This window comes from Tinamus guttatus, unplaced genomic scaffold (assembly GCF_059628265.1).
Source record: "Tinamus guttatus ecotype Peru unplaced genomic scaffold, ASM5962826v1 Tinamus_guttatus_pri_ptg000006l, whole genome shotgun sequence".
Classification (NCBI taxonomy): Eukaryota; Metazoa; Chordata; class Aves; order Tinamiformes; family Tinamidae; genus Tinamus; species Tinamus guttatus.
Window position 1 is genome coordinate 802,262 of NW_028288540.1, and position 72,089 is coordinate 874,350.

The window sequence follows — 72,089 nt, forward strand, 5'->3', positions numbered from 1 at the left end:
GAAAAAAAAAGAAAACAACAAAAACAATAAAACAAACAAAAAAACAACAAAACAACAAATAAAACGACGAAACAGAAGAACAAATAAAAATATATATATATTTATAAACTAAACAGAACGGAACTTCCCGGGGTCTTTGTCTCCCTTAAAGTCTACTTTGGACTGTCCTACTTTATTATTATTATTTTATTATTATTATCTTTGAGTCTCCATCATCCGCGCTCGCTCTCGCTCGCTCTTCTTTTTCCTTTTTTTCCTGTTTCTCGCTTCCTTTCGCAGCAGGGTGTCGGGGGCGCCGGGCTCCGCGGGCCGCGCGCTCTCAGCTGGCGGGCGCCGCCATGCCCAGCGGGTGCAGCGCGTCGCTCTCGAGCACCCAGCTGCCGATGTGGTAGAGGAGGCGCGAGTACCAGTGGAGGCCGGCGGCGGGCGGCTCGGGGGCGGCCGTGGCGGGGCCCAGGGCGGCCAGCAGCCCGTGGGCCAGGCGGAAGGGGGCGAAGGCCCAGTGGGCCCAGCCGTGCTCCTCGATGACGGCGTAGCAGGAGGCCAGCACGCGGTCGATGAGGATGGTGCCCTGGGCGGTAAGCGGCGCGTAGGCGCCCGACGCCTCCTCCTGCAGCTGCACGCGGTGCACGGCGGCCGGCAGCAGGCGCCGCCCGCCCTCGCCCAGCACGTAGACGCGCTGGCCCGGCCGCACGCGGCTCGCGAAGAGCGCCCGGCTCCGCGACGTCGTCTCCGACTCGTTGTGCTGGGGGGCCACGAAGAGCAGGTGGGCGGCCGTGAGCAGCAGCCGCGCCGGGGGCTGCCGCGTCTCGATGGCGTAGAAGAGCTTGGGCGAGCTGTCCTCGCGGTCCAGGAAGGCCAGGAAGTCGCTGTAGAGCAGCCGGCCCTGCGCGTCGGCCGCCAGCACGCGGTCCCCGGGGCTCAGGTCCTTCACCAGCTTGGTGCCGCCGTGCTCCAGGTGCACCGTGGCTGAGCCGGGGAAGCAGCCCCCGGACTTGGCTGCCACCGAGTTCTCTGTGCAAGGAGAGAGGCACAGCAGGGTTAGCACCGGGCTGCCTGCCTGGTCCCAGCCGCAGTGACGGCAAGAAATTTCTCTGCCCTTCCCGCTGGTGCAGCTCCGTCCCCCCGTCAAACGATGGCCATGGCCTGCCCGCATCAAGGAACCAGACAAAATGGCTCAGCTATTCTAGAGCTGTCCCGGATTAACTCATCAGTTGGCTCCCATTTGCCCTGTATCTGCCACATGGCACTAAATTAACTCACAGGGGAAGTGGAAAAGTTGTGCAGGAACAAGGCTGCACTTCCCTTGGGAGAACAGCCTAAGGCAGCCTGCACGGTGGTTACTCCAACCCACGCCATCTTCCCGCTTCCTATAAAAGCATCTCCTGCACTTTTCCCATCCCGCTCGAAGAAGTGCCTCCACTCCCTGCCCTCTATCTGGGGGCATCCTTGTGATTGCATGGGACCTGAGCATCCTTTAGCACAGAGTGCCAACTTTCTGGCACTCCTCAGACTTGAGACACTAAACAGCATAGCTCCTAAGACTCATAAGGCCACAAGGCTTCCATAGTCTAAATCTCTTGTATGTTCCCTATGGAAACACAGCCTGTTCACATGCGTTCTGATTAGAAAGAGCCATTTCCTAGCGTGGCTTCTGGCTTCTCCTAGTGAATCCTGCTTGTTCCCTTTTCCTCGTTTTTCTGCCTGTCAGGTTATAGCCCGTGGTATTTCACAGCATCACGTGTCTTTGCTACAGTCACTAGCAGTGCTGGTCCCTGGTCTTCACTCGGCGTCTCCCGGTCCCTCCGCCTGCCAGTTTAGGGCCCTGGCAATTTATCTCCTCAAGGTAGTCAGATTTTATATTTTGCCTCTGTGGCTGGTCCTGCAGCTATTATGATTTAAATAAACACTTGGAGTGTCTCCTAATGACTTTCTCAGGAAGGACAGGAAGGGCGAAAATTAGAATGTTATTGATTTGCTAACGACTTTATCACTTCTCCCGCAGAACTGAAACAGCCAGATCTTCCCGGCCTCTTCGGGGAGGACATGGCAACAAACAAGCTATGTGCTTTAAGCAGAGCCCTTCGCTAGCAAACTACACCTTCGGACAAGGCCCAAGCAAAGGTCTGGCTTGAGCTTTGTTTGCATATTCAGGGCCTTGATGAATAGATCTAGTAGTGTAGCAGCTCTACAAACATGCCAGTGAATTGGCAGAGGTGTGAAAATCTGCTGCTTTGAGCAGTGCTTGTTTGGGTTCTCTAATTAAAATCCAATAAAGGATCAGCATTGTCATTCTGATTCATGTAATAAATGCAGACACTCTTGGAAGAGAGGACACTTCCATTTTTTTCCCAGCTTCTTCGCCCCCCTTTTCTCCCCCTCCCTATTTGTTCAGGTGCAGAAACCCTATGTGCCAATTCACACACATACTCTCCAAAAAACCCAGGACCTTCCAAGCACTATTTGCACAGCAGAGTCACTTTTCCAAGGCACTCAAGATGTGTATTTGAATTTTAAATGTAGAAGCTTGCTCTAAATACTTGCTGTAGCGCATTATCAATGTCCCTTTTACCACCCCTGCCTCTCCCTCCTCTGTCCCGATGACAATAATTCAGGCCTTGGGAGAACTCTTCTTTGCATTCCAGTCTCCGGGATCATACTTTTTGCAAATAGAGATCTAGATAAAGAATCTTCCTGCCTGGAATTATAGGGTTTAATCTTCTCATAAGATGCTCTGTCATGAAACGAGTGTTGGCCAATTTGAAATCAGGCTGAGCCGGGGGAATTTGAGCCTGCTCTCTTGAAGCCCGTCTGGTACAGTCACACGACCCTGCCTGACACGCACTAAATATTACCCCCGAAGTCCGTGTGTGCGGAATTTCAATGAGTAGATTGGAATTACTCCTCTCCTGTGCAAGACACATGGAGCTGGATTATGTTGTCCACCCGCAAGGAGATTATTGTGCATCGCAAAAAGACACCTTGAGCTAAAGCCCGGCCTCGATATTGAAAGGGATGTTTGGTGTCACCGCAAGTTTGTCGCCTTTGCAGAAGCCTCCCTTGGGGTTGGGAAGGACGGGGAATATTTAACAAAAGCGGCATTGGGACCCTAGGATAAAGTCAATGGGAAGAAAAAGAGGTGCCACTTTGGGAGAGCACTGGATATCTCCAGGCTAGACTCAGGGAAGGGAAGAGCAAAGGGAAGAGGGAAGGGAAGGGAAGGGAAGGGAAGAGGGAAGGGAAGAGGGAAGGGAAGGGAAGGGAAGGGAAGGGAAGGGAAGGGAAGGGAAGGGAAGGGAAGGGAAGGGAAGGGAAGGGAAGGGAAGGGAAGGGAAGGGAAAGATGGGCCTCCCGTTGCAGACAGGCAGGGTAAGGCCCACCGCTGGTTTCACTATGTAGGGCTATTGGTTGGTTTCGAGGAAAACGGGTATATTTAGAGCTAGCCCATTATTTTCTTTTGCAGCCAAGTGTTTTCTTGACACTTGTGGCGCACGAATTAGCTAAAAGCTGCTGTTAAAACAAGGGTTAGCGGCTGTGCAGCAAACACGCGGGAGGCGGGGAAGCCCGGCTGGCCCTCGCCAAGCGTTTTACTTAAAAATAAATAAATAAATAAATAAATAAATAATGTGTCAAGTTGTGCGAGGGGAAAAAAAAAAAAAAAAAAAGCTCTGCGAGTTGGCAATTTCTCGCGAGGAAGCTGTTCCCGCGTTGAGACAGCGTGTGGCGTTGTAAGCCCAGAGCAGGGGAAGGGGGAAAGAATATCTGTCTATCTGCCTGTCTGCATCTGGGAATTTCCTAGCGGCTGCCGGGGGGGCAGGGGAGCGCGGTATTTATTTATTTTCCTGGCCGGCTCTGGCTCCTGGTTTACCGGGCACAAGGGAGGCGACCTATCCTATCTCTTCTTTTCTTTTCTTTTCTTTTCTTTTCTTTTCTTTTCTTTTCTTTTCTTTTCTTTTTTCTTTTCTTTTCTTTCTTTTCTTTTCTTTTCTTTTCTTTTCTTTTCTTTTCTTTTCTTTTCTTTTCTTTTCTTTTCTTTTCTTTTCTTTTCTTTTCTTCTTTCTTTTCTTTTCTTTTCTCTTTTCTTTTCTTTTTCTTTCTTTTCTTTTCTTTTCTTTTCTTTTCTTTTCTTTTCTTTTCTTTTCTTTCTTTTCTTTTCTTTTCTTTTCTTTTCTTTTCTTTTCTTTTCTTTTCTTTTCTTTTCTTTTCTTTTTTCTCTTTTCTTTTCTTTTCTTTTCTTTTCTTTTCTTTTCTTTTCTTTTCTTTTCTTTTCTTTTCTTTCCTTTCCTTTCCTTCCTTTCCTTTCCTTTTCTTTTTTTTCCTTTCCTTTCCTTTCCTTTCCTTTCCTTTCCTTTCCTTTCCTTTCCTTTCCTTTCCTTTCCTTTCCTTTCCTTTCTCCTTTCCTTTCCTTTCCTTTCCTTTCCTTTCCTTTCCTTTCCTTTCCTTTCCTTTCCTTTCCTTTCCTTTCCTTTCCTTTCCTTTCTCCTTTCTCTCTCTCCCTCTTCCTCCCTCTCTCTTTCATTTTTCTCCCTTTTCCTTCCCTGTCCCTCCGCTCTCCGCGCTCCCCGGCAGGGAGGCAGGACGCGCCCGGACGGGGCGGGCAGGGCCGGGGAGGGGGCGATGCTTTCGCGGGGCCGGGCGCTCCTTACCTGCTTTCACGGAGCAGTGGATGTGCGCCTTGGACTCGTAGTAGACCCAGTCGAAGCCGGCCTCGACGGCGAGGCGGGCCAACATGCCGTACTTGCTGCGGTCCCGGTCCGACGTGGTGATGTCCACGGCGCGGCCCTCGTAGTGCAGCGACTCCTCGGAGTGGTGGCCGTCCTCGTCCCAGCCCTCGGTGACCCGCAGCTTCACGCCGGGCCACTGGTTCATCACGGAGATGGCCAGCGCGTTGAGCTTGTCCTTGCAGCGCTGCGGGGACACGCAGGGACAGGGCGTCGCGGGGGGGCTGCGGTGACCCCCCGGCACCCCCCTTCCCGCCGGGGGACCCCAGCCCCCGCCGCAACCTTCACGCCGCCCCCCCCACACACCCCGAGCATCTTCTCCTGCGCGGGTGCGGAGGGGAGGCAGGTGAGGAGGAGGAGAGTGAACCTAGGGGCTGCAAATCCCCCCTGCAGCGGAGCAGCCCCCCTCTGCGGGCACCTGCCTGGGAAGGGGGGCAGGGAGCTCCCCCCGCTAAAACAACCCCCCATAACCAGCTGTGGGGCGGCAGCTGCAGTGGCAGAGCCCGAGCAGAGCTGGGCCCTTCCCGGAGCAGGGCGAAGTTTCAGCCAGAACGGGCACCCCTCGGTGTGCCCCCCTCACACACACACACCCCGGGAATGCTACCCCGTGTAATGTGGCTCTCAGGGGACAGAGGAAAAGCGAGGGAGGGCCAAGGAGCGAGGCTGGAGACTGTGTGGGTTTGGGGAGCCCTTGCAGGGAGAGAAACTCCACGGCAAAAGCCCCACAGGGTTTTCCTTCCGCCGGCCTATTCCCCAGCTTTGCTTAGAGCTCGGATGTGCCCCGCACCACCAAGCTTCTACTGGGTGAGAGGCTTTTAAGAGCTCTGGACAAATTAAGGGTTGGGGGGTGGGATGGACTGGGGCAGGGAAAGGGGGAAACCGAAGCCATGCGGATAGGAGAGCCCTAAATAAGATGCAGAAACTTTGGGGCAGTTCGTATCTCGGAGAGGGAAGAGATCAGCTCTCCTTGGGGACACACTGTTTGGAGGAGGGAAAAGACCCACCACGCACAGACATCCAGAAACAGCGGGTAAGAACCCAATGTCTGGAGGTATAGTCAAAAAATACACGTTTCCAGCTTCCCTTCCCTGCTCTCCTGAGAGGAAAATAACTCCCGGATACACAAGAAACAGCTCATTTGGTGCAATAAAAAATTACCAGCACGGAGCAAAGCTACAGCAAGGTGCAGCGAGCTGCTGCCACCCACCCTCGCTGCTCCCTGACCGGCGTGCTTGGCCTTGGCAGGACTAATGTCCCCCTCAGGTCACCCCTGAGCGAAACAAGCCCCACGAGGACCCTTCTCGGAGCTCCAGGGAGAGCAAGACCCTCCCGTTACCCCCCTACGGCTCCTAGGGCCGCAACAAGGGTCACTCCAACTCCCCGTTCTCGCAGAGCAGCCATAAAGCGCCATCCCATCGATACCTATAGGGTTAGCAGGGATATATATGTGTGTAAAATATATATATGCATGTATAGTAAAGCAATCGTAAGGTCCCTTTGGACTCCGCGGCCTGCAGCCTGTAGCGGCTTCAGGGCTTTATGGAGAGTGTTTGGGTTGCAGCCTCGAAGTTCCCGGCAGGAAAGCCGCACGGCATAAGGAAGTCGAGTCTGTAAATAGGTAATTCCCCCCCTCTGCACGTAAATAACGCTGCTTTAGGGGCAAAGGGGCGAAGCAGCAGACGCCTCAGCTGCTGCTAAAGGCAAAGCCCAGCGCTGCAGCGCAATTCCCAGCGCGGCCCGCGTTGTCACTGGGGAAAGAGGCAGCGGGGAGGGCGCGGGGGCAGGAGGAAAAGGGAGAAAACCGGCCTCCTAAAGCACTTTCCTCCCTTTTATACCGGCTGAGCGGGATTGTCAGAGTCAAAAGCCGTGAAGCCCAGACTATTTATTAATTCATCGGGTCGTGTGCCACAAATCAAGCCCAATTCTGCTCAGCCACCGTGAAGCTCAGCAGGGCTGCCCGCGCTCGCGCTTTGTGCGGAGGCAGAGCTGTTCAACAAGCCCTCTCCTGCCAGCTCCTAATCTCCTCACAAATGAATTGCTTGAAGGAAACACTTAACAGGTACCTGTCAGTGTAAACAACCTGGTGGGCTTCCTAAATGCCAAGCTGATCCCTAAATTCCTCCAGCGCGCACCGCCTGTGTGCCGGCATTACGCGCCGTGGCTGTTTTATTCCATACAAATTCCAGCTTTATCATAGTGCCCCGGCCTCCTTATCTGTGCCCCAGATCCAGCCAATGGCCGGGCCTGGGGGGAGGAAGGGGGAGCCCTTAGCAAACTGCTCTTGTCACCTGCGAGGTGGAGAACCTGACTTACCGAGCAATGTTTGCGGGTTTTTTTTTTTCCCCCAAAAGTTAATATTAACCAGCGGCTAATGCATCCGGCAGCTACTCCGCGCGTTTAACAAGCCTCGGGAGGAAGGATCCCTCCGTGCTCGAGGGGCCGGCGCGGCGGGCGCGCAAAGGCCGCGGTGCGGCCAAGGGAGGCGGCGGGAGGCCCCGCGGGAGCCGCGCGCACCCTCTCCGCGGCCTCGGGGCTGCCGAGCCCGGGCGCCGACCTTGCTGTCCCCTTGTCGCCCAGGGTCCCCGGCGGCCCTCTGCGCCTCGCCCTTTGTGGGGACGGCGACAGGAACTGGAGGAAGGGGGGGGGAGAAAAAAAGAAAAAAAAAGTATTTGTTTTCGTTCCGTGCGGCTGAGGGAAGTTGACAGAAGGTCACAAGTTCACTACGCTGCCGCCTAACGCGGCCAGCGCAGCGCCGCGCAAGGGCCCCGTTCTCCGCGCAGCGCCGCGCAGAGACTCCGCTCCCCTGCGCGGCGCCGCGCAAGGGCTCCGCTCGCCGCGCAGAGGGCCCCGCTGCCCGCGCAGAGCCGCGCAAGGGCCCCGCTCCCCCGCGCAGCAGCTCGCAAAGGCTCCGCTCCCCACGCAGCGCCGCGCAGCGCCCGCGTTCCCACCTTGCGCCGCCGCCGCTTCTCTCCCCGCGCACCCGCGCAGGGCTGCGCCCGCCCCGGCGCGCGGCGGCGGCTGCAGAGGACACGGGGCTGCAACCCGAGCCGCGGCGCGATCGATACCCCGCGAGGAGTTAAGTGGAGCTGAAAACGCGAGTCTGGCCCCGAGCCGCGGGGCTGCGCGCGGGGGCCCCGCGCGAGGAGACTCCGCGCCCCGCGCAGGCGGCGGCGACAGGCGCGACTCGCCGGCCCAGGCGCCGCTCCGAGGAGCGCGCAGATTTAAGGTGGTCGGAGGAGATGGTGGCGGCGGCTCCCGCGACCCCCGCAACGCGGAGCCCGCGGCAGCGGGGAGAGTTTGGGGAATTCCCCGCGCCCCCCGCACGGCCCCCCGTCCCCCCGTCCCCACTCTCCGCCTAGTCCTTCCCGGCGAGGTGGGGCTTAAATGTATTAATATTAAAAAAGCGCCGTTGACCTATATTTGGAGGAAACCCATTTCCAGTGGCTAGATTGCATGTAGTTTCAGAAACTCCGGGATTGGCAGAGCAATTGACTTCACCGAGCTCTCTGGTGAGCATGAATAATAATTACTAGGTGACTCTCTGAGAGGGTTTCTTTTCCTTTTCTCTCCTTTTTTTTTCCCTTATTTTTTATGCATAAAATGGTTCCGCAATCCGATTCTACCCGAGATCCAATATTTACACAGTTGTAAAACCTTGTGCCATCAGATTTTTTAAAGCAGAAGGTGATGCAATGCTGATAAGTTGCAAGTCCCTCCCCTATGGAAGTACCAGAGCACTGGCGGCGAGCATCCTTAAAGAAATATCAATATATTTACGCTCTGACGGGCACAATCGCAAATGATGGTATTGCAATACGAGCTATATAATACGGAATCAGGAGAGGAAGGGTCGATCCGGCTTCAGCTGCCTTTTGTGAGTGCGCGACTGCCTGCCTACTAAATTTAGAATATGCTCGCGAGGAAAAGAATAATAGTAATAATGAAGGCGAAAATGAAATGCGGAAAAAAAAGAAAAAAAAAGAGAGAGAGAGAGAGCAAATCAAATATAAAGTCAGCAGCTGCATCACCCGAGGACCACGCTGGTAACAAGGAGTGAGTGGCCTGGCGGTCACCGTGCACTTGGGGTCCTCTGAGCTGCACGCAATTCGTTTGATCAAAGTGCATCCTTGGGGACAAACGCAAACAGCAATCGCTAACCAAGTTACAGGGAACGCCATGGCACGGTTATGACTGTAAGTATTACACAGATCCCCCACCAAAATAGATATAGATATAGATAGACAGCTCCAGCCCCCTGCGAACTTGTCTGGAGAGATGGGATTTACATTCAATGGGGGAACTAGCCGAGTTTGGGGGGCAGGAGGAGGAGGGGGAGAGGGAAAGGGGGGTCTCTCAAAAATGCTAAGACAGATGCGTCCTTTAGGGTTGCTCAGAGAGGTTAACAAACACAAATACAGGTATCTCCGTGGCTCTACCTGAGTCATCAGTCTGTCAGCTCCCGTGTTCTCTTCATCCTTAAAAATAATGTCAGGGTTGTAATTTGGGGTTAGTTCTTTAAATCTCTCGGAGTTTCTTGTGATCTTCCCTTCATATCTTCCACTGGCCCCTAGGGTCTTCTCTGCCACATTGGGAATAAACTGCTTATAGGCTAAAGGGGTCAGCTTTTTGGGGTGCCTCCTTTTTCCAATGCCCCTGCCTGGTCCACAAGTCAGCCCAGAGGAGACTAAAAGAGCGCAGACGAAGCCCACCAAGAGAATTCTTGTCAACAGCAGCATTTCGTCCATTGAATCCAATTACTTCAAAGCTCTCTGTGCCTATCCCTGGCTGTCTCTCTAGAGCTCTCTCGCCTCTATGTCCTTGTCTGCTTTCTCAATGGTGTGCTATCCACCGATCCCTAGCAAGACAGGTGCTGGAATGGCAGCCTTTAGGTCGCTGATAACGGAACACATCGGAGTTTGGTCGGGAGACAGCAATCGAGAGACCAAAAAAAAGGGTCTGATTTTAATGGTAGCAAAGCAAGACGCTTGTGAGAGGAGTCTGCCTTTAGTTCTATATTATAGCTGCCAGGGCCGAGTGCTGATTGGCCAAGGCGAGACAAGCTCCTCTTCTGATGTTTTAACCCTCAAAAAGGCAACAAATTCTTGAAAGATTTTTTTTCCCTCCTTTTACCTGAAGGGCTTGGAGCTGAAAGGGGTGGGGATTGCGCTTTCTTGGGATAACATCAATTACACGCTGTTTTTTTTTTTTTTTTTTTTTTTAACTTTTCTTGGCAGAAGGGTACATTTGTCAGCAAGAGTAACAGATGCCTCTGCGGAGGGAATAATAACAATAATAATAAAAGATTAGCAGGCTGCCTCGGTGAAAGTCGAGTTTCTAAGGGCAGTTGCAATCAAATAAAATGAGGCTGGGTACATAGGAGTGTGTGGGGGAAATATTAAAGCCCGAGGGGGGGCTGTGTGAGATGGGGGGGGGGTACCCATGTAAGAACGAACCCACCTAAGTGTCTTTGTAACAGGTTTCACCCCACTGCAGAGGGACATTGCTCCCTCATAGAAACCTGCGTTTCTAAACGCCCTCGCCTTTTAGCTGATAAGCGGCTACTTTAAGGGAAGGGAAAAAACTAAATGTGGTCGGAGCCGGCAGCGTTAGGAAGTTAGCGTGTTTTTTTTTTTTTTCCTAAACCAGAACTATTACCCAGCTCCAAATATTGCTGTCTCCTAAGAAGTGCCTGAAAAGTCACCTGATTCAATATAGATGCTCTCCCGGCCGTGCGGGGGGAATTGCTGTATTCCAGCTTGCTGTATTCTTTGTTCCTATGGGGGAAGCGTTTTAGGCTCTTACACCTCCTCGCGGGGTGCCATTAAGTTTTGGGAGAAAAGCGTCGTGCTGAAAGCATCCGCAAACACAATTAACAGAGATCGATCCAGGCAAAGTGAATGGAAAGGGGATAAGTTTAATGTTAAATTAATTGTTATCTCGTGCAGCGTGGCAAGTGATGTCTTTATCCCGATCTCCGAAAGCTCCTCATCAGACAAAGGTGTTGAGAGACGAGCAAAACTGCAGAGATGGGGCTGATAGAGCAGGTTGGGCAGAAAAGCAGAGCCTCATATGAACAAACACTTCTGTTCCCGCAAAGACCTCATTACTTTTGCTCCCAAGAAAATGCAATTTGTCCTAGAATCCAGAAACTTTAAAGAGTTTTTTTAAGAGTTCTTAAAAATGCCAAGGCGACATGCTGAAGCAATTCAAAGTCCAGTCCCACAGAAAAACAACAAAAAAATCAGCTTTAGGTAAGGAAAAAAAACTCTTTGGGACAAGCAATTATATGAGAGTTTTCCGGTCTGTGACACAGTGGAGTCGTAATCAACTTAAACCATGTGAAAATGGACTTCAAAATTAGTTTTTAAGTGGTAAAAAAGTTGTATATCCGTGGACTGTAACGAGCAGAACAACACGGAGTTTCAAGGAACAAAGTGATCTTTTTACCTCAACTTCAGGAAAAAAAAAAAAAAGCCGAAAGAAGTGGTCTACAGCCCTCTGACCGATTTTAACTGGTGCTCTTCCCTCTTCTTTAATGTATCCTTTTCTTCTGTTATTTATGTTGCTTTAGAGAGTTTTACTGCATCTCTGATTTGCCTTTCCTAACTTTACATGTAGCCTCTTTAACTTGGGGAAGGGGGAAAGCTGCAAAGGCAGTAACTTGTCTTCTAGGCTTTTATCAACCAACTTAGCTGAAGAAACAAGTTGTATAACAGCTAAATACCTGCTTCATACCATTAAAAAACAAACTTAAGTTTTATCTCCCTGTCTGTGTGCATGTGAGGAGACAGATACAAGGAATATATAATTTATACAAAAGAGGGCACGTTCTTTTGATGTGGTTGCTTAAACAGCATGACTTGATATAACAGTTGATTAAACAGTGCCAGGGAATAAAAGCGCTTCTTAATGGTGTGGGATCCTGCAAATCTTTTATCACCCCCTCCTTACCTTGTCCCCCTCCCCGAGGAAAGATGATCGATATAGGAGCCCCTGGGCGGGTGGACATTGCAGTGAAGAAGTGCGGAGAATAAGGATAACCCCCCTCATTATCAGATTGCCATATGTACAAAGCAGTCGCCCAAAGATTAGCAGGAAAGGAAACGCAAAGAAGGAATTAATTAAATGCAAGTAATAAATGCAGGGGGGTGGGAGGGGCGGGGGGACGGGGACTGGAGGCCGGTTGGGAGAGGGGGAGAGGGACAAATCAAGAAAAGTTGTAAGCCGGGAATCACCCTCCTATCAAATTAGAAGTGAGGGAAAGCAGAGCTGGGCGCGGAGGTTCTGCTCAGTCTCAGCGCGGCAGCTCCGCGCCCGCGCAGGCAGCGCCGCCGCGCGCCCCAGTCGCGCCTTTTATGCCCCAAAATCTGCCTGGGGAGGAGGAGAGGGAGGGGAACAGCAGCGAGCCCGGCCGGGGGGGCACGGAACGTCCTTCCCTGCGCCCCCTCCTGCACCCATCGCCACCACCGGGCGCGCTGAAAAAGCGAGAAAAAGGAAAATAAAACCTAAAAAAAAAAAGCCCCAACACCCGGCGACAACAACAGCCCCCGGGTTGGGCACTGATGCCCTCTTTAGAGGGATTAGTCCCTCGCTCGTGGATTATAAAAATCAATGCTGCGTCCTGATGTCCCCGAAACCTGTGGGCTGCCCTCCTGCTCCCTGGGCAGGGAGGCCAGGCCTGTCCCCCCTCCTGGGCCCCACGGTCTCTGCCCGTCCCTGCACATGCAGGGGGTCTCTGTGGGTCTGGGAGCCCTGCAGGGCCATGGGACACGTAGGGTGATGCCAAGGGGACCCCAGGCCGGCTCCCTCTGGCCATTCTGCTCCATTGTCACCACCCCAGAGCTGTCCCCGAGGCTCCTCTTGGGGTGGCCTGGAAGCTCCTTCAGTTTCCCAGAGCCTCTGGGTGCAGGGAGCATCCTGTGATGCCTGTCAGGGTTGGGTAGGGGACACTTCCACCACAAGCCCTCCTGGAAGGTCTAGGGCCATGCCTGGGTGAGAAAGTCCACACACAAGGTGCTCCGTTCACACATGAGCACGAGTCCCTTGACCACCTCACCCCTCTCCAGAGGAGTCACCCACCTCATCCACACAGGCCCCACTGGGGTCCCCCAGCACTAAAGCAAAGCTGGGCACATCTCCCTTTGACTTGGCAGTGCCCTGTGCCCTGCTCTTGGGCAAGGCCATGTTGGCGTGAGCTCCCCGCTCACGTACAGGCTCCTCCACCAGCCTGGCCAAACCCCATGGAGACCTGAGGCCAAAACTCAGCCTGTCCAGGCCTTCGTTGGTGCTTCTCCAACCTCCCCGTCATGTGCACCAGGCCATGGCCAAAACCAGGCCACAGGCAAAGGTCACTCTGTGACCATGTAACACAACATGGGTGCATGCGTCGCTGCTCCTTTGCACATGTGTGGGGCACACACTTGCTGCTGTGACAAAGGTAAGTGTTGCTGTCACTTGTCCCTGCTGAGAGTCAGCAATACCAGTGGTCAAAGACCTCAGTTATTTTGGATCTTTCTCTAGATCTGTTCTTGTTGTCTGTTATTTGCTCTGCATAAAGGCACTGCTATAATTTTATTCCTGAACACTGAAGTATGGGGAGTTTCCCTTAGAAAACAGGAGAGGCAAACGCTTGTGTTGATTTTTAACTGAGTCGTAATTACTTAATGCCCTTAGCAGCCACCTCTTGTACTCACCCTTAATATAAGACTTTGGAAATCAATTATCACTTTGGAGAGTGTTAAAGCTTCATTCCTGTAGCCTCTTCGCACCTGTGAGGTTTCCCAAGAAATGTGGGCACTGAGTGATCATTTGCAGAGGAGTAAATCAGGGATCACTGTGGTGAAGCTGGAGGTTGCGCTGGTGCAAACGGGCGCGAATGGAAGGCAACACAGGCAGCCCTTTTATCTTAAGCCTTGTCCGATTCGTTTGCATTCCCTCAGCCTCCTTCATAAGGACCTTTAACTCTCCTCTTTGAAGGACATTTTTGTCGGTCTTGGCCTTTCTTGATTGGCACTGCAATATCCACCTTAAAAATGCACTCTCAATTTTCATTACAGGCTGGCATCTATATGGTTATGGTGATAAGAATAATTGGTTTTACTCTTCCCCCCAAATGCAGACACCAACGGGGAAAATCCAGCTTATATTTGTCCAGTCACTTTTGCTTCTGAGCAGGATTTGGGGAGTTACGCAACTGAGACCTGCAGTGGTCTGATGGGCCCTTCGTCCCCTTCACAGTCTGAAGGCATCTCCGCTGCAGGATCTCCGAGCGTGCAGAGAGATGGAAAACGGTAGCTCTCCAGAATATCTGTGTGTACTTGCATTGATTTTGCAGTTTTCATATCCATCTGCTTGTGGATTATTGCAAATCATCGCATTGAATTTGGTCAATAAATCTTCCATCATACACGCAAAAAAATAACGTCCGCAGCATCATTCATAACTCATCATTATATAATATGGTTGTAGATTTGGTGTTAACCTAAACTTTAAAGGAGACTTTTGTGCAGGATCCCATAGACCCATGGCCAGATACTAAACAATATCAAAAAAACATATTTACATTTGCAGAGACACCTTAGATTTCTCTTAGGTCTTTTCTCTTTGAATAACCCAACCTTCTTCTGCTCTTGAGATAGGATGTCCCAGATTTATTACCATTTTTTTTCCCTTCCTGATTTGTGATCTGTATCACATCACTTTTCAACCACCTTCTGATCATGAGTAGGGTTAGAAAAAAACCAAAACCCCAAACACCAAGGAAGAAGCATTTTTGGACATGCAATAAAGGTCGCAGCAGAGCAGCCGCTAGGGGAGCTCTGTGTTGACAGTAACCTCAGACTCGAGCATCTTCCTCACAGCTCACACTGCTTTCTGCAGGTCCCATGAGCCGAAGCTTGAAAACAGTATTTATTAAAAAATGTATGGATAAGTTTTGGAGGTTTTTTTTATAACTATTTTGTAACCCAACATTTGAAAGTTTTGGGTTTATTTGTCCTCCTGTATACATGAATTTGCTATGCTTGTGTGAGTGTGTGTCCAGGTGAGAGTATATGCAAACAGGCAAGGGCCAGAAGTCCCATATTCCTGAAGTTTCTCACGATTCAGAAAACTAAGAGAGACTGAATTTCAGCTGCTTAAACACCCACCAGGCATATAAGAAGATCCAAGGATTAGACCTGACTGTGATATTGACTTCCTTAATCATCATAGACTTAATCATCATATTTAAATCCAATATTTGAATTCTGTCAACATTGTTAAGATTCTGCCTCCAACAAACCCCTCTCCCTTCTTCTTACAAAAGCTCTTAAGTGCAGAAATAATGGTTAGCAGGTTAATTTGAGTATTGGTTATTTATCTAAGGAAACTACCTGGGCAACTTAGTCAATGATCTGCAGGTTGTGGGTAGATTACGTAAGTGTCAAAACAGATATATTTTTTTCAGGCAGATCACTACCGATGCTGGCAGGTTCTTACTTGGATATCTTTGGGCCCACCTATTCTCAAATGTAGCTCTGAGTTTAAAGAAGGCTTTTAAAAACAAAACAAACAAACAAACAACAAACAAACAAAAACAAAATAGATTTGATGTCATTGCCTGCCCTGCCAGGGGTAATTGAAGCTAATAAAAGTGTATAAGTTTAGCATAAAAAAGAGTCTCTATTTATTATTTTTTATTATTCTTCAGAAAGCGTCAGTGGAAGAATTCCCCCTTAAAAGGACGCATTTTAAGGGGCTATTTTAAGTCCAAAGGAAAGGCTTTTACATAGCATGCAAAATGCAAGCAATGTTGGTAATGCAAGCAGGACCCACGCAGTTCTCTCATTATCAGGACAAAGTGTGGAGTCATATTTTGGGATTTCAAGCACTAATGCAGCTCCCGGGCTGTGTGATAAGGACAGTCAGACAGGGGATGCTAAGAGAAACCTGAAGGCATGAGATAAATGCAAGCCTTACTCGCTGGCTCTTGCAGTGTGCGGTTGGCTTGCCCAAAGTACACAAACCAACAGACTGGATCAAGGCTTTCTGTTTGGGCAGAGATCAGAAACAAAGCTTGCCCTCTAAAGTCCACCTCATAGCCAGATTCAGCCATGGTAACCACTGTATTCACTGGGCCATGGCAGCAGGAGAGGTATGTGCATGATTGTCTTAGTTTTTCTTGTTTCCTTACATTTGCAGACTATTTTTGAGCATAGTTTACATGTTTTCTTTCTCTTTTCCTGGCATATTTACACCCCAGCTTTCTTAAATGCTTTGTTCGTGCCAGTCAGGTTAGCAATGAGCTTGTTGAAACGGTCCCTAATATATTGTATATGAGTGAAAATGACTGAATTGTTCTATTTCTCTCTGACCCCAATAAAAAATGCTCCTGATATTGTTTGAACAGCTCCCTGTTCCCAAGCGCCAACATATATGTCACTGGGTGACTTTGAAACACTTCTTAGAAACATCGGTTCAGTGGCTCTTATTTATTTATTTAGATTTGTAATAATGGCAGTAAATGGCCTTTTTGAATCAATCTGGGCACTTTGCAGTCATTAATACTGCAGCATCGATATCATATAACACAATTATAGTGCAATAAATTACCCATATGCCTCATCTGTTCCTCAACCAAAAAAAGAGCTCCCCATATATATATCACGTTGCTCATCTATGCCCTTTCCTCTAAAACACCTTGATGGCAGGGAAAAAAAAAGACAAGGCTCAGAAGTCTTGTTGAAAGCTCAACACAGCTCAGCCCTTTGCAAGTGAATAAGCAGATAGGAGAGCTCAGCAAACTTTGGGCAATGCTCTGTCAGCTAATATGTCCTTTTGAATGGGAGGGACCCCATGTCCTGCTTATTTGACACGTGAAGTTACTTATGTTAACGTCCAAAGTGCTCTTAAGGGCATCTTCCATTGACCCTCCTGGAAGGTGAACTGCCCCATGACTCCAGACATCTGGAGCATGACAGGAGCACTGTGCTCATGAGCTGCAATGGGGGAGAAGTGGAAGCTGAACCCATGATTCTGAAAATCCGAAGCTTGAAACCTCTGTAATCCCTTGATTCACACGAGCTAACTCCATCCTTTCTCCCATTTCCCTCAGAAAAGCCACGAGGATGGCTGACCCTGGTAGGCCTTGATTCAAGGTCCTCCGGAATCAGCTGGGGTCTTCCTGTTGTTTTCTGTGGATTTGGCATCACTTTGATGTTAAGTCCACTACATTTGTGTTGCTCAGAGCAAACTGCTCGTACTGCTGTTAACAATTCCTAAGATTCACGCATAAAAACAAAAAGGTAACACAATGGTTTTGTACCATCAAAGTAGCATGCCCTGCTTGGTTCCCTTGGGAGAGTCCTCTAACTCAACAAGAAACTCAAGTGTAACAAACTGCATCATCTATTAATATTAAGCAGTTATGTGTCTTTAACAGTTGTGGTACTACTGCCCAAATCCGCTGTAACATGACAATTAATCTATTGGTCAAATTTGTTTGTAGAATTAATCAATTTTAATCAGTAATTGCCTTTGGGCAGTGTTTCAATTATGCCCTCATCTTTTGGCTCTCACTGTCATGAAAAAAAATCTAAATAAGCTTTGGAGAGTGATATAGCTCCCTACCTTAACAGCCTAAATCAGACAAAGTTGATACTGATGGTTATTATATTCATAGAGCAGTGCTGTCTGCGGATCGTTTAGCTCCGGGAATGCAGCAATATTGCCCTGACCAGAGTGGAGTGCACAGCATACCCACCTACACAGAAAATAAAAGTAATGACCAAAGAAAACCACACTTTTTTCCCCTTTCACTCCAGCACTAAAGCTGTGAGACCTCAGCATCATTTGAACAAAAGATAACATTCTTTGTTTTATTTCAACTCTTCTCCATGTATATATATATATGTTTTCTATACAGAAGAAAAAGTTATATTTGGTGGAAGTGCAGAATTTCTTCACAGGAAAAAAAAAACTCTCTTGAAATATTCATCATAAAAAATAAACCAGAAAAAATCTCCACACACTATTACTTCACTCAGCCTTCCTTTCGGAAAGCAAAATAAATCATAATTTATGCATGCAGACTTGAAAATCAAAATAGTCACAAAGTAGTGTAAGGGCAGCCTGACAAAATAGGGCCCAGACCATAGGCAAGAAAATTAACCCAGCATGTAAACAATATCGGTGACACAGACAGTTAGGCACTGAGAGCTTAGTGCTTTCTGAGACAGGGAAAAACATTTCTCTGATATAACCTAAGGGAATTTTGAAATCACTCCAAAATGCACTACCTGAAGACAGGCAATTTTTGGAATGTGTTCCTATTATGTCATTATATCTAAATATGCTGAGCAAAGAGCAGGATAATATTTCCCCTTTCTCTATATGCTTAAAATTAATTTGGTTTGGGACAAAAGTATTCAGCTTTAATCATTTTCTTTTTTTCTTTTTCTTTTTTTTTTTTTTTCCTATTAGCATCCAGTCGAAGCCAGGGCCAAGCTGAGCAAATTGCAGAGGCTGGTGCAGTTCAACACTGCTGTTATTATGGCAAATCTACTGCATCAGAAACAAGAACCCCACATCTTTGTTCCTTCAGGTCGTGACACCAAATGGAGAATGGATATCCTTAAACTGTATTGGCTTTTTCTAACATGACACCATGTAGTTCATTTTGTGAAATTATATTTTAACCAGAAATCAGAAGTACGTCACGCCATGCTTCTAAGATATTGTCAGCCTCCAAAAACTCTCGTTGTGATCTTCAGTCCACTGCATGACAGTCACTTTGAGAAACAAGATTTTTCTCTTCATACACTGCACTCTTCTTATTCCCTGTTGAATGTATTTATTACACATTAACATAATTACTTTAATTTATTACCTTAGTAAATGTCAGAACCGTAAGAAGGTGTCAGTGTATTACATTGCTCTCAATTCAGTTTAACAGAGCCGTGAACGGATGATGAAGCCAAGCATCAGCTTTCTAGTGCATGTAGACGTTTTTGTGAGGGCATCGTGCAATAAAATGTGTACTCAAAACCAAATTCTGCCCTTGTTTATACTCTCACGCTGCCGTTGGGGTCTGTGCGGTCTGATACCCGCACCAGTGTCCAGCTGGCATCATGCCTGGCATGTCCCTTATTGCTAGATCAAACGTGGTGCTTTTAATGCAGGGAATGACTCTGAATTTAAGAAAAGATTGTCTTTTTCTTTTTTAAATCTTCTTTTTCTTTTTTTCTTTTTTCTTTTTTATCCCCAAAGAAAAGTTAAACAGTATTAAAAGTCTGAACATCTCTACATTAAAAAAAAATGTCCTAGTTAACACTATTATATAAGAGCATCAGAAAGGATCCAAGAATTTTATCTAGTTTTGGTTCTTGTGCCAGATCAGGTCCACCTCTTTATGCATAAAGATATTTTCACTGCTAGATGTGCTGATTTGAGAATGAATACGTGTTACAGCTGTAAGAGGCATTGGACACACCACATTAAATTTGCTGCTTGCTTCATGGAGAGTGAACTGCAACATTTCACTGCTTTTTGTTCACCTGGGAACATTATATTGTTTAGAGAGTTTCATAAATTTCTTAAATGGCTTCTTGCATCCTTACAAAATTCAACTTAAAGAGCAGAAGAGTAAAATGTTTTTTGCCAGTTGTGTTCAAAAGGAAATCAGACAAATTCATGAGAGAAAAGTCCACCAGAAACTGAGGCAAAATTCTTAACTGAGGACATATGTTGTCCACAGAGTAGCAAAAACTAGCGGACTGTGATGAAGAATCATTAATATAATTTCTTCACCCACAGAGGATAGGTGGCAGACAAGGTGGATCCTGGCTTCTTTCCTCCTGGAGGCACCAGCTTTCTCAGGTGACTGATGATGTTTTTCAATACCTGGGCTGGATCAGCATGTCCCTGTTAAGCTGGAATATCCCATTCAGGTCTTTTGTAGATTCTTCAGGAGCAGGTATTTATAGATAACTGCTGAGCACACAGTTTTTTTAGCTGAGAGCTGAAGTATCTCTCCACATCCTGAAAGCTTTTGGCCTTTTTTATATATACATACATATATATATATATATATATATTGCTCTCCCAAGGAGAATATGCAAATTCCTGATGATGAACCTTTTATATATATACATATATTTAATGAAGAAGTATTGTGGCCAGTCTTCCTGATATGCATTGGCACAATTCATTGGACTGGTTCCATATAACTCATGTTTACTGCATGCACTGTCAATAATTATAAGAGTAATACCCTAACCTGGCATAGACACATAATATATCATTTCAAAATTTAATTCTGAATATGTTAGTGCAATGCAGTGACAGGCTTCATGAAGGCAGAGTTCTTTATAACAAAGTCTCTGTACTGCGTAGTTCCATAATATATCACGATGACTTTGGACAGGCCCTCTTAAAACAGTGCATCGTGTCACAGAACTACGCTACAGTTTCTAAAATGCATCGAGTCATGGCTGATCTTGGTTTTCTCTAAAGTATCTACAAAGGAAAAAAAAAGAGTTTGATCAACATAGATGAAAGCAAAATAGGAGGAAACATCTTCTGGGTAGGACTCCAGATCACAGAGAAAATGTAATGTTGCTTGTGCACTCTACTCACCTCACTGTGAGGCGGGTGCTCTGGAGGAAGGAGGCCTCCTGAACCTAACAGAAACTTCTCTACACAAACCAATTTCATTAGCTCTTTCTTAGACCAGATTTTCTCCACGAGAAAAGTCCACAGAAATCCCTCAGGAGGTTTATTGGACAATGTCATCATTTATGAGACAGAGGTTGAAAATATTCCCTCTTCAGATTTTTCCCAATCATTTTTTAAAGAAATGTCTAAGGACAATGTATGGTTCTGAGGAAAAGAAATAGAAAATAAAATAGATTAATAGCTTAATCTCCAACCTCTCCCCTCTCCCTTTTCCTTTCTTTCTTTATTCATTTTGTCAGAAAGACCGAATTCTCCTGACCATTTGAATTTCAGACAGTCCAACCTGCTTCATTAAGCCCCACCAGCAGCAATGCTGATACAGAGGCAGTGCCAGCTGCGCTGCCAGGAAGACACCCAGGTCCAGTTGACACTTTGCAAAGAGGAACCTGCACTTCTGGGCTCAGCAATGAGCTCTCCTGTCCATGCCCAGGCCAGGGTTTTAAGGTATCAGTGAAATGACTATTTAATGCTCTCTAATAAATGAAGATGATCTAATCTTCTTGGACTTACCAGAAATAAGATTTGAGCTCCTTGTTAGTCCTCTCCCCCCAGTACAAAACAACTCTCCAGTAAAACACGACATGAGTCATTTGTGCAAGGTCTGTCTTCCCAGAAGGCCAACAGAAATCATGGTTGTCAGCTCATCCTTAGCTTAAACAGGCAACCAGGACTTCACGGTAGCAGTCACGAGTCACCGGGTGCTTGTGACCTTTCCTGGCTTCCTCTGGCTTCTTGCTTTCTCACTGTAGACTCCTCCTTGTTGGGAGGTTGCTGCTGCCTCCACCTCAGCAACCTTGCTATGGGTTGACGTGCAAATGACGAGAAATGTAAATCGTCTTTTTTTTTTTTTTTTTCACTAGGAAGTATTAGGAACTCCTTCCAGAGAAAACTCTGAGCTGATGTTTCATGCACTTTTGTTTTTCTTCCTCTGTCCCTTCTCTCCTGAGACTTTCTACCAGGAGAACAGTGGGCAGCAGCATCTTCAGTGCTTGTGCTGGGGATGCTGCTGCTGGTGTCCCCAGCTCTGATCATCACCAGAGTGGCTTCTTCCACCGTGGTCCTGTAGCAATAGAGGCCTGAAGGTAACAACCTTCACAACAGGCACTTCTGTGGTGTTTTGTCCTTTATTTAGTCATGAATGGAATTCCGTATTTTCTGTGTAGTTTTTCCTTACAAATCAGCTACATTCCTCCTCACTGGGAAAAGTTTGGAACTCTGCTATTTAAAAAACAATATGAACAAACATAGCATGTCTAGTGTGTCATTTCGCAGGAAGAAATAAACATATCTTTCTCAGTCTTGCTCAGCTCAAGAGTGAAAGGGCATTTTCCTTCTGCTTTTTCTGTATAAAACTTTGGCTTCATTTGAAATCCAGTGTCAACAGGACTGCAAGAGACCTCAGCTGAGGCTGCATTTAGTATGAAAGTGTAGATCCCATTTTGGATTTGGGTCCTGTAACTATTTTCGATGAGATGTTAAAATACTCACTATATGATAAACCGTTGTGTAAAGATGTGACTTGGCTTAGCAGAGGTCCCCTTCCTTGCATGAGGTGGTAGAGAACTGCAAGCTCTCCAGTTTCATGTAATCTTCAGATAAAAATGGTGTCTGTTAAATGTAAACTCTTGTGAATGGTGAACTCAATGTCAGACACTAATCCTGGTAGAGTCTGCTGAGTGCTGGATGTAGGATCTTGTGGAAGTTAGACTTGACACATTCAGCCTGCTGACATCAACTATAATTTTTATTTTTCTGCACAACAAGATTTTGAGAACACTTTTGGAACAAGAGTCTGTTACTCAGAACAAGTCATAAGTAAATCCTTTTTCATACTTTTTTATAAGCGAGACCTCTGGACATGCCTTGGATCCAACAAGTATGTGGATACCTTAGCAAGTTGTGCAGTTTGTGAGCTTAGTGTTACAGTGATGCACCATGCATTTTCTTTGGTAGATTATTGGCAAGACGAGAACCTTCAACAAATTAGTCAAGCCCACTTTTTGATGAGTGCCCATCACAGTTTTGGAAGATATGCTTACCTTATGTCTTCAACGTGTGCTCCAAGCACCTTCAAGCTTCAGGTGAGTGCTAAGACTATTAAAGATAATTATCTTGGTGCAGAGCAAGATATAGCAGAATCAACCTTTGCATGAGCTTCCATCTAGAGCTGGGTTATTCGATTTCAGTCATTGAGTGTCTACCAACTGCAAAGTCTTTCTTGAAGCAGAGATTGTCACATCAGCTTTTATTGGTGCGGTGATGTGGATAAGAAACAAAAAAGTAGCAGGCTGAGACCAATAAACTCATTTCATTTTTAACCTACAGTAGGCTGGATCTTGGTTTGTATACTGAAATACTAGGGTTATAACTGGCTGGTTTCACCACATTCTTGATGCTCCCCCCCTCATCTAACCCACAGTAGCAGAATCACATGAAACAATTTATGAGCCAATGTTCTTCCAAGAGTTTGTATTTCTTTGCTTACTGTACTTTTCTGTCTATAAAAGGATATTAAATAAATATGCCTAAATGAGTCAGTGATTATTGAACTGGGAAACAGATCTGAGTCTGACAATTAAATGCAGCACGTCTATATTTAAAAAAAAGTGCAAAAGAAAAAACAACAAAACCTTAACATTTTCACATGCCAGAGAAACTGACTTTCATGTACTTTAAATAAAAGACAGGTAAGACATGTTCAGGTATAAAGCTGCAGCCCTCAGATTCACTCTTCAAGTATACTCTGTTACAGCAGCATGATTCCTTTTATGATTGTATCCATCATGCTGTCAAAAAGAGAAATCTTATCTTCACTCATTACTAAATATACAAAGAGCTGGGATTTCCACTTGGCAAATGCTCCTGTTTACCTGAAGGCTCGATTTTACCTGCACTTTGATAAAGTTCATTTACAGAGATAGACTAAACTTTTTAATGCTTAAACTACTTGAGTTTGTACACCAACTTTTGCTCTGCAGTAAGAAGCCTGTGCATGAAGCTGCTTTTTTTTTTTTTTTTTTTTTGGAAAATTAAAGATTTTATTGTGGAAGAAAGCCAAAGAGCATATCTGCATCCATCCTTTCTGATCTGTGAGTTGTAACTCCTGTTTACAACTACATTGTAAAGAGAAATTTAGGTGAGGATGTCTTTAGTAGTCTTCCTCATCCTTTTCTTTTTAAGTTTTTCTATTTTAGGTCTATCAATAATGGAGACAATCTCTTGGCATCTGTCATCCCTACTATGCTTAGACCTTTTAGCACTCCCCCTCAGGGCCTGAATGTTACAATAAAAAAACAGAGGAAATTTTGTACTTTAAAAGCCACAAAATCAGGCCTCATGTGCTGTATGTGTATTTCCCTTTAAAATGCACAAGAACAATCTTCTCTTAATGCACTGAAATAGATCAGCTTCCTGAATGTAATATTACTTTGAATGCCCTTGATCAAGTCTCTCTTTCTGCTGCATTTTTTTAAAACTATGATTATTATTATATGATACTATATACTATATTACAGTGACTACCACTATCCATCAGTGAAATTATGGCAAGGTATAACATATGTATGTATGTATGTATGCATGCAAGTATGTGTGTATACATATATGTAAGATAAAACAGCACCAAAGGTTGCTGCCTTTGATGACAGTGGCAAAATTACCCTGGATTGAAGAGGGGGAGTCATATTTACATTAAATATTTTGGAAGATCCTACTTCTTCTGTTTCAAATTGTTTACTTGTCCTTTACATTATATTCTCTTGTACTACACACACACACACACACATATATTTACTTGTAAGTGTGTGCATGTATATATATGTATATCTAATTTTTAGCATTCATTTCATGTTCTTAGTTCAAGAAGTTAGTTTCTAGTCTGGAGCCCTGTTTGATGAGTGTCTTCTCAGTCATACCTGGACTGGCTACTTCAAACACCTTGTTTCTTCTGTCAGAGCACATACCCTACATGAGCTACTCCCCTCTGAAATCGAGTCTTTTCCCATTTCTTCCTCCTACCCTAACCTGATTCCACTTGGACCATATAATGACTTCGATCTGCAGGTCTATTCTTTGTCCACTGAATGGCTGGACCTCCAGAACATAGATATGATGGGTTACACTTTGTGCAGTACTACATCCTAGTCAAGAATGCTGATTTGCTTACACACAGTTTCAGTGTAGTTATGTCAACTATCTTTAATTAAACAATAACTTTCTAGGTGTTCCCCTACTGTGTTGCTGATTAATGTTTGGAATAACTTTCCAGCTTATGAATCAAAATCTACAATCTGTTACTGTTTTTATCCTACTGCTGATGGTAATTCTTTTTCTTTAATAGCATTGAACTTTGCAATCTCTTGAAGTTTTTGCTGTGTTGCACAGATACGCACACACACAAAGTATTAAAATCTGCAAACTTGCTCCTGCTCTGTTTCCAGCTGCTTGGTAAACAAGTATCTTGTACCTTTATCTCCTTAATGCAGCACATTGGGCGAAACACAAGATTCAAGGTGTAAAAATGGTTTTGTACATTTTATGGTGTTTGTCCTTGTTATGTTCACAGTCTGCAAATACTTCGGTGATTCTGAGGGAAGAGGATTTCATACAAACATCCTTGTGGAAAGCCACATTCCCCCCATAGTTGTCTGCTTCTACCGTAAGTGGAACATTTTATATGGGCAGACAGCTGCCAGAGTGATAATGCTTACAAAAGTTTTTGCAAGAGTCCTGACATGAAGCTACTTGAGCCAGACCTATATTTGAGGGTACCTTTTGTAGCACACACATGGAGAATTGCATCACTCGCTTTGAAAGTCCGGGTGGTGTTGGGCAGGGGTGATGGTGCAACCAGACACTGCTCTTATTCAAAGGAGCCCTGTCATTTCGAGGTATTTCCTGGAATAGCGCTGTTACGTCCTGTCCCCACCCCATGGCCCAGAGTGTGTATTGCTCACTCCTGGGCCCTGCTCCTACCTGCCCTGCTGAAGGTTTAAATGAGGAAATTGTCATTGCATAGTTGATCTTAAAGCTACTTCTTTCTATAAAAAATGATGCTAAAAATAGCAGTTTTCTCCCCAAACGCGATAGCTTTGCTTGTCTGGTGGCTCCAATTGCCTAGGTGATGTGAGGCCTCAGTGACATGACTTGGCCTGAATATTTCCCCCACTACAGAGTCTAATGAGAACTTTAATCTATTCTATAGTAAGATGAAAGAAAGCACCAACAAACTTTTCACAAAAAAAAAAAAAAAAAAAAAAAGAGAGAAAGAAAGAAAAAACCCAAAGGACATTAAATTATCCTTGACAGCCATGTTCATAGTTCCATAGGACTAAAAGACTAGAAGAAGTACCTGCTTCCCCTGATGAAAGGCAGAGATTGAAGGCTGCATCTCCTGTATTTCTAGTTTGCATCCTAACCAGTGATCTATTCTGGGAGTTTTCTCAGCCTTTCAGTGAAAACTTGATAATTCGTATAAATAATTCATTACTAGAGGTATAGTATCTTTTTTTTTTTTTTTTTATAATAGTTCCTCGTCATGTCCTAGCCATTAGAATAAGACTTTTTGTCCCCCTCTTTCTTCCACATGCACACATTTGGACCCGAACTTCTGCTCAACACTTGAGTTAACAGTAAATTAATGTGCTTTTGTTGCAAGCGATGGTTTCAACTCACCGGTGGCTTCCAATGGAAGAACGTTTTGATCAAAACCAATTCTGACTATAGCCAGGTTTATTCAGTCAGGAAAAAGAAATAATGATAGTATCTACTTAACCGACATACGTCATATTTTCAAATGAGAGAGCAAACAAAAAGGTGTACAGTAGAGGTAATAAATGCACTTGCATATGGTATGGTAATAACAACATTGTAGATGTTTTCATTGCTTCTTTCTCCACAACTCTCTACATGTTGATGTGTTTTTTTCTTGGGAATGAAAAATAGGTACCTAAGCAGAGCTTACTGCCACTCTGCTATGTCATGCAAATGATATGTCCTCCTCTCTTGTTGCTCAGTTGAATATTGCTCTTTGAATTTAATTGTTTTGCTTTGTTTTGTTTTCCCTTGACTTTAATAGGAGCAAATATTTCACCCATGTTCTTCAGTCTCATGAGATCCTCAGGGTAAACCAAATCTTGGTACACTTATTCCTATTGAGCAACAAACTGCTTGAGCAACCCCATTGGCTTCTCTGAGACTACTTGGGACTATCCAATGGGAGTAACAGCATGGGAGTCTGGCCTCAAGGTACTTACACATCTAGTGCAGTGGCACCTCGGTTTTGGTCAGTGCCTTTGGGTGCTACTACATTACAGCCTTTAATAATCAGTCTGCTCGTTTCAATTTTCATAGTGAGTTGTGTATGAATAGTCTATTAAGTATATGTAGAAACCCCTCTGTGAAAGTGAGAAGATATTTAAGAAAATATTTTCCTAGAATACTTCACAGAAGGAGAAAGAAACTTCTCCCAGCAACTCTTGACCTATTTCTCAGAGATTTATGCTTCTATGTCAACGGTGCAGTTACTGTCTGAATTTGCAATGGACTAAAATGTTCTTTGATTATGTGGGTGTTGTTACCCTCCGTAGAATAAAAGGATGCCCTTATGAATAGCGGAAACAGTGGGCAAGAGCCACTATCCTTTACTGCAGACTCCTAAAGGGGGTAAAAGGTAGAACACACCATCTACCAACCCATTCCACTTTACATTTTCGTCCACAAGTTATTTTCCCTTTTACACTGGGAAAGCTAGGAGGCGACCCTACAGCCTGTTCTGTGATGGTGCTGGGCTCGTCATTCTTAGATGGTTTCTCTCCTGCTTTGTTCAATCAAAAATTTCATGTGTGATTCTGGACTGAAGCTAGGTGCAAACTTTATTAAGAAGAACATACTTCGAAAAGAAGAGTAAAAGAAGGACTAAATTTCAATAGGTCCAGTCAAACAAATGCATTTTGAAAGGTTCAGGTACGGTGAGGTCAAGGCTGGACAATCTTATCACAAGAAACTCATCTCACCTAAATTTGTCCACTCAACACTGAATTATCTAATCTAAATGCACTGTCCAGTGTCTTTCTATTGTCAATGAAGAGAGATAGAGAGGAACAAATAGAACAAATAGCCTTCTGGAGGTGTTTATGTCTCTCTAGTCTGACTAAAGGTGGAGCCCAGATAACCGGTTTAGAGCAAATGCCTAACTTCTCACAGGTTAAAGCTACATGTGAGATGAATGGGTCTCACTCTTTACTTCCAAAGGCCGTGACGTCTTCCATTGGTGAATCAGGTCAAGAAAGGCACTTCGACAGGTCTACATGCACTCCATATCTGTGCTAAAGGAAAATATGAATTTGTTGTGAATCCTGGCCTACTCTGAGGGTAGCTCTATGGGACGAAGCAGGAGCTGAGTTCACTAGAGGGAGCTAGGAAGAAACCTGTTAGTCTAAGTGGGATAGTGGAGTTCATGTTGCATAATTACTTGAGAGAAGATAATTGTGCTGGAGAGTCCTCCGAGGTCTCTTCCCTGTCAGCTGACTTAGTGCTGGGTTTGTCATAGCTGATTTTCCACCTGGACTATAACTTCTTGTCCTTTGGATCTATCACTATCTGAAGTGCTATTTTTGAACACCTCTTCTGGATAAGACTTTATCAGCATACCAAGGGAAAAACAGTGGTATGAAAGAAGTGTGCATTTGTTGTCAGAAAAATAACAACAGTGGGAACAATAAACCCAGCTGGCTGTAAGATTGCTTTTCTCTCTTGAAAAGCAGCCTTAGGGTTCTAAGACACTTTACAAATACCTGTCTATCTACATAAGAATATAGATATACCTCCTACCAAGACTGATTTTTTTTGAACATGCATAAATAGAAAATGTTGATCTGTCTGATTTCTTCTCAAACCATCCAGACCAGCTCACGCTTTAAATCAGTAATTCTACAACTCTATACTATTTTCCATTTCAGTGGGGTGAGACAAGACAAAAATCTTGCTGCTGAGATTATTTCTTCGGCAGCCTGTGTCCTGGATTGCTGAACTCATCTGAGTATAGACCTTTTACGTGAGCATCCCCAGCCCTGCTGGATCTGACTGGTTCCCGTGAAAGTGCATGTCTGCCTGCAAAATTGATATCCCAAAGCATTCTATTTTTAAGCTGCCAGTTGCTGTGTCGAGATCTAAAATGTTCAGAATTATTTTTATTGGACAAACACAAGCACTGAAATCATAAGATTCTGGCAGGCTACAAGCTTTGCCAGCTTAACACTTATTTGTGCTTGGCAGAAGAAACAGTTTTTAATATTTTAATGTTACTTTGCTGGTCTCTACACAATGTGGGTGATTCTTCTGACTTTAGTCAAGAACCTAGGGAGCATGCAAGCATTACTGTGAGACTTCTAACTGAATTTCAGTGAATAAACCATTCTCTAATAGTTTTTACTAGCAAAATTTAATTTTGAGTCCAAACTTGCTTTGTTTGCTGTAGCTTGTTAGTCGGCTGAATTACCTGGTGCACTGGGACTCTCACTATACATTTGAATGCCTCTGATTTTTTTTGAGTGCTGGTCATAGGATCGTAACCTGCTCTCTGTAATTCAATATAAAATCCAAAATAATTCTATTGTCTTGAAGGAAGTTATGTTCTGTTGACCTTGGACCTTCAGTCCCCTCCTGTAAAACGCAAGCTCACTGAGGTAGGCTCAGTAATTGCTTCATGTGATGAGAAGCAAGGGGGGAGGCAGAAAGGAAAGGAAACCTGGATCATCTCCAGCAGTAAAAGAGCTCCAGGTAGATCATTGCCAGGTTCTTTTCTACAGATAAGCTTAAATAAGTGTTACACCCAATGCATGCTACTGTGACCTGCAAATGCCATGGTATGTCGCAGCCCCATAAAAGAGGTACAAATGAGAGGGAAAACAGAGAAAGATTATGATCAGCAAAGGACCAATTTCCCCTCTTTTCTTTTTTAAACACTGGTGTGAGTTTGGATTAATTCTCCCAACATTACTCTGAGATTGCAACAGGACTGCTGAGCCAGGACTGTGCTGTACAGACAAAGCAACATGTCCTTTTAGAAGCTGATCTTGCAAAATATTCTTTTACCAGTGATGTATTTCTTTACCTCCTTATTATTTTGTGTGTGCATTGGACATGGAAGGATAGTTGCATAAAATGCAAGCTGAAACAGGGCTCAGTGAGCTCATCATGCCTCAGCAGGCAGGCACGGCGAGGGATGGTAATTCACAGCACAGTCCGAGCTCAGGGTAGCACATTCAATTTTATAAGTGCCTTTCTAGTTCAGCCTAGGTACAAGGCTCTGGCATAGACATCCTCTACGTGTCCTATAAATAGGGAGTTGTTAAATGTGTCACTCGGCTCCCTCTGTACGCAGCGGGAATTGCGATGCGAAGCACATCCTCAAGAACAGTCGGCCTTCCCCGCCGCCAGGTATTGGGGTATTTATTTATTTCTTATTGCCATTATGGGCAAATAAAAGGCTCGGCTGAACAGCAGAGGAGCGGCTGATTATTGTGTTTCTGCAGCTGTTGCATTGCTGTATTTTATATGTTTACAAATCATCAGCATACCAGCACATTATTACAGCTGAAAAGACATATCTTTAATGAAATATATGTTTATTTACTAAAACGGATAGGAATAGCTAACTGTCTTATCTGAATACCTGCCTTAGGTCCAGAGCAAGTTCCACCCAGGTATTGATTAATATCAACAGTATTGATTTTATTATTCATACTTGGTAAATGACATTGATATTCTTAAAGACTGTAAACATTTGCTTTATTGTGCTATTGTCTCAGCTGGCATATAAATCTCTCACTTTAGATATACACACAGTGATTATTGTACTTGTCATTGTTTCATGACTCCAGGCATTTTAATGATGATTTACGGGGTTGTATATAGTGGGACTATAAACTTCAAATTGTAATTAAAAACTAGTTAAATGAAAACTTTCAACTTGAAGGCAGTGCTTGTTTATCACAACAAGAGAAATAAAGGGCTAAAATTTAGCATTTTGAAGAAACAAAGGTAAAAAAATCTTTGGGTTTATTTTTGCTCTTTTCATGCTACAAGACAGCAAAAACTTCCAGAAATTCATATTTTCTGTATATGGATTTTCCAGAGGGAGAATTTTAGAAAAAGTCTCTCATACGACTCTTGAGCAGCTACAGATTTCTATTTTCTTAGTGTAGTGTGCGCTCAGGCCAGAGGTGGGGGTCTTTTCATTTTTTTTTGTCAGAAGAGCTGTCAACCATTAGAATAATCCAGCTGACTACTTCTTGGGTAAGAAGAGAGTGAAATCTCTTAGGTTCTTTATGAAGATGAAAAGAAGTTTATCTGATATTGAGGCAAAAGTGTCTTCCTTCATTGCAGGGTTCCTCAAGCTAGTTTCCCCAAATATTATATCTCTGTTGATCACTAGAATTTCCTAGTGTGGTATTTGTCTGAGAAGTTAGTCAATTCATGAAAAATATTACCTTCTAAATATTCTTGGATGCAATCTTATGTGAATGCATTAGCTATGATTTGAACTATTTTGTGTTGAGCTCGCAAGGTGTAAGCACGTTGCAGGATCCCAGGTGTAGACAATCCAGGAATGCCTTTTAAATGTGCTTGTCTGTATATGTATGTGTATGAGCATGTAGATGTATATGGGAATGCTGCACATTAATATCTCTGGCTAAAAAATCCCATGAGTCCAGCTTTGTTGGCCAAAGAAGATTTTCACCTCTGATAGGGGAGGGAGATGCAAAGTGTAGCTAGAACGACTGAATTTGAATTTTGCTTAAAATTTTGTTGGTATAACCCTAAAGTCTCAATGGGAGCACTATGATTATCCAGTTGTATATTGTTTTCCCCAGCATTTCTAGTTGCAAGGCTAAAGTTTTTGCTCTGAAAGTCACATCGGTTTAGGAAATGCTCTCTCTACAGCGTGTGAACTTCTCTGACCTGAAAACAGGTTAAAAAAAAGCACAAAAAGCCATAAACATTTTCATAAAATATCTGTTGAATAATTGTGCTACTTTTTCTTTTGCAAGAGGGCTTTCAGACATGCTGGTATAATTTGGTGCATCCTTGATGGTCTCCCTGTCAAGCACTAATGTCCTATCTAAACAGGGAATATATAGAGTTGTATTTCTCTCTTTATCTTTTTAGAAAACTATGACAAGAAGCTGTATATATTCTCTGCTGCCCCAATATATATATATTTCTTCCACCTCATCTATTACTTTTTTTTTTTTTCAAAAATGCTTAAAATTCATGTTTGATAGATCCCAGCTTAAGCAAAAGGTGAATTTGCGAGCAGTGTGCAAGCAAACAAAAGATAAGAAATTGTGCTGTGATAGAGATAGCCCTGAGTCTAGCGCAGATGTTGCATTCTGTCTTCCCAGTAACACATTTATATTATCCATTCTCAAAAGCCTTTTCAGTGCCTTGAAGGAGAGACTTGCAAAGAAAATGTTACATGAAGCTAATGTCTACGTAGCTCCTCTCATACCTTGGCAACTTGTGTTTGTTTTTCAACAGCTTCCAAAGAACTTGATTTGACAGTTGCCAGTGTCTTCTCTTCTCTTTCTCCGGACTGTACGTAGTGCTGGGCACTGGGTAAACCAAAATGTCATGAGATGAATATCAGAGTGTTTTTTTACTAGCTTGGATTGATAATAATGTACTTGCACATGACAAGCCACAGCATGCTAAATGTGAATATTTTCTTATAGTTTTTTGAGGGCTTTCCAATGAGGTGTTCAAAACAGGGCACGCACAAGTCTGATGCTTGGTGTACCCAAAGGCACTCAGATCAAACAATGTGTGTTTAGATATTGACTATTTACACGTGAGTATTTAACAACTTCCATAGCCTTGTGCACATGCAGATACATGAATTTCCTTGAAGACATCATTATTGCCTAAGTTAGGCAATGCTAGTACACCCCCATTTTTGAAACAATATGTTTTTATTGGAAGAAGATGATATTTTGGCAATAGGAAAAATTCTCTTCAATGTTTACAGATGATATTGTTGAATACTGAATACCTCCAGGTAATATTGAATATCTGCAGCTTCCCTGGGAACACCCATTTCAGCAAAGCATGAAATCTAAGTTCCAAGAACCCATTTTACATGGGCATTATCAATGAAACCAATGAAACAGTCATCTTAAAAAATATTGGAACACTAAATTCTGAATAGGACAACGGCCTCTAATTGTTTACAGTCCTACCACCCTTGTTCTATCCCAGATGTTTCTCCACCATGCTATATCATTTTGAGAAATGTCACCTGTTTTTATCTCTTTTTTTCCCCCTTCTGCTGATCACCAATCCAGGGATTCCCTGCGGCTGCATGCTCTACAGGGAGAAGATCACCAAACGTGTGTATTGTGTTGTTAGGGCTTTCTCTGCTATTCATTATGCTTAAAGATTAACAGATGCTTGAGCTGCATGCCCACCTGTAGAGCTCTGGGCATCTTTCTTTTCTGGCTGCCCTCCCAGCATCTTCATTTCTAAATTCCTGCCATCTAGAGCTAACTGCGTGGGCTCTTCCAAGGAATCTTCTCTTTAACGTGGTCGGAATGAAGATCAAGTCCAGAATATCAAGAGCTCTGTTTCAGTTCAGTTAAGTACTGTTATTGTTAAACTTTCAGGTGTATAAGGAGCTAAATATAATTAACGCATCAGGGAGAAGGAACACCAAGATTCTGTTGACTCTTACAGACAGGATATAGTTGGAGCTACATGATTTCAAATCCTTCTTCTCATTCTTGGGCCTTTTTTCTCATGACTTCATACTGCTGAAGAGAAGCCCATCTAATTCCTCCGCAGGGCCATCGTGATGAGTTGAAGGGACTCTCCACTGTATTTAAATGTAACAGCTTGAGTTCTCTTACGACATAGAGCTGCCTGTTGTTACCTGCCGTAAAGATTTTTACCAAGTCTCAAAATATCTAAGACAAACTCCTGGTCCCACTGAGGTTAAGATAACACAACACAGATTGATTGCAGTGGGGAAAGGATGGTGGTTTAAGTATCAGCTACGCGAGTTCTCCAAGAAAGGACTTCAGCTTTTCCTTCTTTCACAAGAGAAAAGTAATTACCAAACTTTGGTGATGCACAGAGAAACTAGACCTGAATGGAGCCTATTGGTAAAAACATCAGATTGCAAGCCAGGTTTATGTTTTCTGTAGCCTGACTTGTGGTTTTTAAACTCTTGCAGCTGCTAATGCAGCAGGATAGCTCCATGGAGGACACAGCTCATGTCAGGCAAGTTAGTCCAGCTTGGGCTGCATGAAAGTCTTGCAACCACTTAAAGGCTTCTTAGCAGTCTGCCCATAGAGCCAGAGGCAATTAGGTACATGGGCAGGTGTCAGGAGCCAAGGCTTAGCTGTTGTGCTGGTTGCAAGCCCAGGTGACAAACCAGAGTCTCCTTGTCCCACCATGTGAGGAGGTAGGATAGGTCATGGGTCCAAACCTGTATGGTTGTTTCTGATGGAGCACTGTATGGACTTGCCTGCTTTGTGGAAAAAAACAAAAAGCAGACTTCGATATTCATTTGTGCTTATTTTTACAATGTAGGTAATTTGCAAAATGCAATTTGCCCGGCAGCCTTCCTTTCCCACCCCCAGCACAAATGCAATAGATCCTCCTGCCCCCATGACGGTAAATATCTCTGTTTTGGTTGTATTTTAGACTGCCTTGATTTAATTCATTGTCATTGTCATCTGAAATTTTTGGTAACAAACAAAAATACATGTACGCTGACACACTAAATAAAACAACAGATGAAATCTGCTGTACAGATAGGAAAAGTTGAAAAATTCTCTTTATTATGGCTACAAATTCACATCAACGTTTCTTAAATAATTGCTTTACATTGCTTTACATTGTTAGTCATAGGCTTCTCTGTAAGGCAACACAAATTTGGTCAAGGTAGCTAATGAATTAGACAATAAATATCTACAAAAGGATAATCTTAATGTAAAATGCTAAAAAGAACAGTGTTCTAAAGAAAGTCTCTGCACACAAATCAAATAGGGAATAATCTTGGAAAAATCTGAAAATGAGTACAAGCGCTACTGACTGCTACTCGGAGCAAAGAATTATTGATCCTTGCCTGCTTCTATTGATTTTATGTCACTTCTGTGATTTAATCATGTTTTCCTTGTTATCTCTTTGCAGTCTTTCTTCTATTGTCTGGCATGAAATCTCAGCCAAGGCCTTTCAGCCTGTGGTGGTGATCAAAATAACTTTGCCTGCCATTTGCATTGTTTTAAAGAAATGATTAAACAATCAAGCTTAGGTGATTTTTGGACAGGGTTATCCAGTATAAATGCATCTCTGAAAAATGAAAATGACTCCTTCCATACTAATAGTCATAGACCAAGAAAGGCTGTTAAATCCTTTGGCAGACAATCTTGTACTGTAAAAAAAAAAAAAAAAAAAAGAAGATGAAAAAGTGTCCAGGTGCTTTGCTTTTGTATTAATTCATCTATTTGTTTCTTTTTAAAACACCCAAGTTGTGTTACAGCTTCTGGTCTCTGAAGCCCATGGGAATGAAGGCCACAGCAAGTGGGAGAGACAAAACTTGCTCTTTATTAAAGCTGTATGTGGCAAACTTCTCTCCAAGATGATACTGTGCTTTTCCTAGTGTGCACCCAAATTTCATTTTCAGGAAAGCGGCTATAGAAAAGAGCAGAATTTGACCCGGTTCTTGATTTTTGCTTAAAAATACCCTTTTTTTTATTATTTCATTATTGTCTTTGAAGGAAAGTATCTTCTAGAAAAGCTAATTTCTTCAAAATAACATAGTGAGGCACATATAAGCAGGGTGGCATTTAGGCAGCTCTTACTTCGTAGCTCTCTCTTTCCAGATTCTATTTCTTGCTTTTATTTTTTATAATTTTTGCTTGGAATTTAATTTTGTGCACACATTGATTGCATGCAGCCAGCAAAATACTGCAATTCCCTCACATGTATTTGAAATTGTTACCTTTAAATGTTTCGTACCTTCTGAACCTATTTCCATAATGGATTTTTTTTTCACTTTTTGTATTAAGATTTCATTTAGGAAGAGAGGTTCAGAGAGGTTTAATATAGAGTCAGTGGATTTATGAGTGTGTTACATACATGATTATTATAGATGGCTATAAGCACATCAAAAGGAAGTGTAATAAATGTTTGTAAGCTATGGTTACACGAAACCTGTTTGACTCTAACAACTGAATCATCATTTATTAGACGTAAATTAATAATCCATTATAGCCTTATTATGGCTCTATACAAAGCTAGATTATTTATTTTTCCATTTGACTCTGGACTTCTTAACCTATTATGCATTGTCCATAGCAAATTTCAGGCCTAGGGAGAACTGGTTTGCCAACAGGTGTGGATTACAAAATATTATGCAGATTTACCCTACTGAAAGGTTTGGCCCAAGCTAGACTTTTATTTTTCCTTTTGATATTCTTGTTTAAGCCACTTAGTGAGCTTGTACTCTTCTGTATACAATATGAAAAATAGAAACATACTTTGCCAGGTTCATTCTTTATAAACTGTAACACTACATGAGTCCATGGACTGTAGATTTTACAGTTACATAAGACATGGATATATCATTCTTCTTCATATGTATTTAGAGAGTATACAGGTGAATAGCAATGATATCACAGAGAGGAAAACCTTCTCTGCCTAAAATGTTAAGGGACCTTTTTCTATAAAATGGGTCATGCAAATATCAGCTCTCTCCTTTGCTTCTATCAGCTGTAGTTGAAAAGATGTTGAAAAGTGTCTTGGAGACCACCAAACTTCTGCAGATGGGTAAGTGCTGGTCTTACGCCGTGTGGATCCCCAGTCGGCTTTCCAGGGGACATCTGTGACAGAGGAAAGGTCAAAATGGAGGCGGAAATCGGAGTGGGTGGGGAAAAAAAAAACATAAAAATGCCACTGTGCTGCATGTTGCCCTATGACAAAGATGGAGTGGGAGGATGGATTGGAAATTCAAGTGAGACCTTCCCTGGGCATCCGCAAGTTGTTCTGTGCTGCAACCCTGTGTTGTAGCTAACAGCGTGTGCTCCAAGCCCTCGAACACAAACAGTCACGGGTGACTCATTCCATGTAATTCTTCAGCTATGTCAGTGGGACGTCCGGGTGGCCCGATGGGTAAAGGCAGGGCTTTCCGTCAGGAAGTGCACATTTTATTCTTGCCCCTTGCCACGAGATAAGTCATAAGGAAATTCTTTCATCTTTCTATTTGTAATTTTCTGGAAGAAAATAGAGGGAAAAAAAAAAAAAGCTACCTCCCCCAGAGCAGTATTGTGAGCTCAGCCAGGGGGTCAGCAGAGCGTTCGTCTGCTGTGGCCAAGCCCTGCCAAGGGCTGACTTGGTCTTCCTGCCACTTTGCCTGTGCTCGGAGCTTGTCCAACACCTGCTGCTGATGGAGGGGCTGGGGTTGGAGCTGTAGGAACTTTCCTGCTGGGAATGGAGGGGAAAGCAGCAGGAATAGCTGTCCCAAGCCACTCCAGCTCTGCAGAGCAGCAAGCCCAGGTCTCCTCCGACCTCTGGGCATCTGCCTCTCCTCCAGCACTGCAAATTGCCCATGGCAAAAGCTCCCCTGCCTCCCTCATGCACCTGCAGTCCAGCAACATTCACTTTTACACATGCTACTGAAAAGCCTTAATGTAGTGGGCACCCTCAAGCACATGTGGATCTGCTGAGCCCCTAGACATGCTTGAACTCTTCAAGGGTTACTGTATTCCAGAAAGACAGTTGTGTCAGAAAACCATCCAGTGTAGGCACAAATAAGGTACGATACCTCTCTAATTTCAAGCCTCTCTGAGGCTTGAGCCATTTACAGAACACTGTAAATGAAATATTTCTGTAGACCCATTTGGCTTTGGCTGTGGAAGGATGCTTCATGTGTTAGGGTTTTTCAGCTGTTCATTGTATGTGTTTATGGTTACTTAAAATTATATAGACCACAGAGCAAGTTTTTCTTTAAAACCTCCAAATCCATTTTAGAAAGAAAATGAGGTCAGTAAAATGTTTAAGCTTGAAAGTTTTGCACAAGGTCTTTTCTGCTTTTTATATTTCAAGGTCTGCATAACTGAGCTGAGCATCCTCTCTCTGCAAACTGGTTACCCAGCTGAGCCAGCAGCAAAGGTCTAAAAATCAGACTATCAACTCCATCCTTGTCTATTTGGTCAAAGAAGAGTGGAATTAAATATCAAGAATGTGGGGCTAACAAAAACTGCAGAATGCAGAACATTTTAGGCACTACCAGTTTTGGTCAAGTCTAAGGAAGAGTGCAAGCTCATTTACTTTGAGCTTTATCCAGGCAAAACGCTTTATCCATTGCTTTCATTTATGTAGCTATGACTAATGCCCCTTGCGTGTCTCCTCTCACTGTGTCTCTCTACTTGTGAAAGGTAAAATGGTGAATTGAGTCACATAAGAAGAAAACCGGGAGCTACAAGCTAAGGGTAAGCAAAGTTTACTGGCTTTGCCCTTTTCCAAAGCAGGGCCTAGCCTAACTCAGGTTTCACGCATGTTCGATATCAGAGTTTTCAGAGGGAGCATTTCAATAGCAACATACAGCTTACTCCCAAATATTCAACAAATCACTTATTGACAAAGCTAGACAAGGGAAACAGATAAAAAAAGGGCAAATATTTTCTCTGTGCAATAGAGAGTGCAGCTCTATTGTAAAGCTGCCCTCCCCTCATCAGGAAGGACTTGATATATAGTGTGAAAGCATCACAGTGCATGTATCTAACTGCCTCCTTTAAAAGGCTCCCAACTTGATGTACTATCTATATAGCTGCTATTCTTTTCAAGCCCACTTCAACAGCTACATCCTGGTATTGAGTTTTGTTATATTATACTGCCACGCTAACGCATATGCGTTTGTTCCTGCTGATGAACGCTCCCTAATATTGAGTTATGCATCAGGTTATTGCAGGAAATCTGAGTGAAGATGTAATATTTCACATGCTTACCTTAAGAGGAAAGAACTGCTAATATCATGAATAATTTCTCACAATAGAGATCCAAGCTGTCAGCTCCAACTATAATATCTGTGCCCCGAGGGAACTCAGGTTTTCATCTGGAAGTGCATAGATCCAAAGGAAAATTTGGCAGCGTTATCTTGACAGTGCTGGAGAGTTCTACTTTCTTACTCCCGAGTTCCGTTAAATACATCAATAGATACACCGTATTATGAATTTTTAAGCACCTCTCCAGAGACTGTACTTAATACAGAATATTTGAGGACTCAACCACTGCAGGGTTTGTTCAGTATCTTAGAAATGTCTCTGCTGGGTAAATTTCTCCAGGCATGGAGTTCAGCCCTGTATTTTAATCTGCCTGCTTTCAAGAAGAATGTGCTTATTGTTCTTAAGGTCCAGGTGACATTGTCAGATTCTTTTAGCATCTCCAGACACTGTGGCTGGAAGCTGCTATAAATTTACTTTAAAGCAGAAGATATTTAGCATCAACCAAGACAAAATGAAATGTTCCACTATTGTCAATGTTCTTGCCATTTTTCTTTAAAAAGATGAGGTTGTAGAAAGAAATTATTTCTTTTTTTGAAGAGAAGAGAGAGGACTATGCATTCTTAAAAAGAACATGAGCAGGCCCTGGGCACCATCAGCACAGACCCAAAAGCTGGGAAACACTTTCTGCTGTTGCTGCAAACTGGAGTTCCCCGAAATGACTCGCAGTCCTGAGCACTATGTAATCACTCAATTCATAATGAGGATTTATAATTCAGAATCATCTGCAAGAAATGGGCTTTGACTCTGTGTGCTGGTGTGCACAGTGGACCCAACGGCTACTGCAAATCCTGCTGAAGACAAGGGGGCTCCACAAGGACTTCTGCACTTAGATGGTTGGTGCCAGCCCCCACAGGTTTCAGAGACACACAGGAGGACACACAAAGCCCAGACTGTGTGATACAGCAACCATTCCCATCCTGAGTATCAACAAATGTAAGGATCTCTGTAATTTAAGTTGTCACAAAGTAATGAGAAAGTAGATTCTTCACTTCCTCCACCAAAGATCTTGCTCTGCAACCTGAAGATCAACGTATTCTGGCATCTCAACAGGGGAAGTGATTTTTTTTTAAATGCATGACCTCATAGTATATAAAGTCAGCTCCTCCATTAAGCTTAATATATGGCATTAATTACGTCAGAATTCTTTAAAGCAACAAAATTCTTACCAGTTCTATGGTTTAATTAGAAGAACTAGCTTTTAAAGCTGGGGAAAAGACCCTTTCAAAAAAACAGTACCTTGTATTGTTATTGGGCACTGCTTGTCTTTGGGCCGTCTACTACATGTGAAATGTAGTTAGATTTTTTTAGTTTCTTGTGCTAACTTACAATGAGGATAGCTGATGTATTTAGGAACAAAATAAAACTGATTATTTTTGGTGCATGTACAGAAAGCGTGTATAATTAAAGAAAATGAACTTGCAGCTAAATTTAAGATAACTAAACTGCATATATGCTGCAGTAAGCAGGTGCCATTCCAAGGCAGAGCCTTCTGCTCTGACATGAGACCAGGAATGGAGATGAAGGTTAAAGAGGCAGTGGGGCCTGGCGGGGAGGCCCCAGCACCTGACACGGGCACAGACCCCCACAACACTTCTTGAACTAGCAAACGTGGCAAGGGCAAAACCATGCTTATGGTTTACAGGTGAAGAAAGGCTGTGTTTGAGCTGATTTGTCACCTAAGGTATTCCTGTGTGGCAGTATAGGCTTTCAAGAGAGGCTTAGACACAAGCCCATGCCCAGCTAGCAAAGCTGCCCAGGGACCCAGGGTGTGTTTGTACAGAAGCGCTGGTGCAGGCCCTGTTCCCTTGCGTTAGAATCACTGTCTTAATCACTACAATATTTGTCATCTATATCACCTTCTACTTACAGATTCAGAGAATTTTGGACATCTTGATCATCTCTGCCTAAGAGTCATGGTGATTTTCAGGCTGCACATACTACTGCGAATGTGTGTGGTGCACACTAGTGCACCATGAAGCAGTGTCCAAGTTTCTATGTGATCATATCACAGCTTTTGATCCCCTCCCAGGTACCACTCTACCCAGTAGGCTTGACCAAGCAGGTGGGTTTGAACCACATATGTTACAACTTATTGCCAGTCCTGAATTACATGTCTCTGGATTTTCAGGGTTTTTGACTTCATCTATCAAAATGCATTTGATGTGACTGGCTGTTTAAAGTTGCTTCTACGAGATAACTACATGTGTTTGCTTTCAAATAAAACCTTGTTTCGGAAGATTCATAACAATTGTGATTTTTTTTTCACAACATAAGGAGGTTGCTTATGTGTTGGAATACAAATGATGTCCTATGCAAATACTACCTCCCTTAAGTAAGGAACAGTAGTCACTCAGGAAAGGCGAACAGAAGAATTAGGAAGAGGAAAGAGCTACCTCTCATTCCTAAAACACTGGCGTTGCTCTAAAATATAGGACCTAGCTATTCAGAGGGTTTTAGGCTCTTAAACTCTATTGATTTCATAAAACAGAGGGGTTTATACACTGATGAAATTAAGGCCATGGCCTAAATGCAGAAAAGTTTGCTCGGATGCCTAAGCACAAGAAAGGGCCTGTATCCTATTGAAATCAGTGGGATGTAAGTCTGTGCCCGTATTAGACACAGAGATTGCTGAATTGGTGCCTAAGTGAGGGACAAAAATGGTTTATTTATAAGCACTCTATTTATAGCTTTTGCTGTGTTGGAATACAGTAATTCATTTTAAGTGCTCTGTCTCTAAGCATGATCTCACAGCTCTCAGGAAGGTGAAGTTCACAGTCAGTGCTTATCTTCTGCTGTGATCCTGCTCTGATTAACCAGACTAGCCTTTGGGAAGCCCACGTCACAGAAAATGACACCTGTAAGTGAATGCGAAAGCCAGTGAAGTCCCATAACAACCTGTGAAATCAGAAATATACACTGGGAGGACAGAAGCAGCAGGGTTATCCTCTGATGTATCAGCTGCTCCTTTCTGTTTTGTATCATCAGCAAACTTGCTGAGGGTGCACTCTGTCCCTTCATCCAGGTCACTGATGAGTAATTTGAACAGGATTGGACCAACTATTGGCCCCTGGGGTAGTCACTAGTTTCTGGACTCCAAATTGATTCTACACCACTGGTCACAACCCTCCGAGCACTGCTGTCCAGCCACTTCTCAGTCCACTTAAGTGATTGGCTCATCTATTCCACTCTTCCTGAGTATGCCTATGAGAAGGCCAGGGAGATAGAGTTGAAAACCTTATTAAAATCAAGGTAGACAACGTCCACTGCTCTCTCCTCATCTACACTGCAAGTCATGTCACTGGAGTGACATTAACCTTTTTCCAGGCCTCAGACACCTCTCCCAGTCACGATGACCTTTCAAAGAAAGTGACCTTGCAATGACATCAGCCAGCTCCCTCTCCAGTTGACAAAGAGGAGATCAGCCCGCCTGTCATGTTCACTGAACTGGGGCTGCTTTGGCATCCACTGGCCATGTCCCTGCCCATCCCAGGTACAACTACTCCTTGAGAACGCCAGCTTCAGAAGATGCTTCCCCAGAACCAATAGGAATTGCATTTTGTGCAGTTCAAGTTCCTAGCTTGCATCTCTGTTTGGGAGCTCAGAGTCATTACTTGACTGCGTGGTGAAGGCGGTTCTGGGCTCCCTCAACATTTAGATCTGAACTCCTTCCTCATTTGCGGTCCCGTCCGAACAGCGTCTTGAATTTCCAGTTTGGCCTTCATCTAAATTGGAAACCAGACAAACCAGTCAAATCCTATCCCCAAGTCAGACAACACAAGCAAAATCCCACAATCCTTTTTTTTTTTTTTTATTAATGAAGACATTTTTAGGGAAGTCATTGTCTAGAGGCCATCTGAAATTCCAAAAAAGAGCAAATAAATGGAAGTGAGTGACAGAATTATATGCAAATTTCACGATATAACCACAGTCTTGTGTTTACAAACTGCACAGCTTCACCTTTGATCACTTTCCCGTAAGTCTTGAGCACATAAAAGCAGGTATATTAGACGTGGCAAAACATGTGAATTTCCCAATCTAGCTTTCTTTTTTCCTTTTTTTTTTTTTTTGAGAAATAATGAGAAAGCAAAGGTGAAAAAAGCTGCAAAACAGCAACAATTAAAAGTTCTTTAAGGATTTTTTTACTATCAATTCTACATTTTAGCTAATATGGCCTTCCTTTAAGCTGCTGACCCCAAAAGAAACATTCTCAGGAGCACCGAGGATTTTTCAATGCAGCCCACTCTTGTCTTTATCTTTATTTTCTATCAAGTAACTGAAAACGAAACAAAGATCGCAGACATAGGTACATCTTTAAGAGAATTTGCTCACTCTTAACTTTGTTTGAATGGGCAAACCTCCTCACTGTTTGCCCTTAGAGCTATTCCAACAGAGAGCTGTTTTATCAACACTGCCTGCTTAGCAAGGAGAGGCATTTTCTTCCACCTTCGGCATGGTTTTCTTTGACGCTGTTGGGGGGTGGGAAGCTGACCTTATGTGGACCCTCAAGACAAAACCAGAGGCTTTAAGCAGTGAAGAATAGGCAAACACCAGCCCGCAGTTGCCATATACAGAGTACACTGCTCAAAAATCCCAGAAATCTGGCTGATAGAACGTCAGCCCGTGACTGGGTAGTGCTTTGCCCCTTGTAATTTATACATGTGTCAATAGAAGATTACGCCTGTGAGCAGAGGCTCAGCAAACGCACTTACAGTGTTTATTAGGGATTTTTTTTCTTTTTTTTCCTCTTTTTTTCTTAAGAAAAGCTAAAGAAGTGCAACAGGTATTTCCCCTCCCTGCCCTGTCATTGTGCCCTGCATCTGCACCAGACGTTTTCCTTGGTAAAAACCCTTAAGCAATTTCCAAGAAAGAAACAGGCTTTCGAGAGAGTACTTTTCGTTAATTAGCAGCTTAGCGTTAAAATTTGTCTGCAGCAAATGATTTGCTTCAAATTATTAATTGGAAGAAAAAAATGACTAAATTTGAGTATTTCTGATTTTTGCTAAGTTCAAACGCCAGACCTGAATTCTTCAATATTCAGATGCATATCTCAGGTCTATGCTCTATAAGAAAATGCCAACTGTTAAGCAAAGTATTTAAAAATAAACCATATATCTTCATTGTATAGATGTTTAGATTTATCTTGGGCCGACTGGGAACAGCTTCAAGATAAACTTAATTAAGCTCCTATTTAAACTGTAGCAAGAATGTCCACAGACCTTTTTCAATGGTTTAATGGAATAAATGAAAAGAATATATGTGAATGGTAAACTTCCTGGTCTCTTCACAGGGAAAAGTTTGTGGCTGAGGCACTAGAATAGTTTGTAAGAAATCTCCTCACCCCTGGGAGGCCCTTGGATCTGCTGTGGGTATTCACAGGGTTTCACAGAAAAAATCCAGATCTCTATTGCTGAAGTTGTCTCATGAATGTGGGAATTCTCTAATAGATTATCTTCTGAAATAGCATCAGTTTTCCCTGCCTTTCAGGGCCTTTAATATTGTCCTAGCCTAAAACTGCCTATAAAAGCTACTACCTGAACAAGCCAGGAAAGGAAAGGATTTTTAAGTTGATTTAAGCATCAAAAGAAGGAAGAGAGAGAACTCAGGCTGAAGTAATTTTTCATCCTTACTGCCCAAGTTTGATTCTATGAATCCCAAAGCCAATGTTACCATTTCCATTATTTTCAATTTTTGGTTGCTGGATTTTGACATCTGTAACTCAAACGTTACAGCATATTGCTTGAATTAAGACCTAGAAAGTGCAACTTTTCAGTCAGCCGAGATGATGTAACCTTCTGCCTAACTTTGCAGTTGCATTACATAAACACTATTAGTGATGAGATGCAGGCTGAATGCTAAAGTGTTATGCTAGAGTAACACATGGCAATATCAGTAACAAGGTTTTTATCCAGTAGCTGAAATGTGGCAGTCATAAGTCTCCTATCAGGAAAGACATTTCTTAGGAAACAGAATCTCATAGTGGTAATCCTTACTGCATTTGATCTTTTGGTCAAAAGTGGGAAGAGAAATATGGTATGTGGAACCTGGACATGCCTTTTTTGTGGATGGAGGTGTGGTTTGCTACAAGTTAGCTCAATAAAACAATGAAAAAATACCCCATTTTCAGCATTTGCATAATATTAGGGACAGCTATGCAAACATGGGCTCTGCCATTACTACAACTCTTAATCAAGGGCATAATTAAGTGTCTTGACAAAGTCAACAGAGTTTGGGAAGCAGTTCATCTCAGTCTGATGTAGACATGTACAGTAAGTCAGATGAACCAGTTGCTTTGCTTCTGAAAATAGACAGAAAATAAGCAAGCCAGATATGGTGTCTGAACTGGTTTCGTGGAAAGTTTTAGCTTTCAGGTGTTTTAGATAAACTCTTGCTCTTACAGAAATTGTTGACAGTCATTGTTGACTGTATGAAAGAAAGGATGTCCCACTTGGAGGACATGTATATGCACAGAAGCACATGCTACAATATTCACACGACACACACAGAGCAAAATCCATAGTTTAAAAAGACGCTTTCAGAGTCTTCAACAATATGCTCAATATATCACTAAAAAGTTGCTGTCGCTTCAGCTACTGTAAACTTAAGTATTATATCTCTGTAGATCAGTAAAGCAGAAATAAGGCCAAATGTCATGTCCTGAGCAAACTCACATACTTTGATAACTTTTACTATTTTTCTTAGTTTAGACAATGATGAACAACAGAATCCACTGCCCTTTTTTACAATCTCCTTCCCAGTCACTGCAGAAGTTGATGTCAGCCTGCCCTGGGTGGTGCTCATTCAGACCGACTGCTTTCAGCAGGATCTGTTTTAATGTCAAGTCACATCTATTGATCTAATAATTTACCACAGTGGGTTGCTGTTGCTTTTATTAATATAAATTAAACTGATAATGTGCTTTTAGTGACAAGTAGCAAAAAAAATCATTTTTGTTTTGAAATTTAGCTCCATCAAAAGTCCCACTATTAATAGAGCACGGAATGATTACAATAGCCATATGTTTATAAATGAGTAATAACCTTTATATCAGCAGAGTCCTTCACCAGGAACATCACAGATGGCGATATTTACAGTAGTTCTCTCTGCAGGGCTGACACCTAGGGTGGGGGAGCCTCTGTTAGCACAAGAAATCTCAAATGGCAATTTTTGACCTTCCAGCCTGGACAATGGAAGAATTTCATTTTCCAGAGATTTTCGCCTCCTTTCTGTCATCAGTTTTGCCACGTTGCTTAGTGACCTTCCGGCACTTGACCACTCGGCGATTTTTAGAATGCAGGATAATGTTTGTTGGGAACAATGAAAATCCAAGCGCCAGCTTTGCTCAATACCCTGCTTTTGTATCTGTACAATTCAAAACCTGTAGGAGTTTGGGAGAGATAGCACTGCAGCAAGCAGGCCTCTAAACCAGCTATTGAAAATTCATATGTTTTGATGAGATAGCATATAAAACAGTGACTGGCACCAGGCCACAATCTGATTGCAAATGTTCATATTTGTTGGCAAAAACTAGTCTTGTGTGACCTCCCAAGGTCACCTCTCCAGATTTCTCTTTCTGATTCATCAGTAGCAGTTTTGTCAGTGTGTGCAAGCACACAACTATGAGCTCTTCTCTTTCCCCACTGCTGGCCGAGTGCCACTTCTGAGCAATAAAGTTTCCGGAATTGCTTCTGAATATTGCCTGTGACACTTGCCCTGCTTTTGCTTGCCCTGATTACAGAGGGATAGCAAGAGAGTGAGCAAAAACTCACCCACGTGCAACATCAGACAGTCAGCCGGTTGCCGGAATGGCATGCAGTCTACAAAAATGCTCTGAATTTGTCACACATAAAGCCTACATATTCTGGCTTGGAGGCATTAGCATCTTCTGAACGGGGAATGTGGACACCTGATGCGCACAGTGAGATATTGCCTGGGTTTGGGGAAAATGTGTGAGGTTTCTGCTCCCGTTTGACTGGCCTGATTTTGCCAAGGTCTGGTTTCAATACCCACCAGAGCTACCTGCACGTGGCCTGTGCTGTTTTCTCAGCAGACAAGGACCAGGAGACTGATCCTTGACCAGGAGACGTTGTCTCTAAAGCCTACACTTCATGTGCAGTCCTTGTCTCTTTTCTGTCTTGGCCTGTCCCTTTGGAGCACTGGGTAGCTTGCAGGGAGGTGGTCATTTGAGGAGTATTGCATGCAAATGTCCATGTGGCTCCTGAGTCCTGGATCTCTGCATACATCGCGCTATGGAGGAAGTCCCTGCCTGGACCCTAACCACTTTTTGTATTAGTTTCCACCACTGGAGTAGAGTGTCCAACCTAAATTTTGCACTTTGCTACTGGAGCCATCCTCTCATGGCTCCAAATACTAGCAATGTCCTTTCTCCCAAACACCTGAATGCTTAACCAAGGGCCTTCTCTATGTTTTTACTTCATTTTTAAGTCCATTGGATTTTATTTGCACCTTCACTTGTAAGTGAAGCACAATTGATTTCCTCCTTACTATGATTAAGGACTCCGGAAACAGATCTTATGAGTCAAGCAGTTCATTTTCCTAATCGTTTTGTCCACAGCTAATCCAGATCTGAGATCTTCACTCCCCAATGAGCCTCAAGGCAAAGTAGTGGCCCTTCCAGTGAAATCAGCTGAGTAGAAACACCATAGCTGCCACAGGTCCCCTGATGGTACCTTTGACTCCTCCTGCAGGGTTTCAGATTTAATGACTTGGAATGGGTGGCAGATACTAATGGTTTGCACATCTGTTACACTGCAGCTGGAGAATGTGTTCTTGGGTTATGGACTTGTTTTCATAAACTGAAAGTAGATGGACAAAAATAAAGGTTCATTAAATATTGAAAAGTATATTTTTTAGTTGGAATATTTATATCTCTTCTAAAAATCAAGGATTATCAAAAATCATGCATCTCATCCTTCTGGCTTTGAACTCATTCTGTTTAGTACACAAAAAAATATGTCTGTGTTTCTTAGGGCCATCTCTACTTTGACTTTAGCCAGTCACTCTAATCATGTTTTATCCTTGATTTCTCTTCCGCTCTTTTCTTCTTTTCCCCTATTCATTTAGTTTCAGCTGTTTTTTGAGGTTTTTTTGTTTGTTTGTTTGTTTGTTTGTTTTTAAAAAAAACTTGCTTCCCTCATTTGGAGGGAGTAAGAAGGCATCACAGAAGACAAAAACAACCAGGTAGACAACTTGCTTTTGCAGTGTTCCCAGGCACCTCAATGCAGCCGTGTTATATGACCTTCCTCCATCTCATGGAGCTGTAAAATCTGGGGGTACTCAGTCCCTTCCCTGGCAGGGAATTCAGAAATGCCGTTTTCAGCTATTGCAATTGCTCAGATAAAAGATGTTACCTATTTCTGCATACTTCACAAGCCTGGAATGTACCAAGCAACAAAACATTTCAAAAAGGGCCAAAGTGATTGCCAAATGTAGTCTGAACGCATGCCTTGCTTTCCAGGCTCCTCTGATGAGAAGTGGCTTTGCTTTGCATTTTGAGACCATGCAGCACCATCTCCTTTGAACTTTGGGCGCTCTTTGTTTTTTGTGGTAGATGTGACACTGCAAAGATGGCTGCTCTCCCTAAAGTTCTGCTTCCCCTAATCTTGTGCCACTCTGTGCATGAAGAGCACCTAAAAGCCTGCATGTAAATGGCTTTTTTTAAAATGATGTGAGTACAAGGAAGAATGAAAAGAAAGTCAGATTCTTTGAGAGTCTGCACTGAAACAAACAAATGCAATAAAAATATTACCGTTGCAATCAGTGAATGCTGACTGAACTCAGTGGGAGCTATCCACATCCATCTGAGAACAGGCTTTGACTAGCCTTAGCAGTAAAATTTGGACGTGAACCTGACCTTGAAAGTTCAAGGGTGTTCTGATGTGAAGTTCTGGTTTGATCTCATCTGCACTCGCAGCAGCGGGACAACAACAACAGTTTTCCCCTCTTTGTTCATGATGTCAAACTTGCCTTGGTTTTCAAAAGTTTCTTCTTGGAAGAAAATGAAAGAAGAAAAACGGTTTTATATATATATTTTACCCATTTCTATAAGTAGGAAAAACAAGAAGACTGCAAATGCTAAAAAATAATTGTTTAGAAAAAAAAGGCTTTATTAAAATAGCTAATTCTGTTGCACAACCCTTGTTTTTTACTTCCCTTTGTGCATGAGACAGGAGATGGATTGGGGCAGACTGTGAACATGAATATGAAGGTATGCAGGGATGTAGGACTTTACGAACTGCATGGGGTAGAAGGCTTGATTAGTGTTGCTGAGTAACAGATTAATTCCTTTAGCACTTTCTTGTAAACACACCAGACTGTTGATACAGTTAGGGGCTTTAAACCGAACGCATAACTCAAATTCTGTTCCTCTTGCCCGTGAGAGCTGACAGCATCAGTTTCTGCAGGCACTTCTGCTTCTCCCACTTTTCCTGCCCTTTTCCTTGGTGGGGATTTGCCTGGCGGATGCCCAGAACAGGTTTGCAGGGGCTCTCTGAGCACAACGAGTTGGGCAGAGCTCTGCAAGGCACAAGGAAGATGAGGCCAGGACGCTCTGCTGTTGTTCCTGATTTCAGTACCGAAAGGGTTAGCGCTGCTTCCTGCGATGCCAACGAGAATCCTCCCATCAATTTTTCACTCGAAGCAAGTTCAGGCCCTTCTTCAGTGAGCTCCTGACATGAGTATCACTGCTGATAGCGGTGGCCCTGCAGCAGATGGAGAGCCTCAATTATCAGGGTCCGTGATGAATGGGGCTATCGACAGCTGCTGCAAAATCCATAGCAGGCTGAGCATCGCACAGACAATTATGGTATCACTGGTAAACATATGGCAGGATCGGATCTTTAGAAAAACTATAAGCTTAGGCTCTGCTGGCCTTGGGCTTGGTCCAGGGCCAAGTTCTAGGCTGAAGTTCAGCCATGTGCCACGTGAAAAACCCGCAGCTTTTTGGTGTCAAACAGCAGTCTTGGATATCTGGAGTTGGTTCTGCTTCTGTTGAATGTTGTCATTGAATTGCAGGGGTGTTCACTTGGTGTAACACACCAGAAGGTTGACTGTCCTGTAAAAGCTTCAAAAACACATTTTCAAGTTCATTTCAATCTATCCTATTTCATCTTGGTACTTGCAGCCCTATGCAGAAATGACTCTGCGTTTGCAGAGGTTGGTCAAGAGAGGGGTTTGTTTTTTCTGCCAAACTGACCAAGCCAAGACTGTCAGTATCCAGATGCAGTCAGGAACTAAATATGTACAAAAAAACCCCAATACATAAAACCTAAGTTGTCATTTTCAAGCTTTTTATTCTGGGTGACAATAGCTTTGTCCAGATGCTTTGTTACATAGTCCCTGTCCTCATTTGGCAGTGTTAATACATTATGTGATTAGCAAACAGATGCAGCAAGAGGTGTGTGGGTCTGTGCATAATAAATGTCCCATCAGCTCAGGGATTTTTTTTTTAATAAGGTTGAATAAATGCTTTCACCTTTATTTGCTGAATTAACATTTTGAACTGAGCCTACTGCAACGGGCCATGTTCAGTATTCTGCATTTAACATCAGAAAATGGAGAGCAAAGTTTGCCCTTCACATATACTTTGCTTCTCTGATCATATCACATCTCAGTGTCTCTCTCAGAAATGTACTGATTTTTATTCTTGCTATATTGTCCTTAGCACTTATTATCTCATTGTCAGCTGCCAAAATTATGAGATCAAAGGCTTGAGTATAGCAGGCAACCACTTCTGTAAAATATCAGAAAACATAGCTAGAGTGATATCCAGTTCCATAGGATTTGGCAATTTGGGAGGGACTTTTGGATCCTATTATCTGCATTTTCACTTAGTTCTTTTTGATGCCACTTGTTTCTTTAACTTTATAAATTGCAATGCCAACTGCAAACATTGCTCAGCACAGGCTCTGAAATACATCTTTAATTGTATCAGATTATGTTTTCATTTTGTTTTTAATAAATTAAAATATGTGAACACACCTACACAGGCCAGGGATGTATGAGCTTGTTTGCTTACTTTGAAACCTATTTACATGCAGGAAGTTCAAAAGCTTGACTCAGATGTCATGTTCTGCTTGGGGGAGGCAGAAAAAAGGGGTGATGAGGGGTCAAAGAGGCAAAAAAAAGTGTCTAACAGGAATGGGTGCTGTAGATGACCGCAGTTGATGCGAGGGCACTGAACTCCTTTGCACTGAGGAGATCCCATTGCGGGGACAAGAGTGGGAATAGATGTGCCCCACAGACCATGCCACTGCTTTCCTACCAGGCAATAGCAGCAGCAAATTGGCATCGTGCATCATTCCCACCATGACACGTGGCCCGGCTTCCCCTCACAACACGGATGGTGCAGGGTGGATGACTGAGGGTTTGTCAATGCTCACCAAATTCGCGTTAGCGAAAACACCAACCTGATGTTAAAACGTGTTCTGTTCCATCTGGGGTCAGACTGCATTTGTTATCATTTAAATTTAAAATGAGGCTAGAGAAGATATAAAACCCAGATATTCTAGGAACTGACACAGCCCCAGGTCTGACTTTGAACAATTTATCGCAGAGACTAGAGTTGTCAAGGGATCAGTCATAGCCTGTAGCTGAAAGTCATAGCCTGTGAGCAGGAGAAATCCAAATATGCAGGGGGAAAAAGAGAGAGAGGGATAGAAAAAAATCTGTTGTATTTCATTTTTCTGTAAACATAAGATTTTTGTCCTTGCAGAAGTTTTTGCATTTCATCAAAACTAACCAGGAACAAACATAAATTGTCCCTAGATAATAAACTGGAATTAGCAATGTATTTTGTCCTGATTTTGTGAATTTTTGTGCAAGGGTGCTTGATAGTCAAGATTAATACTGTATCCACTTGACACTTAAAATGCCTTTTAATGATGAGCTCTGTTTTTGCTACTGATTTTAATAGTCTTATCACTTAAATGGTCACAAAGGGGTTTAAGGATAATATTCCTATTAAGATGTATGAAAGAAGTTCAAACCTCAGCTGGATTTATTTTTCTCAGACTGTCTGGCTATAGATTCAACCAGACTCAAGTGCATTGATTTGCAGAGCACAGATTATCCGGATAACCAGAAATGGTAGGTACTCCAGGGCATATTTTTCCCTTCAAATCTATTAACTTTAGGAAGAGTTTCTGCGCTGATGAGAGAGGAAGGTAATAGATTTGTTAACTGCAATGAGAAGTTACCAAGTTAATGAAACAGTTAATGAGATGCTTCAAAACCTGCAAGTGGACCAAACACTTCAAGGTTGCACCGATTGCAACAGGAAGATGGAAGAATGCACCAAGGCAAGGCATGGCTATGGAGAGCCACTCGTGACCCGAGCTGTGCCGGGCTCAGCTGAGACCAGGGCTGCAGGCCGTGGTGCTCAGCAAGGACAGACCCTCCTCGCTTAGCTTGGCTGGGCTAGAGTGCAGCTGGACTCTATCCAGTGCTGGGTTTCCGGACATGGATGGAGATTCATTAACTTTTTGCTCCTATTGAAATTCCGGTGCTGTGCCTATCTCCTGCTATCTGAGCACTTCCAGCAAATTTATGTGACTAGTCTGGTAAAATGACTGAAAATGCTGACAGGCTGGGCAAAGTATTCGTTAAATGCCAAAATCAAAGAAGTCCCTGTTTCTACAGTCATTTAAATATGATTTTTCCACAGATTCTAGTGACAAAATAAGATAAAAAAAAAAGCTTCAAGGAAAATATTACTGGCATTTATGGCTCCACAGATTTGTTTGATACCTTCCACTAAACTGTTTCTTACAAAGCATTTCTGTCTGGACTTCATTTGTTAACTTAGTTTATGGTTCAATAAGCCTTTTAAGTCACTTAGGGGATAGCCTGCTCTCTGCTCAGCAGCACACAACCAATACTCTTTTACATTATATTGCTTGGCCCACACACTTAAACTGGTATCCTATTGCTTTTCAGCACAACTGATTTTGCACTTTAGAGCCATCAAATTCTCCCTTACTAATTTTTTTTCAGTAATTGCAGATATTGCAGCACCTACGTGGATTCAGTTTACAGGTTTCTTTTCTTTGTTTAACTTTGTTAAGTCAGAAACATTTGGAACCTGACGATTCTGTGCTGCAGCAGTTGCAAAAAGTGTTTGAAGCAGCACGTTACCTCTATTTGATTGAGGTGCATTGCACCGTGGACTCATAGTTACATTCATAACCAAGCATTGCTACAGCTCAATACTGTGCCTTTCTGACAGTGGCCAGTAGCAGATAATTAGAGAAAGAGCATAAATGCCAAGTAACTATACTGAGGTACTTCATTCTGGCACACCCTTCTAGCAGTCTATGCCCTAGGGGCATTGCGAGCCAGAGATTGTATCTGCATCTTTGTATTTTCTGATGCTCAATGAATTTTTAAGCCAGGAATTTGTCTGACTGACTCTGGAGCCCATTTATACTTCTGCTGTCTATACCATCATGTGGCAATGAGTTCCACGGCTTAATTATGCCTTGTGTGAAAAAAAGCTTCCTTTGCTTTGCTTTAAATCTGCTGTGTGATAACTTTATTCTTGTTATCCTCTTTCTTGAGTGATAACAGCTAATTAGAGCCCACCTTATTTCACATATTTAGGGTATTTTTCTACATATGTGCTGAATTTTGTCTGGCAGATTTTATCCGCTGGTCACTAGGTAACAAGAAATCCTTCTGCAGGGTGCCACAATCATCTTTCACTTTTACTTTTGCTTTCACTTTTTCTTTTCTTTTTTTTTTTTTTTTTTTTTGTTGATTATTTCTGTGTCACAAAACTTTGTCATCTTGATACGCAGTTACTTTCCGGATCATTTATGATTATTTTGAACAGCGTAGGTCCCAGAACAAATCCCTGTGAATCTCCACTGATAGCCCTCCCCACTGTGAAACCTGACCGCCTATTCCAACTCTTTTCTTTCCCGTGTTTTCACTAGGCACTATTCTGTTCAAGAATTTCCTCTCTTATCCGCAAGCGCTCACTTCCCTTAAAAAGTGCTAGTAAAGAACCTTGTCAAAAATGCTAGGAATTCAAGTGTAGGATAGAAATAGCCACAATGTCACACTGGAGTGCTCTCTTTTTCTTGCTAGTCCCTTGATTGCCCTCACCAAGTAAGTCAGTTCACATCTTAGGTCTAACTTGGCCATGCACATGAAAAGTTTGGCCTGAGAATGCAAGAAACACAGTCAGACAACAGAGCAGTGTTTGAGTGTCTCTGGTCCTATCACTCTCTTTCTTTCTTAGGCACTTTTGCTGAGGAGATTTCAGGCTTGGGGGCCTCCAAACTACCTCCAGTAGTCACACCTGAACTGAAGCAGGATGCTCAGCAAGCCCTTCAGAAGCACGTGGAAAGATCAGGAAATAATCACAGTCCCAGGCTCAATGTGACATGCATCCCTGGGCAGATGGGTTCATGCACTCCACCAAACATCTGTTTCAAGCAGTGCAATTTCATGAACGCTCCCCATTTCCATTTCTTGAAGAGGGGCTGTGAGCTCTCTCAGGAGCACAAACATTGCTCAAAAATTTTGTTTCAGGTACCTGTTACCTATGAGATGGCTGCTCCACTGGCTGAGCTGAACCAGGATCTCTGGCAGCAGAGACAACTGACTACTGATGCTCCAAATACATGTTTTTCAAGTCATCACTTATGGGTGACAGCAAATGTATGGAGCACATGGAAAAGACCAATGGGGCCTAAGGCCTTTGAGTTATTCTCCTCCTCTTTAATTAGTATTCACATTACCAGCTTGTTTAGAACTTCTTTTGTGAGGCCTGACTAAGACCATTTGGCTCCCACTTTTGAAGTAAATGTATTTTTATAATCAAAGCTATGTGCCCTCTGGTGTCTTCTAGTAGATTATGGCCTTCTACAGAAAATGTTTGAAGGTCCAGGATTTCTAGTGCTCTCCATCTCATAGGCTATGTCCTTCACGAATTTATTCTGGAGAGAGTTACTAGTTACAGAAGCAGAAACAGCAGCAGAACTGCTCAGATAGCGTAAAGGAGAAGAAATGCTGGGCCATTGATCATGTTATTGCAGTAGGGGTATGAATGGGAACAGAGCATGAACATATGGATCCGCGAATTTGTGAAGCACTGTTGCCCTTGTACTGCAGTACACATTATGGGATGGATGCAACACAGTTGCCCCCAAGACTCTGATCTCTGGCAGAACAGAACTTCTAGCAGCTGTACACATCTTCTGGTGGACTCAGTATCTATAAATCCTTCTGTTCTGACCTGATTCTGCTCACAGATCTTGGCAACAGCTGTCTTGACTTTTGATCCCTGAGGCCTCTCAGAGATGATTGCTGAAATGAAAGGGCTTGGACATAATTTTGGAATTAGACATAGAATCAGAATTGTTCTTTTTTTAACCAAGATTTCCTCCAGGAAAGTTTTACATGTCCAGTTTGTGAAGTTAATTTTGGACGGAGTAATACATCCAGGATTATACTAGTCTTCAAGCTCAAGCTGTGCATTTTCTCAAGCTACAAACACGATTCTTTTTGTGACACTCATTGCCTGCTCATCAAAATAGTTCTGCTGCATTTCTCCATATCATCCCCACCATGCCTGGACCATATAGTAAGAAACTACTTCATTATTGCAAACTGGCTGATCATTGTTCTTTCACTTTCAGAAAATATTAAACTCACTGCCAATTACTTTTATGACTCTCAAGTTTTAATAAGCTAAATATGTCTTCAGAATTAACTTCAATTACTTTAATTGAATTGAAATAAATACCACGAGAAAAATAAAATAGCAATGAAAAATGAACTCAATTAGCATGGTGAGTGAATTCTTATCTCCAAAGTGCATCCAACACTATTTCATACCCAGCCTCTAGTTTAAATTCCAGATGCAAAGCATGGGTAATCAAAAAGTTTTTCTTAACTCACCTGCACATCACATTCCAGAACTTAACTCTGTGGTGACTGTGGTGTCACAACAGGTCTGCAAATTCGAAGCAGCACAGTGCAAAAGTTGGGTGATAGATAAGCCAGAAGTTGTTACCTTCTCTTCGCTGGATTGCAGACATGTCTATCAGCTTCAGGATTCTTGGCTTTCTTACCGTGTTTCTGATTCATATCAGCAACCAGTACAATGAATCAATTCTGCGGAATTTTTGGAGGCCAACATCTTTGTTTTGCATCTAAAAGATGCATGCTTGAATATCCATTATATGGGAATTTCTCATGATTTGGCATTTAACACTATACCATAGGCGGTGCAATGTTATTTCAACTTTGTTTTTCCCCTCTGCCAAAGGGATTTGTCTAAGACCTGTAACTAACTGGAACAACTATTACATAACAAAAATCTGTGTTCAGTTTGCATGGATCAAACCAAGAAGGGACATTGGAGGCTGATGCCTCAAGATCTAACATTAGTGGTCTGACAAGTGTATTTGGCTACATCCTCTGTGAAAAGGAGCAAGAAGCATTTACAGAGAAAGTCTTAAGAGGTGGTATGGATCAGACATTCTGCAGCGGTGAGAACGATTAGTGCTTCTTCCTGTGAGGAGGTGTAGTTTCAGGAATGAGATGTCTGCTCTGCGGTCAGAGAGAGAGGGCTCTACATAAACATTTCTGATGAAAGGTAGCACAAATGGGTCTTATTTTCCTCTATGGACTCCTTTATAAGACATCACTTGTAGATCAAGATAAATAATATATGAGTGCATGAGTGCAGGCATAGATCACACCTTCTGAGAGATCAGATGCTTCTCTTCTTTAGAGGTTTCAGAGCAGATATAAAATCAGCATTGATGATCTTATTGGTCATCCTGTAATATGCAGTTGTGCTATGAAAATTAAATACATATGGTCTTCGGGGTAAGGGCAATGAGTTAACTCTGGATTAGAGCTTTGGATATAGTGAACAGAAGCTAGCTTCGTTGTTGACTTTAATCATAAAATATCTTGATTACAAACTTTCTTAGCACTTACAGTAATAAATAAACCTCAGTATGTCTCTCTTCCTCCTAGGCCAGCCAAAGCTATCATCAGCCCCATCTTCGACTTTTATGGTAGTGATCATGTTGTGCATTTGAAATAAGCCTTTGCTTCCTGAAGTAGCACTGAAGATGAGTCTGTTAGCAGTGTGGAAAGTTGCAGCATTTGCCACTGTTTGATGAGAAGAAATAGAGGTCCAATTTCTTCTCTTTTAGCAGTGGTGGTCTTTGCCTCCTTCAACAAACATGTTCCTGTTCTTCATGGTATTAAAGTAAGAAGTATCAGGTGATGTAGACAGTTGTGATGATCTCTGCTGTCTTTGACACATGGGAAATCTCCTGTTTTCCATTGACAAGCTCTGCACCTCTGCATTGTCCACCAACTCAAACAAGTGCAACTGCTTTTGAGCAATGACCAACATCTGATCTCAGGTTTCAGAGATCAAGGAAAGGATTTCTCCTTTCTGAAGAACTGCATACAAATGCACACACAAGCACATGCTGTGGCATAGAAAGTATGACACAGGTAAAGCAAGGCCTCCAGATGGGACAGCATAGTGTTCCCAGGTGACAGGGTGAATCATCTTTGTATGAGTCTTGACTGGTATGCTTTGTTTGTAAGAGTCACGCTGAAATCAGTCATGCTGATTTCCAGGTTTTGGGGTTAGGTAGGAATTTTCCATGAGGTCAGATCTCCAAAGGCAGGATCCATCCCTTTCTGTTGTTCCTCGGAATTTGGAAATCTTGCTGCGATTATTTGGGCTTAACCCAGTTAATCAGTTCTCTACTAATGCAAGAGTCTTGGGCTATAATTCCTATTCTTTGTGTGTTATACAGATGGTCAAATGAGATAGTTTGGTGGTGTATTTTGTCCTTGAACTCTATGAAAATACGAAATAAGAATTTAGAACATTTGGCAAATACTCAATGGAATACAGAGTTGTTGCTGTCATAATTTAAAGGGAGTTGTGGAAATGTGATGGAAGTGGATGTAGCACGCCCTTGAGAACTTTGGGATTTCTTACTTGAAATCATCTGTGCAGGAAGGGGGATAAGCAGAGACAGGGGTGTCTGGAGGTGGGGGGTTGGTTTTGGCCCATCTCCAGGTCTCCTGCAGACTGTAAATTGGAGCAGCTCCGCTGCAGTCAATGAAGCCATGCCAGTTCACAGCCAACAGATAATTTGGCCCTTAATCTTGCCATGTGTAAATGACAGCCATAAACATGGAAAATAACAAGATACTCCAAAAGGTCATGTTGAGGGTGAGGAAAGTGCTGACTTGCACAGGCCTCTAGGCAATATTAATAGGAAAGGAGTGCGGGCGAGAATGCATTGAGTAACAAGTGGCAATAAGGAAACAGTCTTTTCTTGAAACCCAACTACAATTGCACCAAACTGGTGTTAAAAAAAAAAAAAAGACTTCTTTTTCCTGCATTTTGACTGGCCTAAGAGTTGGTTCTTTACAACAAGGTTTAGCAGTGTGTCTCTTGAGAAAATTAGCTAGTGAAGCAGTCACCTTTTCTGTGGGACTTAACACTTAAGCTGCTGGCACTGAGGCTAATATTCCTCATTAAACGTGGTCCTTGGTTAAAAGTGTTTTCCACCACTCTCTGGTGAGGATAAATCTAAGCTAATGGTGGATTTGAGAAGGCAGCAGTTTTATGATCCAAATACATTGCGTTGTCTATGAATATAATCTATTTTTGTCAGTTACATTGGAAAGAAATAAATTACTCATCAGTCAATCCATTATTATTATAATAAGAGCACGGCACTACTTAATTGCATCAGTTAAGTGGATAGGACTTTGCCAATGCTCATAAATGCCATTACATCAATCCACAGAAATGGACCTGTTGATTTATTAGATGATGATGGACAAAGAAGATGTTGCAATCTCTTTTATAATTTAACCTGTGCTTAAAACACGTAGGTGTTTAAGGCCAATGCATGTACAGTTATTACCACAGAGAGGAAAGTGAAAAGGGAATTGTAAACCATAATAACCTCTATCAAGTATATGTCTATTTTGGTATGTGTAATAATCATGAATGTGCATTTATGTAACACATCGTATGGTACTTAAGCTGCTGTGGGCTATCATGTATTGTAAATCCATGCTTAATCAAAGGACCTGTGGCATATGATTGAGTACTGTAAATTGTCTTTATTGTGAGAAACACAGTTGTTCAAGAGTAATTCTGCAAACAAACTGCAGCCATGCTGACTGTCTTGCTGTAATAAAGTTCTCAGAGAAACTTTAGATTATCACTGGCAGTTCATTTGCCCCATGTCCGTTTTCATTTTCTTGTTTTTATCAGTCAATCACTATCCAGTAACGAGAAAAATGAGTGCAGTCCCAGTAATGATATCATTAAAGGCTGACCATTGCTTTAATTCTCAGTACACCCGCAACAGCAGTTTTTTGCATGATTCCATATCTCTACAAAAAAAGACCATATCTGCACTGGATCAAGGTCAGAAATCATACAAAAATGTAAGTCACTTGGTCTTTTACTAAAATTGACACTATCTGCCTTTCACTCTTCAACTGTATTGCTGAAACAGCTTTTATCTTTTATGCTTTCTTCTATCTTCTGTGTATGTTTTGGGGCAAAGATGTCATTTGAGAACAACCTGATGGGGAAGCTATTACATTTTAAAGGATAGGCTTTCAGAAGTCTTCTGCACGAAGAAAGTACAGATTTTCTAAAGTGTTCAGGTTTTATTTAAGCACCTAAACAGAGCAGTCAAATTCAAAGAACTGGTCCCACCATGACCCACAAAGACTCTGATTGAGAAGGACTTTGAAAAGTTGAAAAGTGTGGCTATAAACATTTATCATAATATTCTAAATTCCCACTCAGAACATCTGCTGGGAAATCTACATATATGCTAAAGTTCATATGCAACTTTTAAGTAGCTGAAATAAATGAGAAATAGGTTGAAATTTAATTTATTTCAATTAATTAAATATTGAGATTTGATATTTTTACTATTTGCACTTTTGACTCCCCAGCGGGTATAATATTATATTAGGCTTCTCAATAAGTATTCTAATTATAATGCATTGTATGAAGTCTAGAAGGTCAGAATCTTATTAGAAATAAAATTGAAACTTTAGAATAATACCGAATGCTGCAGCACCTGTGAAGCTGCCATGCCTGTTTTACTGAAAGCCAGATTCTTGTGCCCATTATTCACACTGAATAAATAGATTTCTTCATGAACAGCTTCCTTGAAACCAGCGGACTGTGCAGTAAGTCTCCCCTTGTCATGATCGAAGGCACCAGACTCTGACCTCTAATAAGGAAAGAGATTTTGATTCTGATGAACCTTTGGACCATGTTGTGTAAGCAGGTGCAGTTCCTGGTATGCCAACTGATGAGAAAGAGAGAAGATCTCTAAGCAATTTCAGGAAGGAACAAAATGCTTAAGAATTGCTCTTTGGCCCACACAGTTCATCCAACCTTCCTCCTGCTGATGGCAAAACAAGGAAAAGCCATAAGCCCACCTCCTAGGGCAGTCTCTTCTGACAACCATACTTACATTAGTAAGTGTGAGCTGTGGAAGAGCAAATGCCCTGATATCTGCCCCCTTAAAAGACAGATGTTGCACTCCTCCAAGCTCTGATACCACCTTTCTTTTCCCCAGGGATCTGAGTCTCTTGGTGGGACTATAAAACCTTGAAAAATCTTTCCAAAGAACCTGTTCAAATTGGGATTTGTCACTGATAATAGCATCCCACCTGAGATCTTACTAGGTTGCTGCAGCCAACATATTTTTGGGTGACATCAGACGTCAGAGGTTTGATGAAGCATATCAGAAAATCCAAACCTTATATATGTCAGAGGGGCATCTAGCTCTAGCATAGATTAAAAAGCATCTCCAACATTGTTCAATGAGCACACTGATTTCAGCAACATAACCGACAGCAGGATTTGGTCAATTGTTTCTTGGGAAAATTAATGAGCTGTAAGAAAAATATCTGACCATCATTTGACTTATCAAAGCCATTGTGACTCCTTCCCTAAATAACATTAAGATGAATCACCTATTATTTGAGAATTGAGAGTCACGGTAGTGACTGAAGCCAAGTTAGGAAAATATCACTGCCATTACTAGCTTTGCAGGATTGAACTTGACTTGGAATCTGGGGTTTTGCCCTGACAATACCACAACGTTTGAAATCTTATTTACATTGTGGGGTTTCTTTTGTACTTATCTACTCACTCTAACATCACAAGAAACCTTTAATAGCTGTCCTATGTACATGGAATTTATTGTCAGCTGCTTGAATCTTGATCGCGTTCCTAATGGTACAAATAAGAAAGTGTAAAAAAGGCCTATTTTCCTTTGCAAAATGCAGTCACTAAATTTTGCAGTAATGAAACTGGACCTGCAGGTACGTTGTTGGCATTACTTAGGGAATGCAGTTTGTTTGAGCTTTATTGCTTCCACCCATTTTTAGGTGTCCTTTTCTACCCTGGCTCTTTCAGTGCTTCAGTTTTACAAGTGGAAAAATATGAGAACCCTCTGGTGGTCAAAACAGTACTATAAATCCCACTCAACTTTACCCAGCTCTGCATAATCTAGCACTAAAGTTAAATCCTGCTGGGGTTGCACTATTAGTAATATGTTTGACAACCTTATTCTCCCCTTTCAGACCGTGTACAACATTAGTGCTTATTACTTCTATCACACAAAATGTCCTGAGTATATCAAGACAACTTAAACAACAGGCTCTTTATTGTGGTTGAAGGTCTGTTGGTCTTTGGTTGCTGATGAGGTGCCCAGGGAGTGGGACCATGGGCTCTTTCAGAAGAATTAAATGGTGAAGAAATGGAGTGGATTATGGAGTCATCAGGTGCCCATCAGGTGCCTTTCAAGCAGTTCAGTGTTGATGTAAGTGGTTTTGCCTTGCTCCTCAAAACCGGATAAACTTTTTCATCATCCCCCCAAATATTTGAGTTTAAAACATAAAAAATGTGTGCCCTCTGGTGGCTAGAAGAACACCTCAAAGATCCAGAGATACTGGCCAAGGGCTAGTGCTTTGGGCACTGGAAACGTTGATAAATTAGTGTAATGTACCTGCCTTTGGTGCAGTGGCTTCTTCTTTACACTGCCAGCATGGGCAGACCTGACTCTGCGATAACATAGCTGAGCTCTCCCCAGCTTCTGCTGCAGGAGAGTCTGGCCTTTTTTGATTTGTGAACCTTGCTCCCTGTCCTAATGAAAGTGTAGACTCCTCTCTAGGCGCCTCTATTTGCTGCTTTCAAAGTCCAAGGTAAACCTGTTTACCTCACTTTTCTTAGCTACCTTTCCTGGATAGTATAGAAGTACGCACCTTTCACCACAGATCTGCAGATCACAGTCTGCTCCTGCCTTCCAGTTTGTCATATAGATGAGGGTCTGGTGTCAATCACGGCTTTTGCATTTTGTGCCATTGTACACTCAATATACGCTAGTATAAATGAGGATGCAATGGTCAAGGCTCCAGAGGGAGTTGGGCCCCACAGATTGCTGCATCAGAAAGTGATTGCATTGGAATCCGGCTCTCAACTTAAATTTGATTGCTATGCTGGCAAATTTGGCGCATTGAAATCAAGTCTTGTCTCAATTGCAACAATCAGCATTTCCCGATCAATGTGATGCTTACATTTTTATTCTTTTCTCATAGGAAAATGGAACATGTTCATTTTTGTACCTTAATTTAGTTCTTTTCTTGAGAAAGATTGAAAAGACAGAGCTCAATCAGACAGCGGTATACTAATTTATGGCCACAAGATCCCTGATGGACTATGCATGTAAACTGTTTAGTTAGACCATATCCCTGTGATACTCTGCAACACATACTGTGATCCAGATTATTTTTAATGCCAGATTCCAGATCCTGCAAGGCTGCATACTTGATGTCATCTACTTGGTATCAAAGAAGAAAAGGACAGGCTTCATCTAGGACAGGCTTAACTAGAGGAAACGTCCAGAAGTGGAAGCATCAGAAGTTCCACAGGAACTTAAGGAAAAATTTCTTAACAGTGAGGGTGACAGAGCACTGGAACAGGCTGCCCAGAGAGGTTGTGGAGTCTCCTTCTCTGGAGATCTTCAAAACCCGCTTGGACGCAGTCCTGTGCCACGTGCTCTAGGTGACCCTGTGTGTGCAGGGGGGTTGGACTAGATGATCTCTAGAGGTCCCTTCCAACCTTAAGCATTCTATGATTCTATCATTCTATCATTCATCTGCCCTATTTAGCCATGCGAAGGTTAAAAAAAATATAAACCTAAGTAAGTCAGGCACTTTTGAAACTCCTTACAGTCAATGCATAAAAGCAGGCACCAAAAAAAGAATAACTGCATGCTGAGTTGGACATCTAAGACAGGCAAGCATTCCCAAGCAGTGACCCCAGGTGTCAGACTGCTGCCATCTGCCAATCCACATTTAAAATTTTAAATTTTGGCCTTTTCCTTGAAATGATTTGTATCTGTGCCAAACAGCACTCTCCTGGTCATAGCTTGGGCATATTTCTGGGGATGGATGACCATAAGGCAGCCCTGGGACAGGAGCCAGATGTGGTTCAGTACTGCACAGCTTTCTGTTATGGACATGCAGGATATTCAGACCCTCTTCATGTTAGGAAAACACCAGTTGGATAGGCTGAAGCACAGTTTTCTCATGATTTCAGGCACTTGCAGCTGAAAAACTGAGTATGTTTTCATGGGGGTGGCAAATGGAGCCTAGAGGAGACCTAGAACCAATCGCTAGGTGGAGGAGATGAAACTTTCCTGCTTGGCCTCAAGATCAGTCTGCTTTTTATTCAATAATCTCTGTCTACTTCTAGTACTGTAGTATAAAGATAGACATAATCTCAATTTGCATTTAAAAACATTATTTCTGTCATGGTATCTATATTGCAATTGTTTGTAACTGTGTTTTACTTAAGCAAATATGTAGGGAAGGAAGTAAAGGCCAAGAATAGCAGGTAGACATAATGGTGATACATCAGGAGTGGCAATTACTTATCATGATATAGACAAACATCACTACTGTGCCACATCATGTCAAACAACACAAACATCTTCAAAGTGAGCCTGAAGTTGTTGGTTGCCAAAGGAGCTATGGAGAGGCAATTCCTTCAGCCAGTACAGCCTTTGCTGGCTGAGCACAGGGAAAAAGGCAGCTAACTATTGACAGCTTCATTAATGTGCTCAGTACAAGAAGAAATGCCTTGTGAACCTAGCAGCATGTATTTTACTGCTGCATACTGATTCTGTACGTATTTCATTTTTATCTGTTGATCTACAGTGTTGCTTTGTTTCACAAACTGACTGCAAAAAAAGGCAGCTCCTTACCCTCCTGGCAATATGCACATATGGCTGTAAAGGGCCAGGTTGTATAATTTTGCTGTGCATTTAGGGCTGAGTATATTGCTGCTTTTTGCTCCTCCCAAGGTATCAGCTATTTCAGAGAAGCTGAAATACAGAGGATTCTTTAATTCCTCAAGACCTGGAGTTTAACAGTTAGTCTGGTCTGCAGAATCCTCTCTGTAAGAGACATCAAGAGAGTACACGTTTATAAAAAACAATTATTGAATTAGCCAATGGACAATACCGACATTTGGGAAAAGAGTGCAAAAGGGAGCACAAAGGGAGCACAGGCAACCTGTGTTCTTTGGGGCAGAGTCCATTCATAACCCTGCAGTGTGGTATTTATAGGCACTTCTAAGAGAGGAATCACACTCAGAGTCTATGTTGAGGCAGGCAGAGGGGCTCTCCAGTTTCTCAGCAGCCTGTAGCAAACTGAAGGTGTTTTGGTTTCATGGCTTGGGGAGGAGTAGATGAAGGCAGTGAACAGCACGGCAGCAATGTGGGCTGTGCTCAGACCACCTACAGTAGGTGCCTCGCTTAGTTGTCATGACTGTTATGGCAACTTAGTTCAAGAAAGCAATAGGCAGATCAGAAGCCCACAGCCCAGGTCTGCCAGATTTTGGATCTCTGCACAGGCAGAGATAGAAGTAGTCGCTATGGCAAAATTAGGCAGTTGTAATAGGATGTCTCTATCTACCCCATGTTCTTTTGCCTCATCTGCAGAAAGAAATACACTTCCAGAAACATCTGAATTACACTATCTATTGCATGCTGGGTGGAAATAGGTTGTACTAGCAACTGGCTGTGCCCATGACCACTCATCTCCTTAGGGAATGTTTTTGTCTACATCCACAAAAGAAGCCTCTGTGCGCTCAGCGAAAGCTTCTGAGATGTTCCCCTTGCAATGAGGAATTATCCTGCTGATGCTTTACCATGCAAGTGTCCTTCTATCTGCTTCTTTCAGAGGTTTTCCTGCTGGCAGACTGCAACATGGCTCTCCACCAATTCAGCCCACACGTGGTTGGACAGCTGAAGAACCAGCGAAACTGCACCAGCAGAAATTCGCTTTCAGTTTTTTATCTATGTAGTGTCATTATAAAGGTCTGAGCTAATCTTAGCTGTGTGATGGGCTAGTAGAAAGTATTCCATTTGTTATACAAATAAATATTTGCTTCAAATGTGGTTTCCCAGAGTAGGGTCACCTTGCACGCATCTGCTTCCAAAAATGCATCTGCTTTGCAACAAGGTAGTAATTATCCTTTCCTCAAGGGGGTTCAGTTTGAACCTACCATGTGTACTAGACTGCTGGCAAAGTTTTTAATTTTGGTTTATGGTGTTTGTAATTTTTGGAGGCACAGGATCAAACGTTTGAAATGCAGTGTTCATCTGATACTACGCACCAACCCCAAATACAGGTAGGGTTTGCTTGGTGGGCTTTTTAATTCTTCTACAAGAATAGTTCTTTTCGCCTGCGCATTTTTTTTTTTTCCTGAAACATCAGTCAGTTGACTGGATAGATGCAGAAGGCAAGTAACTGATTTTACTGGTAAAATACCTTAGTGAAGTAACACAATAGCATTATCATCCTTCTTCTTTACTGGTTCGTCTTTTAATCTGCATGTCATAATAATGTCATTAGAGGGTGACTTCATCTTTTTAGCAGGCTATTTCTGCAGTACTTAATGTCTGTTTGATCTTTCATTCAGATATCTATTACCATACATATCTATTATAAGTTGAAAAGGTTTTTAGTCTGACAGAACATTGGAGGGGAAGAAATGTCAGCTTCATTAAAGCTCACAGTTCTGAGACTGGGGGCAAATTACTTAATCAGCAAATTTTTGAGGAAACACATTTTTAAAATCTTGTGAAAATATGTAGGTTGTCTTTATTTTTTCTCTCTTCTCTTTAAGTCACCTTATAATGCACCTCCTCTGTTTTCTCTGGAAACAGGGCAGAGAGTGAAACAGTGTCTTGAATTAAGAAAACAACGCGTGAGCTCAGTTTCTACTGGACTGAGCAGGCCAGGGAGCTGAAGGCTGGGTGCAAGAAAGAGGAGGAGGCTGGAGAGTGGCTTTCCCTCCTACATCTCATTTTCCCATACTGCAGTGAGCAATTCTGAGGCTATACCCTTAATTGTCTACTCTAAGACAACAGCACTGCCATGATATGAGGGCTAGAGCAGCAGAATATCACGTGAAGTTCTGGACTCATCAGAGTCAATAGGGAGGCTTCAACTTTTCCCATTCTTGATGCAGAATGTTGGGCTGACATGTAATTTAGACCCTGGAGCTGAATTAGGTCCTGAGCCAGCAAGGAGCATAAGCACTTTCTTAACTCCTGGCACACAAATCCCTACCAAGCCAATAGGAAACCCAAATAGGTGATGCCTGTATGTAGCTTGCTGAACCAGGACCATAGGGACACAAAGACAGCGATAGCTCTTCTGACAGGGATTTTTGCTGCTGTCATCTGCCTGACAATTCTCAGAGGTGGCACCTAGGATGATCATTTGGGTATCAAACAGCAGAAAACTGAAGTCATTTTGAGGCAAGTGAACACAGGGCAGAATGCTTATGGAAATGCAAGAGGAGGGGGCTTGGGGTGTTGAGCTATCCTAGGAATTAGCATTCACTGATACAAGCTGTTATGAAAAATAAATCTGGAGCCTGTAGCTTATATTTTGCTTATTTGAGGGATCTGTCAAGCAAGGTTAGGGGTGCAGAGGCTTTGCTGTAGATGTGAATAGCCACACAGACATTATGTAGAGTAGAACAAGGGTATGTTTGCAGATGCCCTTCTTTAAATCCCTGCATAACACTAACACAGCTTATTCATTTAGCTTTCAGAGGCATGTGCAGTTGTGTCTTGGTTGTCTTGACTGAAAGAATGATCCTGTGTGTTTTAGCTGGATCTTCTTTGCTACAAATCCATAACAGATGCCATTGGTGTTTTTGTTACTATCGCTACTTGATGGCTCTCTGCAACCGCACTTCACATTCCTGAAGCCGAAAGTTTTGTTCTCTTGGCCACCGAGAAACACTACACTCTTATTTTGGAGTCTCCCTGCATTCCAAGATTGCACCGGTAACAGAGGACACACAAGGGTCAACAGCTCCTAGGCCAGCAACACAATCTCATTCATTGCAGCAGAGAGGTTTTTGTAGTTTGGAAATGCCCTAGAGAGCTTTTCCTCCTGTGGCCCAAAATGGCTGTCATTTGCTCTTTGTTCTTAGGCAGCCCTCAAAGATATATATGTGTGTATATATATGTCAAAAATACTGCGCCCTAGTATGTCCCATCTTGGCATCAACATTTTTCACTTGAGTTCTCTTGGGGCCTTGAATGCATGAGGATTTCAGACTTGGATCCTGTGATTGCGTGATTGGGAATGACAAGTTCATGCCATCGCTAGACGAAGGAAATGCTGGCAGCAAGCTTAAACAGTGGTGTTTAATGATATTTGCACTACGCTATTGCAGAAACATCTAACCTTCTGGAAAATGAAGGTGAGAACTTTTCGCAATATACACTACAAACCATGCTAAAATGTGTCCTTGATTTCTGTTATATTAACCTGCCCCATGAGGTTCTCTTTTGTAACTTAGCTTTGTACTTGGCCATGAATAATATAGACAATATTGAAATTCAGGTACAAAAGGAGAGATCAAGGTGTCTTGACAAGATATTTTATCTCCTGAAACATTTTTATCTGATGTCTTAAGTCTGAGATGGGAAATGCAAATAACTGACATACACACGGTCTGAAGAGTTGTCATCAACTTTTAGGCTTTTTTTTTTTAAGTGTTAAACTTTTACTGGCAGCCTGTGAAGTCACTCTGCAGCCCCAGCATACAAACACTGTCATTCCCCATGGAATGATGATGACAGTGGTGACATCTCTCCTTACCCTTTTCCATCACTGGAAATCAAAGCTTTCATTTCCCAATGATCTATTCTGTCTATATTCTGTGGTTGCCTCACTGCAGAGAGATGAGGTGGACAATTTTCTCAGTTACTTTCCAGATCTATCTGCAGATGGTTTTTGCACCACTAAACTTTTTGTTTTCTCTGTTAATTGCTGCTTTAGCAGAAATAAGTACAGTCAGAGCATTTTTGCATAGGTCTAACATTTTGTTAAAAAAAACAAAGAGAAACACATAACCTAGTATCAACATTCATTCAGTGCATTACAGACAAGCATTAATCTCAAACAAAGGAAAAGAAAAATCATTTAGAACAATGTTTTTGAGACTGTGACAAACTGTGGCAAGCTGGCTTAACACACCAAAAGTCATCAGTCCTTATTTTCACTTTGGTTGGGAAGCTCAACAGGCCTGTGCCAGCAGATCCCCACGGTATTGATGTAGCATGTGGCAATGGAAGGAGATTTTCTAGTGTTGTAGATGCACAATGACTTTGAACAACCTAATCCACACTGACAAAAATCTCTCTCCCATCTTTGTGTCCACATGGAAAGGCTTTTTTTTCAGCCTAATTTTGGCTGCTACATAGGTGAATTTTTCATACTGACATCAGCATAGTTGTTGTGGAGGAATGCTCCCATCCAGGCCCAGCCTTCATAAATCATAGCCCCAGTTAGCTGAGCTGAAGATGCAGGAGATGCCTTTAAGAGTTGATCCCTCTTTGCAAGGCAGTCAGAAGCCTGAAAATGAAACTGCTCCATGGGACCCAGGCTCTCACCACGTTTTCTTTGTCCATGGCATGGGATGGTGGCTGGCAGAAGGGACAAGCTCGAGTAGGACTTGGTGGGCCGAGTAGTGACTGACAAAAGCAGGGAGTTCTCAGGAAGGAAAATTCAGGTGATATTGCATGACAATATGAGAAACCTGAAAAAAACCCAGCCATATCCATGTGTATATATATGCGACTGGCATTTTAGTTGGAATTCCCTAAAATCCAGTATGTGTGGGCCACACGGACTTTAGTGTAGGCAATGCTATAGGAACAAGGAGTCCTGATTTCAAAGTGAGTGGCCCAATGAAGCCCTTTGGTCTAGGGTCAATCCCTAACCTTTGTCTTCCATTAAACTATCATTCAAGTGCTAAAAATGTTCTTCCCACTGGTTATATCATTATGAGTGTTTACCCTGCCAGTACCTGGAAAAAAATTGCTCTCTGAGGTAGAGCCAAATACCATTACTAGATCTGCAAAAGATTTGACAGTGAAATTAATTAGTTAATCTTTGCAAAGTGCTTTGAAGATGAACAGCTCAGTATGAGTTTTAGGTAATGTTATTATAGGTGAGTGAGTCATTTTGCAGATTTAAGGCAGAGGGGTCTCCTTCACACCGCCTTGTAGCGTGGCCTTCGTCATGTTTGTGAGGCTGACCAGCCTTGTCCCGTTGCCTCCGGTGCTCCCATGTGTGTGCACTGCCTCTGGTCACTAAGCACAAGCTCCGTGGGGCAGGGACAAGGCTGGGCTCTAGGTGGACTATCCTGGATAGTATGAGCCCAGTGTTCCAAACAGCTCTCAGTGGGTCCTTCTCCTTTCCCTTGCTGCCCCCCTTTCCTGGGAGGTTTGCCATCCATGCCTGTTTTGCTGGGCAGCTTCTTCTGACCACACTCAGGTGCCGGCGTCCCCAGTCTCTGCGTACAGGCGGCCCGATGCTCGCTGGCTCCCTGCCCTGGGCCCCACCTGGATGCTCTCTGATCTGCTTGTGGAGCTAATGGCTGGTATTAGGTCAGGGACTTTCCTTTCTGTGCTGTGTTTTTGCAGAACCCGGCACCCTGGTTCCCCACCAGACTCCAAGATACTGCAGTAATACAGGTAATAAATAATAACAACCTTTAAACCTCTAGTGCAAATTATAGCCTCTTGCAACACCTACGCAATTTGATATAATATTAGCACAGTAGCTACCCTGGGAGAATTCTATTCAGATAAGAGAATACACAATAATAATCCTGCCATCTGAAGTCAAATAGAATAGTCTGGATACCTCGAGCTCCTTTTCTACTACCCATGTCTTTTTAAAGAAGTAAAAACAGAGCACAGAAGGAGAGGATGTGAGATAAATAATCAAAGGCAAAGAGAATCAAAAAATAGATACCAAAGCAGAACAATAAGATAATTTCTTTTCTGTAATATAAAATAATTCTTATGTCTGGGTCCCTCTTGCATCTAATGCTCCATGAATACATTGTAGGAGATGAGCCCTCTCCCAATGTTTATAATCTGAGGTTCCAATCTTGCAAACATTTACATGCATGGTTAACTTTATGCACACAATTAGTGCAATTGAAGTCATGCCACTTGCAAGACAAGATGCAACAAGTGAGTGTATCAAACGCTAGGTGGGAAGAGGGCGGCAGACAGATGAAGGGTAGTAATGATAAGATCATGTGGTTACCTGGGCTAACTCTGCACGCTCAGTGACTCCAAATGCCTTTTTTATTTTTTAATCATCACTTTAAAAGAGTTCCCTGTCACTCTATAACTGCTTGTTGTGACTCAGAAAATGCTGGGCTTACTCATATTCTTAAAACATGTAATTAGTGGACTTTTTCGTTCTCGCTTCGTAGAAATTATATCTCTTTACCACTAACTAATTCTGCTTTAAAAATAAGAAAAAAAAATGACCCCAAGCCTTTCTCATTTATGATGCTGCTTTCCTTCTCATTGTTTGTGTACTAAACTCCCCCTCTGGATACCTTCTCCAAATGTGCATCTTCTAGTTTCCTGAGGCTTTTCTTATCTTCATCACAACTGTCCAAGAGTCAAGATCTGAGAAACAGGAAGGTAGATGTTTCATTGACCAAATATAGCAAATACCTCTGACCTTCAGGGCTCTGGCTCAGAGGGACAGACCCTCTGTCTGTCTCTTACCCATCCAGTCAACGTGGAGTGGTGAGCAGAAAGTACATCAGTGCTGACACTGATGGGTCACCTGGACCAGCCAGGAAGGACAAAATGTTATTTTTCAAGGAATACTTGCTGTCATATTTCCTAGATCTTTGGCGAAACAGGATATCCCCTTGGAAAGCCAAACCTTTCCTTCTTGGAGAATCTTCTAAGAGGTTTGCTTCCCTGTAGAACTGTCCTGGGAGGCTTTGCAAACTCAAGATATAGAAAACTCACCATACGTCACTCCAGATATATATAACTGCTGGATACTCAAGGCACATTTTTGGAGTAGGTAAGCCATTCAAAGTTGGATGGACTTGGGGAAGAGTATTTAGTTTATATGTAACATTGTTATCACATAAATTAGAATAATTATCACATTTGTGTTGTATTTTCATGATATTTGCTTCACTTAAATTGTTGTTATAAAATAATTTTATGAGTTATGTTGCTATACTCTGCGGCAATGTAAGGGAGTTTTCTGAACTCAATGGTGAGGCCATGTGATTTAATTGCCACACTATTTGTTAATTAGTCTGGGTGAAAATGCCAGCACCTGAGTGTGTTTGGAGAGTGGGCGGTGAGAATGTAGCTTTCTGTGAAGTAGTTCCAAATGCCAGAGAGTTTGAATTTGTGGTTCTGATTTCTTGATGTTCTGACTTCTTTAGCTTTGCCAGCCAAATAGCTAGTGTTTAAAGTTTTCGTAGGCAGAACTTTTCTTATGTATCTCATGCATCTGAGCAAAGGAATGCTGGTCTGATTCATCACTGGATCCCGTCTTGCATAGTGCAAGTGGCTTTGGATAATCCTCACATCAGAATTATAGAATTTTATGTGACATTGTAATGGCTCAGATGACTCCAAAAATGGCAGACAGCACCAGAAGGGCACTGCAAATGAAGTCCCAGAAAACACCCGTGCTGTTTCTAGCTGAAGTAGCTCTATAGCAATTTGCGTGGCATCAAATAAAGTGTTGAGACCATGTTGTCCTGGAACAGTGTTTAATGATCAGGTATATGGCTTGCAAAATCTCCACATAGTTTGGGCCCTGCATGGGAATCTCGCCAGGATAGATACACCAGAGGGCAAACATAGTGTAGCTTAACTGTCATTTGTGTTAGATATGGGTAATGACGTATAATAAGATTGTTTTTCTAAGAGATGCTAAGCACAGCTAGTGAAGCTTCTGATGGGGCCAAGGAGCTGCAGGTCATTTCCCAGCCGCCGGTCTGGTGGTGAGGAGTAGGAACCACAAGGTTGTCAGTCTTCTGAACCTTAATGTGTGCCTAGGCCTCAAGCTGTAAGTTACGTTTTACATAATGCGTATTATTTCTGGGCTAGCAAGATTGAAGTTCAACCACAGAGAAGTTTTCTACTTT

The 72,089-nt window shown here is 42.7% G+C and overlaps 1 protein-coding gene across 1 annotated transcript; it reads right to left on the minus strand.

Moving 5' to 3' along the window:
* Positions 1-319: 319 nt before the first annotated feature.
* Positions 320-9,654, minus strand: SHH (sonic hedgehog signaling molecule). Its single transcript, XM_088521045.1, has 3 exons — positions 9,158-9,654; positions 4,647-4,908; positions 320-1,014 (listed from the first exon to the last, which is right to left on the minus strand). The coding sequence occupies exons 1-3, from the start codon at positions 9,464-9,466 to the stop codon at positions 320-322; spliced, it is 1,266 nt and encodes a 421-aa protein (XP_088377171.1). The 5' UTR covers positions 9,467-9,654.
* Positions 9,655-72,089: the final 62,435 nt, after the last annotated feature.

What these genes read in the sequence shown, in the direction of transcription:
- SHH (XM_088521045.1), bottom strand. Translation starts at nt 9,466, where the DNA reads ATGGACGAAATGCTGCTGTTGACAAGAATTCTCTTGGTGGGCTTCGTC. An exon ending in CTGACAGACTGATGACTCAG is followed by an intron (nt 4,909 to 9,157) that starts GTAGAGCCACGG and finishes GTGTCCCCGCAG; the next exon opens with CGCTGCAAGGACAAGCTCAA. An exon ending in CCACTGCTCCGTGAAAGCAG is followed by an intron (nt 1,015 to 4,646) that starts GTAAGGAGCGCC and finishes CTCCTTGCACAG; the next exon opens with AGAACTCGGTGGCAGCCAAG.